This window comes from Lolium rigidum, chromosome 6 (assembly GCF_022539505.1).
Source record: "Lolium rigidum isolate FL_2022 chromosome 6, APGP_CSIRO_Lrig_0.1, whole genome shotgun sequence".
Taxonomy (NCBI): Eukaryota; Viridiplantae; Streptophyta; class Magnoliopsida; order Poales; family Poaceae; genus Lolium; species Lolium rigidum.
In genome coordinates, this window is record NC_061513.1 from 39,683,142 (window position 1) to 39,752,275 (window position 69,134).

Consider the following 69,134-nt stretch of genomic DNA (forward strand, 5'->3'; position numbering starts at 1 on the left):
TATCATATTGGTAGCAACACTGTTTCTTCTAAATCTTATAAAGTCCCAGCTTAAATCTGTCAGAAAGTTGATATGGCCGAGTTGGTCTAAGGCGCCAGATTAAGGTTCTGGTCCGAAAGGGCGTGGGTTCAAATCCCACTGTCAACATTCCATTTTTTTTATTTTTCTTTAATATTTTTTTATTTCTGTAGGTCTGTGCACAACAGGATTAACAGTTTCTACATGCACTAAATAACTTGTTTTATTTTTCATATATATTCCAAAAGTATTTTCCTATATTCCAATAGATACAGGTATATCGATCCATTGAAATTTTGATGCCTATATATGCTGCCAATTCTCAAAATCTCTTTCGAAAAACTCTGAAAATCACAACATCACACATCTGATTAGCATGCCAAATTTCAAACATATACTAGTACATGTTTTAAGATAAGGAATTTATAACTTTGTCACAGTGTCTTTTGTATATGCTCAAGTAACAAGAGTATATGCTTAAAAATTATGGTAAGTGTACGTGTTGACATCTTTGGGCCTCAGCCATCACCCATCAACATTCCATTTTTTTTATTTTTCTTTAATATTTTTTTTATTTCTGTAGGTCTGTGCACAACAGGATTAACAGTTTCTACATGCACTAAATAACTTGTTTTATTTTTCATATATATTCCAAAAGTATTTTCCTATATTCCAATAGATACAGGTATATCGATCCATTGAAATTTTGATGCCTATATATGCTGCCAATTCTCAAAATCTCTTTCGAAAAAACTCTGAAAATCACAACATCACACATCTGATTAGCATGCCAAATTTCAAACATATACTAGTACATGTTTTAAGATAAGGAATTTATAACTTTGTCACAGTGTCTTTTGTATATGCTCAAGTAACAAGAGTATATGCTTAAAAATTATGGTAAGTGTACGTGTTGACATCTTTGGGCCTCAGCCATCACCCATCAGCTCGATGATAGGTGTCAGCAAGCGTACAAACGGCTGCTAATGGTCTAGCTAAAACAATTCCCCGAAACGGGAACTGTCCGTGGCATAATAGAAGGATAAACATATGTAAAGCCGTCGATCAGCATGTGACGTAGTCTTGGCTGATGATTGAGTGGGTCATATACTCGTATGTATCTTTTGAGCTGTCACTGTTATGAGCGAACCGTGTCTTTTTTGGGTTCATGTCTTTATCAGGTCATATACTCACTGTCTCACTCCAACATATATAACAAATGTCGTGATTTTATTTAAAGATCGGAGATTGTACGTACTTAGCAGGAGTGGCATCACATTGTTTGTACAGAGACATATCTCCATAACTTTGTACGTTTTCATGCCAACTCCGGTGTATTTCGGACATAACTTGTGTTCGTTTCAGTTTATTTGTGTGGGACCACAGACATAAAAATCAGCCGATCCACGCCTATTATCCGTTTGCATTGGGCCCTGCCCCAGCGGAGGGACATATTTTTTTATTATAGAAATTACATTCATAGGAAATCGTAATTTGCATTGATTTAAAAACATGAATAACCATTGAAAAATAAATCGGGGCTGAGCCCCATGCCTATTCTACTAGTCGTCAATGTCGTCCTGCTTCAGATCGACGATCGTAGGCATTGCCCACGGCCAGTCCAGTGCTGGCGCAGGCAGATAGTGGACCACCGATGGAGGAGGAGGCACTTCCGCTAGTGTTTGGTTCTCGTAAGGCGCCTAGGAAGGCAGTAGGTACGTCGTTAGAGGAGGTGGGGATAGGTCGGGGCTTGCACAGACCACGGGTCCCACGGCAATGGTGGCGACGCCACGCTCGAGGCTGCCATGACCGCCCTCAGGGCCTCCTGCTCTGATAGGCTAGTATGCATTACTGTCGCGGCATAGTGCGGCGGTGCTTGCGGCGGGGGCGGCGGAGGCCGCTCTTGCGAAGCCTTCATGGCCAACCTCAATGCTTTCTCCCTTCTGGCATGAGGGGGGAGCTCATCCACCCGGCACTCCTCGTTGGCCTTCTCCACGAGGTAGTACTTCGTGTCGTCCCTCTCCTCCTCTCCCAAGATTTGTTCTTCTTCCCAACGTAGTTGTACTCGTTATTGTAGAGGAACCCCGCTCGACGCCTCGGATCCCATTCGAGGTGGCCGAACGAGTCCCACATCGGAGAGTCAATGCCCTAAGCGGGGTCAACGAGGAGGTCTGGCGGTAAAAGGGCTCTACGTCCGGAAATCTCCTGCCACCGCTCCCAGCCATGTGGTGGCACTGATGGCATGGAACTCTCCGATGGCTGAGGTGCTAGCCACCAGGAAGGTGGACATTGTTCCACCTAGGGGCGTACGACGTGCGCTCCCGCGCTCCGGGTATAAGGCTGATGTCTACTCACGCTTCTTTTCCCGTAGACAGTGTTGGGCCTCCAAGAGCAGAGGTTTGTAGAATAGCAGCAAGTTTTCCCTTAAGTGGATCACCCAAGGTTTATCGAACTCAGGGAGAAAGAGGTCAAAGATATCCCTCTCAAGCAACCCTGCGATCACAATGCAAGAAGTCTCTTGTGTCCCCAACACACCTAATACACTTGTCAGATGTATAGGTGCACTAGTTTGGCGAAGAGATAGTGAAATACAAGTGGTATGAATGAATATGAGCAAGAGTAACGGCGCTGTAAAAATAGCTTGTCAGGCGTGCAGCTGACGTGGGAGATATTGCATGAAGTAAAGATGCGAGAGAACAAGAAATAAGCGATGATTGCAGTATTTGGAAACAAGGCCTAGGGATCATACTTTCACTAGTGGACACTCTCAACATTGATCACATAATAAAACCACTCTACACTCTCTTGTTGGATGATGAACACCATTAATTGTGTAGGGCTTACAAGAGCACCTCAATGCCGGAGTTAATAAGCTCCACAACATTCAATGTTCATATTTAAATAACCTTAGAGTGCATGATAGACCAACGCAATTATACCAAGTACTAACATAGCATGCACACTATCACCATCATACTATGAAAGGAGGAATAGATCACATCAATACCATCATAGTAATAGTTAACTTCATAATCTACAAGAGATCACAATCATAAACTACGCCAAGTACTACATGATGCACACACTGTCACTATTACATCATGGAGGAGGAATAGAGTACTTTAATAACATCACTACAGTAGCACATAGATTAATAGTGATACAAAGCTCATCATATGAATCTCAATCATGTAATGCAGCTCATGAGATCATTGTATTGAAGTACATGGGAGAGAGATTAACCACATAGCTACCGGTACAGCCCTTAGCCTCGAGGGAGAACTACTCCCTCCTCATGGGAGACAGCAGCGGTGATGAAGATGGCGGTGGTGTCGATGGAGATGCCTTCCGGGGGCACTTCCCCGTCCCGGCGGCGTGCCGGAACAAAGACTCCTATCCCCCAGATCTTGGCTTCGGGATGGCGGCGGCTCTGGAAGGTTTCTCGTACCGTGGCTTATTCGTCTCGAAGATTTAGGTCAGGGGGCTTCTTATAGGCGAAGAGTCAGAGTCGGAAGGGCTGCGGTGGCTCCACACAATAGGGGGGGCGCCCCCCTGGGCCGCGCCGGCCACCTGTGTGGTGGGCCTGTGGCTCTCCTCTGGTCCCTCTCGGGTGTTCTGGAAGCTTCGTGGAATTATAAGATGCTGGGCGTTGATTTTGTCCAATTCCGAGAATATTTTCTTACTAGGATTTCTGAAACCAAAACAGCAGAAAACAGGAACTGGCACTTCGGCATCTCGTCAATAGGTTAGTTCCAGAAAACGCATCAAAACGATATAAGTGTAAACAAAACATGCAGGTATTGTCATAAAACAAGCATGGAACATCAGAAATAATAGATACGTTGGAGACGTATCAGCATCCCCAAGCTTAGTTCCTACTCGTCCTCGAGTAGGTAAACGATAACAAAGATAATTTCTGAAGTGACATGCTACCAACACAATCTTGATCCAATAATGATGTAAAGCATATGAACTGAGATCAAATCACTCAAAGCAAATATCTATATTGATATAAGAGATGATAATTCAAGAGTTAAACAAGCTAGAAGTTTTCATGAACTATTGCTTTAAAGACATGAAACAGTACAAAGTTCATTAAAGATGTGTTAAGTATCCAGCGTAGAAGTTCTATCCTTCATTCCAAGCATCAAGTAAATTTTCACAACATAAGAAGGATTCAGTCAAGTAGACATAAACATGAACGTCATGAAACAACTGTTTCGAAGTCTACTCAACCGGTGAGCGCAAGTATTTGGCATTGGCACCAGGATGTTATGGCATAAAGAACGTTAATGGGGGTTTGGAAGGCCAAATGGAAGAAAGTCTTACAAAGCTATAAGTGATCATTAGACAAGAGGAAGCCTTATGATCGAAGCTATGCAAGGAGTAGTGATTGCCATGCAACGGATGCACATAGAGCTACATGTATATGAAAGCTCTCCAATGGAACTAGTGGGGGTGCATCCAACTTGGTTGCTCACGAAGACCTAGAGCACTTTTGAGGAAGCTCATAATTGGAATATACAACCCAAGTTCTATAGTGTAAATTCCCCACATAGTTATACTAGTAAAACATGAAAACTCTCTCATATGAAGTGTAGGTGCTAAACATGAGCACAAATGATGACTATGAATATGCAGGTGCTAAAACATGAGCACAAGTGTGGATAAAAGATAGTAATGCTGCCCCCTTTTTCTTTATTCCTTTTTTTCTTTCTTTTTCTTTTTCTTTTCTATTTTTTCTTTCTTTTCTTTTTTCTCTTTTTGATGGCCTCCATGGCTCTTTTCACTTTTAGGGGCAACATCCTAATATGACAACACACTTTTTGGTACAAATAACTCATAATGAATAGAACATGATGTATAAAACTGTATGCCTCTGCCAGTGTAGCAGGATGTGCAATGATCTAGCGTAACATGGGTAAACCACACATCAGCTGTATAGAATCATGCAAAGCAATATATAAATAATGAATGACAACATGGCATGTAATGTAAAATGGAAGTTGCATGGCAATATATCTCGGAACAGCTATGGAAATGTCGTGGTAGGTAGGTATGGTGGCTGTTTTGAGGAGATGTATGGGCTTATGTGTAGGAGAACAAGAGAAAGTCCTCCCACGGGTTTGGATGTACCGGCGAAGTATGCACAATTCTCAATGTGAATAAAAGGTAATGCACAGTACCGAAGAGGCTAGCAAATTTGGATGCTGGAAGTGCCAAAAACCGTAGCTTAACATTAGTCAAAAAGAACTCACAAGCTTATTGCAAACATCTAGCAGGTTCAACATTAAGAGCATGATTAAAATTTACTCCAAGGAGGGCCGTTCACGGTGGCACAAGTACCCCGCTAGCTCCTCGACCTTCAAGACAACTTAGTTATTATGATGAACTCTCAGACATGGAAAGCTATCAAGTCCAACTACACCTTCAACTATTTAAGTAGAGTTTGTAGTACGGCACAAGCTTAAAGACAACAATCCACTACTAATCTTAACTTATTCATCCATCAAGCTTTACCATCTAAATACCTCAAAACATTTGCAAAGAATCAAGTTATCAAAGCTCAATGATCTACAAGATTATCCAAGTGTTTCATTATACCACTACCACATGTAGCATTTTCTGTTTCCAACCTTCGCCATGAACATTAAAAGTAAAGCTAAGAACACTAGTGTTCATATGAACAAGCGGAGCGTGTCTCTCTCCCACACAAGCATTTATTCAGAGAATGAAAATAACAAACACGAAAATAAAAGCACACAGACGCTCCAAGTAAAGTACATAAGATGTGACGGAATAAAAATATTGTTTCAATAGAAGAAACCTGATAAATTGTTGATGAAGAAGGGGATGCCTTGGGCATCCCCAAGCTTAGATGCTTGAGTCTTCTTGAAATATGCAGGGATGAACCACGGGGGCATCCCCAAGCTTAGACTTTTCACTCTTCTTAATCATATATCATCCTCCTCTCTTGACCCTTGAAAACTTCCTCCACACCAAACTCAAAACAAACTCATTAGAGGGTTAGTGCATAATCAAAAATTCACATTTTCAGAGGTGACACAATCATTCTTAAAACTTCTGGACATTGCACAAAGCTACTGGAATTCAATGGAACAAAGAAAGCCATCCAACATAGCAAAAGAAGCAATGCGAAATAAAAGGCAGAATCTGTCAAAACAGAACAGTCCGTAAAGACGAATTTTTTAGAGGCACTGGACTTGCTCAGATGAAAATTCTCAAATTGAATGAAAGTTGCGTACATATCTGAGGATCACGCACGTAAATTGGCAGATTTTTCTGAGTTACCTACAGAGAACACTGCTCAAATTCGTGACAACAAGAAATCTGTTTCTGCGCAGTAATCCAAATCTAGTATCATCTTTACTATCAAAGACTTTACTTGGCACAACAATGCAATAAAATAAAGATAAGGAGAGGTTGCTACAGTAGTAACAACTTTCAAGACACAACAAAACAGTAGCAAAATAAAACATGGGTTATCTCCCAAGAAGTGCTTTCTTTATAGCCATTAAGATGGGCTCAATAATTTTAATGATGCACTCGCAAGAAATAAGAGTTGAAGCAAAAGAGAGCATCAAGAAGCAAATTCAAAACACATTTAAGTCTAACCCACTTCCTATGAAAAGGAATCTTGTAAATAAACAAATTCATGAAGCATAATGCAACAAGCATAGAAAGATAAAACAAGTGCAGCTTCAATATTTTCAGCAAAAAGAGAGGTGTTTTAGCAACATGAAAATTTCTACCACGATATTTTCCTCTCTCATAATAATATCCAGTAGCATCATGAGCAAACTCAACAATATAACTATCACACGAAGCATTCTTATCATGAGTTACATGCATAAAATTATTACTACTCCCAACATAAGCATAGTCATTCTTATTAATTGTAGTGGGAGCAAATTCAACAAAGTAGCTATCATTATTATCAAATATAGGAGGCATAGTATAATCATAATAAAATTTGTCCTCCATAGTAGGCGGCACCAAAAGACCACTATCATTATATTCATCATAAATAGGAGGCAAAGTATCATCAAAGTAAATTTTCTCCTCAATGCTTGGGGGACTAAAAATATCATGCTCATCAAAACCAGCTTCCCCAAGCTTAGAATTTTCCGTAGTATTAGCAACAATGGTGTTCAAAGCGTTCATACTAATATCATTGCTACTAGCATGCAAATAAGGTTCCATAGGTTTTTTAATTTTCGCACCAAACAATCCATGTCTTAACTCAGGAAATAGCTTCAAAAGCTCACTGTTACTTTCCATTATGCCTAACTAGTGAAATAAAAACAAGAAACAAAAAGATGCAATTGCAGGATCTAAAGGAAATAGCTTCGAGCACTTACAACGGCAACGAGAAAATAACTTAGTTACCTGGGACCGGAGTGTGAGTGCCTTTTACCTTTCCTCCCCGACAACGGCGCTGAAAATAGCTTGATGTCTACTCACGCTTCTTTTCCTGTAGACAGTGTTGGGCCTCCAAGAGTAGAGGTTTGTAGAACAGCAGCAAGTTTTCCCTTAAGTGGATCACCCAAGGTTTATCGACTCAGGGAGGAAGAGGTCTGTTGGGGGAATAACCCCCGGTTTAATGTTCTTACCGGAAACAAAGGTGGGAGTTTGGGCTAAGTGAAGCTAAGCCGGTATCCCAAAGGGGGTATGCCGGAACCCGGTAAAGAAGATACCGGAGAGAAGGGCCTGTCGGCAGGACTGGTCAAAGATTCTCTTCAGAGCAAAAAGACAAGGATGAGCTAAGCAAAGTGGCTTTAATCGGAGCCCCGGCGCCAAAGAGAGAGATGACGCCGAAAGAAGCCGGAGGACGTCGCCGTTCCCGATTAAAGAGGACCCCGGCGTCATCTGTGGTTAAAGTAGCTTTGTAAAGTAGTTTGTCCAGTCAAAGATGCCATTAGGGTTCCTTGTTCTGTAAGCCACCCTCTCCCCTATATAAGGAGAGGGGGTACTGCCTCATACGGGCGCGTGTCCACAGAAGGGATTAGACGATAGAACTTGTATTCAAGCACCTGTAACCATGTTGAGATCAATGAAGCTTGCGAGCTAGTAAAGAGTTCTTCCTCTTGTCTCTCTTCTTGCATACCGGCCTTTGGTTGTGTTCTTGAGGAAAGCATCCGGAAGTTCATCCCATCTAGTCGCAAACCCTCCCCCGAATCCTCTAGCGTCCATTCGGCCCCAATCTAAGCCATCCTATGGCATCTGCTCGTTCGCCACGATGACAGTTGGCGCCCACCGTGGGGCATGAAGTGGCGCTTGAAGGAGTTCACATTCGGGCGGGCATCCCCGAGATCTCCGGCGAGCGTACGGTGTCCGCGCTCGTGCAGCGCATCTACGCCATGGACTTCATCAACGACAACGCGGGCTGCTTCGCCAACGGCGGCATCTTCCCCAAGAACGGCCGCATCATCGAGTTTGGCAGCCACCGCGTCTACTTCGGCACCGTCCCCGTGCGCCGGCCGCCTCTCGCCGGTGCTGGTGGCACCGGACCCGCCAAGATGGCTTCGTGCTGGCCGCGCCGCCGGCAGCATCGAGGTAATGATGACCGGCGTGGTTGGTGCAGGAAAAGAAGCTGTGGGTGAAGGTGCTGGTCGTGCGGCTTCGACCCGTGCGGCCAAGCCACCGCTGGAGCGCGACGCATGCGCAGCGGGAGCGTCATCCGCGCCACCGGAAACACCGCTCCAAGCGGCGATGAACGTCCTCGCCACCCCCATCGCGCAGAACATCGACCCGGCAGCGGCTCAGGCGGAGCTGGAGGCGCAGCGCCAGAAGGTGCTCGAGAGCGGCAAGGACATCCTCCGGGCGCAGCGCGAGCTGAACCTAACCCTACGTGAGTATAACGCTGCCCATGGCTTTGCTTCTGTTAGCGCGCATGCTGCTAGGATACCGGAAAACCGGCTAAAGGCTCGCAACCTAGATCAGGACTTGCGCAAAGAAATTCTTGCCGGCAAGAGTACCTCTGCATCTGTTAGCATCGTGGAAAAACCTAAGTACAACAGCCCGGATAAAACTATAAAAGCTGCTAAAGCTGCAGTAGAGGCGTGTGAATCGCTTTCCGGAGATGCTTTGGCAAAACAGCAAGAGCGTGTTAGAGAGCTGCTAGAAACTATTGAGCGACAGAATGTCGAGCAACCGGCTAAGCCGAACAAGGCCGCGGCCTCAAAATCCGCGCGTTCAACAAAGAATGCCGGAAGCAAGTCCCATGGGCAGGCATCGTCCCCCATCCGGACAGAAGAAGAGAAAAAGAGATGAACGCACAGCAGATGACTGTGTACGATCCGGTTCTTGCCGGAAAACAACAAGCCGGGCAACACGATGCCGGTAGAAAAAGCCAAGGGGCAGAACGAGGCTACGCCAGAGGAGGCTATGCCGGAAACAATCATGCCGGTAGACATGAGACCGGGCAAAATTATAGAGCTGCAAGGGCAGCGTATGAGGAGATGCCACCACCAAGGTACCGGCAGGCAAGAGCCGCGGAACCGGAAAGATACGGAGAGGGAGATTCCGAGGTAGAGCGAACAAGAGTCTACCGGAACCCCTTGGGAGATCGCCTGGGGGAAAGATGTTTGCCAGACCAGGATGCGAGGCACAGGCTGGACAGAGTACATCTTTCCGAAATGATCGAATCTGAGGGTCCTCCTGGCCCAAAATGTTTTGGCCCACGGATCATGGGAGAGGAGCCACCGGTACGCAATTTCCAGCTACCTCGAGACACAAAAACATATGATGGCACGACCAAGCCGGAAGATTGGCTAGCAGACTATGTCACAGCTGTTTATGTAGCTGGTGGTGGAGTAAACCGGCGTTGGGCAGTGAGAATCATACCGTCCTACCTGGTAGGCCCTGCACGGATTTGGCTTAACAACTTGCCGGCAGGAAGCATCAACGGATGGCTGGACTTTGAGGAAGCCTTCGTAAACAACTTCAGTAGCACTTACAAGAGGCCAAACCGGCCCCAGCAGCTCGCTTTATGCCAGCAACGTGCCGGAGAGACAGACAGAGATTATCTTACCCGGTGGAACTCAACAAGAAACACGTGTGAAGGAGTGATTGAAGCACAAGCGATTGCTTGGTTCAGTCAAGGATGCCGGAGAGGATCACCGCTGTGGCAAAAGCTGCAGAGAAGCATGCCAACAACCTTGGCAGAGATGATACGTGTGGCGGACAGCTATGCATTGGGAGACCCATTGCAACCAGCAGAACAAGCTGAGCCGGAGCAGCGACAGGAACAATACCGGGACAACCGGAACAACAAAAGAAGGGAAGATTTCCCGGATCGAAGGTACGCTCCGCAGCACGTTGCTGCCGTACATGAAAACTATGATGCCGGCGGCAGCCAAAGGCAAAAAACCGGATCGCAGCCATGGGCGGGTCCAAAAAAGCAGTGGGTCGAAAAGAAACCATGGGGCCAGAAAAAGAATTGACAGGAACCCGTAAAATACACCATGGAAGCCGCCATGGATCAACCTTGCCGGTGGCACACGCCGAACCCCGATCACCCGTCAAACCACCTGACGAAAGATTGTTCTTGGACCAAGTACTTGATGCAAAAGGGAGCGGTAAAGGACGCACAGGCACAAGGGTGCTCAACAGTATTGCCACCATCGCAAGATATGCTGCGTCAGCAACAACTACCACCACCGCCACCACTCACAGGAGCAAATGCTTTACCGGTACAGCAGCAGCCAAATAGGCAGCAGTACCAGCAAGTTAACCGGGTGGAGCAAAACGATGATCAACCACCTCCACCGGCACCTTTAGGCCGGAATGTTTACGAGGGCCCGCATATGTGTTGTGTTGTCTTTGTCACTGAGCCAACAGACAGGCAAAGTGTGCACCGCCGCTCCATGGAGGTCAATGCTGTGATGCCGGCAGTCCCTAAATACATGCTGTGGTCAGATCAGGAGATTACCTGGTCATTTAAGGATCACCCTAAGATCATGCCGAATCCAGGTGGATATGCTCTTGTTGTGGACCCAATCATGAAAGGGCCACAAACTCGAGTAAAATTCAGCAAGGTGCTGATAGACAACGGCAGCAGCATAAACATCATGTACAAGCACACCATGCATACGCTGGGCATAACAGAAAACATGCTTCAGCCCACGCGTACGACGTTCCACGGAATCGTTCCGGGCTTGTCCTGTGCCCCGGTAGGAAAAGTTCGGGTGGACGTAGCATTTGGAGGACGTGACAATTGCCGGGTTGAAAATGTTGAATTTGAGGTGGTAGACCTAGACAGTCCTTACCATGCGTTGCTGGGAAGACCAGCGTTGGCAGCTTTCATGGCTACCACTCATACGGCTTACCTCAAGATGAAGATGCCGGCACCTCGTGGACCATTGACCGTGGTGGGGAACTACAAAGTCTCACTGGAAACTGCATCGGCCGGGTCAAACCTAGCGGAATCGCTGGTGATCGCGGAGGAAAAAAGAAGAATGCAAACTGCGGTTGCGCTGGCTCAATCCTCACAGTTGAGTTTAGCGGCAATGAGTGGAAGCTTGGGCTCACCGGCATTCAAGCCGACCAATGAAACAAAGGACATTGTGCTTGGATCCGGCTTACCTGCGAGCGCACCGTTCGCATCGGTGCCGGACTCGATCAAGCATAGGAAAGCGCGCTCGTCAGCTTCCTCCGTGAGAATCGGAATATCTTTGCCTGGTCAACTGATGACTTGATAGGTGTTCCGAGGGAGCTGGCTGAGCACTCCTTGAATGTCCGGAAAGACGCCAAGCCGGTGCGGCAACCCTTGCGCCGGTTCGCTGAAGATAGGAGGAAGATTATTGGAGAAGAGGTAACCAAACTGCTTGTTGCCGGATTCATTGTGGAGATCACGCACACAGAGTGGCTGGCCAACCCGGTAATGGTCGAAAAGAAAAAAGATGAGAACCTGGAGGCAAAAGCTCCAAAGGTGTGGCGCATGTGCATCGACTACACCAACCTAAACAAGGCTTGCCCAAGAGACCCTTTTCCTTTACCACGGATCGATCAAGTGATTGATTCAACTGCTGGGTGTGAGTTGTTGTCCTTCCTGGATGCGTATTCCGGTTTCCACCAAATTCCCTTGAAAAAGGAAGATCAAATAAAAATTGCGTTCATTACCCCGCACAGGGCTTATTGCTATGTCACTATGCCTTTTGGTTTGCGCAACGCTGGTGCAACGTACCAGCGCTGTATGCAAAAATGTTTGTTCGATCAAATTGGAAAGAATGTGCAAGTCTATGTAGACGACATTGTGGTAAAAACTAAGGTAAAGAACACCTTAATCGATGACATCCGGCAAACATTCGATAACCTAAGACGGTTCCGGATGAAGCTTAATCCGGCAAAATGTACTTTCGGTGTCCCTGCCGGCAAGTTGCTTGGTTTCCTTGTGTCAAGCCGGGGCATTGAAGTCAATCCGGTAAAAATCCGGGCAATAGAAAGAATGACTGTCCCTCGAGAGCTAAAAGATGTGCAAAAGTTTACCGGAAGCTTGGCATCGCTAAGCCGGTTCGTGAGCAAGGTTGGGAGAAAAAGCTCCGCCACTCTATGCTCGATGAAAAAATCCGACACGTTCGTCCGGACCCTCGAGCAGACGCAGCGTTTAAAGAACTGAAAACAATGCTGGCCACAGCACCCATACTGGCTTCACCTCTAGAAAGAGAGCCTATGCTATTGTACATAGCAGCAACAAACCGGGTTGTGAGCGTAGTGGTTGTGGTTGAAAGAGAAGAGGAAGGGAAAACCGTCCAGAGGCTGGTATACTACCTGAGCGAGGTGCTCTCCCTCTCCAAACAAAACTACCCTCATTTCCAAAAGATGACTTATGGCGTGTACATGGCCGCCACAAAACTCAAGCACTACTTTGAAGAACATCCTATGAAGGTGGTGAGTGAAGCACCAATCTCCGATATCATGTGCAACAAGGACGCTAGCGGAAGGATTGCAAAATGGGCAATCCAGATATCACCATATGTACCAGCGTACGAAAGAAGGGATGCCATAAAATCACAGGCTTTGGCTGATTTCCTCGTTGATTGGGCGGAGATGCAATACAAACCGCCAGATCAGAGGATAGAATACTGGAAAATGCACTTTGATGGATCCAAACTCAAAGAGGGTCTAGGTGCCGGTGTGGTGCTCACCTCACCAAAAGGAGATCACCTCCGGTACGTTTTGCAAGTACATTTCAGGGCATCGAATAATGTCGCTGAATATGAAGCTTTGATCCACGGGCTTAAAGTTGCAAAAGAAATCGGTGCACACCGGATCATTTGCTATGGAGATTCAGATCTCGTGGTACAGCAGTGTTCCAGGGATTGGGATGCGAAAGATGCCAACATGGCCTCGTACCGGTTTCACGTGCAAAAGATTGCCGGATTCTTCGAAGGGTGTGAGTTCCACCACGTGCCGCGCGCAGAAAATGAAGCCGCGGATGCTTTGTCCAAGCTGGGCTCATCCAGGCAAGAAATTCCTCCCGGAATAGCTCTAGCTCACTTAAGAGCACCATCGATCAAACCAAGCCCGGAATCGGAATCAATTTTTGTACCGGAATCGCATGTAGTACCCATGGATATTGATGAAGGAAACCCGGGAACTGCACCGGTAAACTCGGGGACTGGCAGTGCCGGTTTCGCGCGTTTCTAAGTTAAGTTTTGCGCTAAGAACAGAGTTCTTAACCCGAAACTCGGGGACTGGCAGTGCCGGTTTCGCGCGTTTCTAAGTTAAGCTTTGCGCTAAGAACGAGTTCTTAACCCGAAATTCGGGATCGGCGAGTGCCGGTTTCGCGCATTTCTAAGTTAAGTTTTGCGCTAAGAATAGAGTTCTTAGCCCGAAACTCGGGGACTGGCAGTGCCGGTTTCGCGCGTTTCTAAGTTAAGTTTTGCGCTAAGAACAGAGTTCTTAACCCGAAACTCGGGGACTGGCAGTGCCGGTTTCGCGCGTTTCTAAGTTAAGTTTTGCTCTAAGAACAGAGTTCTTAGCCCGAAACTCGGGGACTGGCAGTGCCGGTTTCACGCTAAATTTTTAAGTTAAAGTTTTGTGCTAAAAGCTGCGCTCTCACCACAAAACTCGGGGACTGGGAAGATAGACAAGAGAGAAACCGGCATGAAACTAAAGAAGAAATCCGGAAGCAAGGAAACCGGTAAAAGTTGAAAAGAGTCGATGAAGCGTACCATCAAGTTGTTCGTGGCATCGTACCACGCACTGTCGAGCTCCTTCACGGCGCTGCGAAGTCGCATGAAGTGCTCCTCGGAAGACCGGTCCCCAACAGGGTCAGGTGCCGGCAGCCTGTCCTTGCCCAAACCGCGGGTCGCCGGAGTCATGTCCGCGGCGTTCCACTTCGGGCGTAGGGCGGAAGATGCCCCGAGTCCCGGCCCTCGCGCTGGAACTCAGTGATACGGCCAAGCAGGCCGGTGGCCTTCGTGGCGGTATCCCTGGCGGCCTTGGAAACGTGCAGCACCAGGGGCTGCTGGCCGCCGGAAGGGGCGCTGGAGGCCGTTGCCTTCCCCTTGATGAGCTTGGAGATATTGGGCGGCGGCGCAGTTGGAGCAGCCCTGGAGGGCTTGGTGCGAGGAGCATCTGGCGGTGGCATCAGGATGGTTCGTGGAGAAGGGGGAGCGCTGGGCGCGTCACCCGGGTTGGAAGTTTCCGGCGCGGAAGTTTCCGGCGTGGAAGTTGTCTTCTTTTCGAGGACGGGAGGAGCCGAAGGCTCCGCCCGCCCGGCAGCTTCTTCCTCGGTGCCGATGTTGCTGGCGCCGGTATCCTGGTTCTCTGGGAGGAAGGAAAGATCCTCCTCCGTGCGGTGATCTGATGATGAAGGGGCCGCACGCCCCGAACTTGTTGTGCCCCCCGAAAGGGAGGCAGAGGTGTTGCCGGCACCAGATGGTGCCGGGCTTGAGCGAGGAGGAGGGGTTGAGGTCCTTGCGGATCCTTCAGAGCCCGATGGCCTTGAGCCAAGCTTGAGCGCGGGGCTGAAAGAAAGAAAGAAGGATAGTTGGAAAAAAGCAACCGGAAAAAGAACTTGGCGAAAAGAGGCAAGAAAGTAAGAAACTCACCCGGAGGCAGTCGGCATCTGCTTGCGCCCGTAGCGGCGCACGCCCACTTCCTTCTCCCCCAAGGGCTCAGTCCGGAAGCGCTTGGAGGGAGGGGCCTGGCTTGGACCGGCGTCAGATGCCGGCAGCTTGTTCTTTTGGCCTTAGGCCATGAGTTTGTCCACAAACTCATGGCCGGCCTCAGCGCGCAGGGGCGGCGCGTGCTCGTGGATCTATAAGTTAAACATAGCTAAGGAAAAATTCGCAAGAAGGCGATAACGGAAAAGTATAAGAAACCGGAAAAGAAAATACCTCGAGCATGGTCAGGTCGTCGGAGGACCCGACTGGTTTCGGTGGAGACCGGCCAAGGCGCGCAGCCGGAGTCTTGCCCATCTTCAGATCTTTCCAAAAGATGTAGGGATCTGGGTCGAAGGAGTCAAGGGCGCGCTTCACGCAGATTCCGCGCCGCTCTGCTTGGATAAGGGGGAAGCGGTCCTTGGCCTGAAACACGAAAAAAGAGGGTTAACAAGAGCGAAAAATTACCGGCAAAACTAGCCCTAATTGCGTAATCTCTTACTTCTTGGGTCGGAGGGTTAGTAGTGCTGAGGGGAAGGAGGCCCCATTCCCATTCAAATGGCATAGCAGTTTGGCAGATCTGCTTAGCCTTGCGGACGACGTCCTTCTTGCTAAGGGGGCGGCCTGTGATCTTGGTGGGATCGCCAGGACCGTACATCTCGCTCATCCTATGCACCCGGCATTTAAGAGGAAGCACCCGGCGCGAAATAAAAGTACGGATGATATCATCCGAGCAGATGTTGGTCCCTTTCTTCAAAGAGGCCATGAAGTGTACCACCCGGTTGGTTTCAGCATGATCCGTCTTTGGGTTGTAACTCCAATTGACTCTACTGGGAGGCCCCACTCGGAACGGAGGAAGTACACGCGAGAAAATGGGAAGCCACACGGGGGCACACACAGGATCCCAAGTGGCCAGTGGGATCCGCAGTGGTGCATTTAATGAGCGCGCGGGAGTCGAAGCGAACTGACAACTGACACTGGCGCGACAGTTAACAGTGCGCATGTCACTGACAGGCGCGGGGCCCGAAATATTCTCGACTTCGCCGAGGAAAGAGTAAATGCGAATGATACCGGAGAAAAGAGATGCCGGAAGATGCCTTGCAAAGAGAGAAAAGACAAAAAAGGGCAAAGATGCCGGATCCAAGCTCAGGCCGGAGAGATTAAACCGGTATCCTAAAAAGATGAAAACCTGGCATGGTCTGTAGGATAGAATCCGCCAGACTATACCAGCTTCGGGGACTAATGTTGGGGGAATAACCCCCGGTATGCCAAAGGCATGCCAAACCGGATGGTTTGAGCCATCGAGATACCGGTTTAATGTTCTTGCCGGAAACAAAGGTGGGAGTTTGGGCTAAGTGAAGCTAAGCCGGTATCCCCAAGGGGGTATGCTGGAACCCGGTAAAGAAGATACCGGAGAGAAGGGCCTGTCGGCAGGACTGGTCAAAGATTCTCTTCGAGCAAAAAGACAAGGATGAGCTAAGCAAAGTGGCTTTAATCGAGCCCCAGCGCCAAAGAGAGAGATGACGCTGAAAGAAGCCGGAGGACGTCGGCGTTCTCGATTAAAGAGGACCCCGGCGTCATCCGTGGTTAAAGTAGCTTTGTAAAGTAGTTTGTCCAGTCAAAGATGCCATTAGGGTTCCTTGTTCCGTAAGCCACCCTCTCCCCTATATAAGGAGAGGGGTACCGCCTCATACGGCGCGTGTCCACGAAGGGATTAGACGATAGAACTTGTATTCAAGCACCTGTAACCATGTTGAGATCAATGAAGCTTGCGAGCTAGTAAAGAGTTCTTCCTCTTGTCTCTCTTCTTGCATACCGGCCTTTGGTTGTGTTCTTGAGGAAAGCATCCGGAAGTTCATCCCATCTAGTCGCAAACCCTCCCCCGAATCCTCTAGCGTCCATTCGGCCCCAATCTAAGCCATCCTATGGCATCTGCTCGTTCGCCACGATGACAAGGTCAAAGATATCCCTCTCAAGCAACCCTGCGATCACAATGCAAGAAGTCTCTTGTGTCCCCAACACACCTAATACACTTGTCAGATGTATAGGTGCACTAGTCCGGCGAAGAGATAGTGAAATACAAGTGGTATGAATGAATATGAGCAGTAGTAACGGCGCCAGAAAATAGCTTGCTGACGTGCAGTTGACGTGGGAGATATTGCAGGAAGTAAAGATGCAGTAGAACAGTAAATAAGCGATGATTGCAGTATTTGGAAACAAGGCCTAGGGATCATACTTTCACTAGTGGACACTCTCAACATTGATCACATAATAAAACCACTCTACACTCTCTTGTTGGATGATGAACACCATTAATTGTGTAGGGCTACAAGAGCACCTCAATGCCGGAGTTAACAAGCTCCACAACATTCAATGTTCATATTTAAATAATCTTAGAGTGCATGATAGACCAACGCAATTATACCAAGTACTAACATAGCATGCACACTGTCACCATCATACTATGAAAGGAGGAATAGATCACATCAATACCATCATAGTAATAGTTAACTTCATAATCTACAAGAGATCACAATCATAAACTACGCCAAGTACTACATGATGCACACACTTGTCACCATTACATCATGGAGGAGGAATAGAGTACTTTAATAACATCACTAGAGTAGCACATAGATTAATAGTGATACAAAGCTCATCATATGAATCTCAATCATGTAAGGCAGCTCATGAGATCATTGTCTTGAAGTACATGGGAGAGAGATTAACCACATAGCTACCGGTACAGCCCTTAGCCTCGAGGGAGAACTACTCCCTCCTCATGGGAGACAGCAGCGGTGATGAAGATGGCGGTGGTGTCGATGGAGATGCCTTCCGGGGCACTTCCCCGTCCCGGCGGCGTGCCGGAACGGAGACTCCTGTCCCCCGGATCTTGGCTTCGCGATGGCGGCGGCTCTGGAAGGTTTCTCGTACCGTGGCTTATTCGTCTCGAAGATTTAGGTCAGGGGGCTTCTTATAGGCGAAGAGTCGGAGTCGGAAGGGCTGCGGTGGCTCCACACAATAGGGGGCGCCCCCTGGGCCGCGCCGACCACCTTTGTGGTGGGTCTGTGGCTCTCCTCTGGTCCCTCTCGGGTGTTCTGGAAGCTTCGTGGAATTATAAGATGCTGGGCGTTGATTTCGTCCAATTCCGAGAATATTTCCTTACTAGGATTTCTGAAACCAAAAACAGCAGAAAACAGGAACTGGCACTTCGGCATCTCGTCAATAGGTTAGTTCCAGAAAATGCATCAAAACGATATAAAGTGTAAACAAAACATGCATGTATTGTCATAAAACAAGCATGGAACATCAGAAATTATAGATACGTTGGAGACATATCAAAGGCCCAAGCCACCTCTACGGTGATGAAGTATAACATCCCAAGATTTGAGCTTACAAAAGAGAGGACACAAACGTGTGCATTGCATTCATGCATAGAACTTTTGGGGAATTTTCGTGCTTTTAAACAAAACTTGTCACAATGACTAATGTTTTCACTTGAGTTGATGGAATTAAAGTAGCTCATCAAGTGAAGCAATATAAAATTTAATATAAGCTTTGCTAAAACCTTATTTTAGGTACAGGTGATTTGATCTATGAGTTAGATCAAAGGAGGATACAACAACACCTCAAGTGAGTATCAAATACCAGATCTTTTAAAGGATCATAATATGGTATCCCTTGCAACAACTTATGAATACTTATTCATTTACAAATCCAAGAACAAGAGAATTCAGAAACTATTTTTGGCTTATATTTTTATTGTATTCTACTAAATCAATATTCTTACCATGATCCTCATGGTATATTTTCAATTCTAATATTCAACTCATGTCAAGGACATTCACACAAGTTCGTCATCAAACCTTGAGTATTCCAATCTTATCTATCCAAGGCTATCTTTACTAAATCATAGAGGAAGGAGAGAACTATCTATATATCCAGATAATTATATCATCATTCCTTAAGTAGAACTCTAGGACATTATTCAAATCATTTCCTAGTAAGTGAAGTCATTAATAAAAACCTTATCTATGCATATCCAAGAAAGTACAAGGGAAGTGTTACACTCTAGTGTTGGAGCAAATACTTAGTCTTGGAGGTGAGAACCATATTTCACTAGTGATACCTTAGTAAGCCAATACCATGATCATCACAATCTGGTAATGATCATAAACCCTAAAGTAAGAAGCTATAATAAGTTGATCGTGTCTACTAAATGACTATCCTTGGAGATATAGAAGCATAAGTTAAATCTAATGTGATAAGCAGATACCATCCATCACATGAAATCACATGGAAACTACTAGTAAACAACCCGGACTATTCTTCACTTCTTAGGTAGAGAAACAATTGCATGACGACAACACTTTTACTAGCTAATCACCTATGTCAACCCTGGAAATATTTTGAAGCAATTATCATCTAAGTTGTTGTGAGGAAGAGCAACCCTAGTCAAGTCAACATATTTATCAAACACACTTGAAACCCTAAACCATAATTCCAACTAAAGCTTATGCTGAAGCTTATGATTATAACAAAACCTTAGTACCATGTATTACATTCAAAGTAAAGAGTTTTCATCAGTTGACTATCCTTAGAAAGTAATTCAAGACAATAAACCAAGTGATCACCTCACACATAAATATTGATGTGTACCCAGATAAATACATCTTTCATAATAAAGAGATAAGAATCATCTCTAAGTGTCCAAAGTAAATACTTTGGAATACACCACTAATGAATTGGAATAATTTCCAAGCCATTAGAAAATAAAGGTGCATATCGACAATACTCCTTTTATTTACCTATAAACATAAACATAATAATTTAAACCTAGGTCACTTCCTTTTATCTCAATAATTCCAATTAAAGTTCCTATATAATACATACAAGTCAAACAAAGCATTAGAAAATAATTTTAATTCCAAAATAACAAGAATTGGAACTATATCTATCAAGATATAATTTAAAATCTAACCATAAATAAGAAAATTACAAGAATACTGGTCTGCATAAAATAGTATTCAATAACAAACCATAGTCCATACATATCTGATAACCCCCAAGTGCAAGGGATCACCGCGGTACAATTCGATAGGTATTTGAGTGTCGAACCCACGAGGAGCTGAAGGTAAACTATGTATTCTCTAAAGCCCTATAACCCACCTAATGGCATTCTATGCAAAGCTAGGAGATATGATGTGTGTGCGTGTGAAGAGGTTTTTACTATGAAACTACAAGTGCTGAAATTAAAATGGAAGAAGTAAAACTACTTAAAGAAAAGTAAAGTGCAATAAAGTAAAGTGATATGAAGTGAAGTTGAAAGTGCATGAAGCCCCCATGTGTGGTTTTGGTAATTAATGACAATCCCTATGGACTAATGTTTGCATTGAGTTGTATTTTCAGGAGTTGTCCATAGGCAATGCTTGAAACATATGTTGGATTCAAGATTGCAATAAGAAGAAAATTAAGAAGATCAAGTGTCAAGTATGTCTTGAAGATGAATATGAAGTGATCCCTCAAGTTTAACTTCAAGACATCAACGATGAAGAATGAAGAATGAAGAAATGAAGTGAAAGTTCAAGATGAGCCATCTCGAAGAGATCATTTGCTTGAATCTTGCCATCCATATGGTGATCATCAGGGATATGTGAAGATAAGTATGTCTTGAAGATGAAGATGAAGTGAGCCCTCAAGTTTAACATCAAGACATCAACAATGAAGAATGAAGAAATAAAGTGCAAGTTCAAGATGAGCCATCTCGAAGAGATCATTTGATTGAATCTTGCCATCCATATGGTGATCATGGATTTGTGAAGATGCGCCTAAGAAGAAGCTCTCTCATAGTGGAGTATGGGGGAGCAATTTGCATGACTTCATCAAGCAAGCACAATCAAGAAAGGCGTTCCATCTTGTTGCAGTCAAGACCGTCATCATCAAGCTCAAGTGGAATGCGCAAGATTAAGGTTTTCTCTTGATAGGGTTCCTTTCTCACTGGTCTCTTGATGTAGCTAGAGACCGGTTTATAGTTCAGTTGTCGTACTATCAAGAGGGCTCTCGAGTGAGTAACTCGTTCGTACCCTTCGGAGATCTCAAACCTTTGCATCATTGCATCATATTTCTTGGTTGTTATTTGGATCTTATTCATGTGATGTTATAGAGTTTGTACTTATTTTCATGACAAGCTCTAGTTCATCGAGAATGGTTTTTGCACGGGCAACTTGTTGCATTTTCAAGGTTGGAGGTTTTACCGGCATGTCTTTTTTAGATAGGTCAAACCTTTCATCATTTATTTATATCATCTCTTTTAGGACTATGATGGTTCCCTGCATGATCTTGTAGAGCTTGTTCCTAGCTTCAAAACGAGCCCATGATCATCAAAATCGGAATCCGGATGCTAAGTTATGCCCGTTTCAGTTTTATGTTTCTGCCAATTTTTGGGGGGCGGATAATCCGGCCAAATATCCGGCCAAAATATCCGGCCGAGTCCAAGGGCATCGTTTTTCTGGTCCTTAGCCTTTTTTCGGGGGCCGGATTTTTTGCAATAATCCGGCCCGAGAAGACATAAACGGTCATATTTCATGTAGAGCCTATAAAAGGCCCCTTCTTCCTCTTGGGCAGCCACCTCTTCCCCCATTTGCTCTCCGTCATTGTTGACCTTGAGAGCTTGCCATATCCCTCTACTCCTCCTATGCTTCTTGAATCTTTTTGAGGGAAAAGGAAGAGGAGATCTAGATCTACATTTCTACCAATTAAATCCCTCTCTTTGTGAGTGGAATCCTCTAAATCTTGATCTTGGAGTTCTTAGTGAACTTCCTTTATTCTTCCTCTCTTATTCCTCCAATAGCTTTTTGTAGCTTTGGTGGAATTTGAGAGTGAGGAACTTATCATTGCATTTGGTGCATCGGTTTGAGCTATCCACGAAGATTCGTGGTGGTGAAAGCAAGAAGGTTGTTACTCTTGGGTTCTTGGAACCCTAGACGGATTCTAGGCATTTATGGTGATTTGTTGGGAGCCTCCAATTAATTTGTGGATGTGTGCCCCAACCTTTGTGTAAGGCCCGGTTTCCGCCTCGAAGGAAATTACTTAGTGGAACCGCGACCTAGGACTTTGTGGCGAGGGTCACCGGAGAATAAGGTGAGGCGCCTTCGTGGCGCTCGGTGTGTGATGTGACTCCCGCATCTTGGGGTGAGGCCTTTGTGGCGTTGGTGTGCATCGAGCAACCGCACCTCAAGGTGAGGCCATTTGTGGCGTTCGGGAGAGCTAAGCCACCGCACCTCTCCAACGGAGATTAGCACTTGCAAGAGTGTGAACTTCGGGACAAATTATCGTCTCCCGCGTGCCTCGGTTATCTCTATACCCGAGATCTTTACTTATGCACTTTACTTTGTGATGGCCATCGTGCTTGAAGTTATATATCTTGCTATCATATAGTTGTTTGTATTGCTTAGCATAAGTTATTGGTGCACATAGGTGAACCATAGTATATAGGCTTTGGGCTTGACAAAGAAAACGCTAGTTTTATTCCGCATTTGTTAAGCCCATCTCATAAAAGTTTTAAACCACCTATTCACCCCCCTCTAGGCTACATCCATGTCCTTTCATTTGGTATCATAGCAAGGTCTCTCATTCTTAGGCTTCACCGCCTTGAGAGTAAAGATGTCGGTTAGGGGATTAGCGCACATTGACTTGTTTATATTTGATGCCACAAATTATGATCTATGAAAAACTTATGTGCTTAATATTTTGCGGGGTATTTCCCCGGACATGGAGTGAATTCTTGACATGGGTTTTTCTTCTCCTAAGAATCCCCAAAATTTATCTTATGAGGAGAAGAAAAACTCTTGCCTCGATACTCTTACTTCTCATGAGTTTTCCATTGTTGTGACTAATGTAGTTACTTCATCAATCATGCCTTTTGGGAGCGCTCATGAATTATGGACAAAGCTTCAAGATAAATATGATGTGTCCAATATTATTGAGGATGATTGTATTGCTTCCACTTCCGGATGTGATGAGTTCTCATCTTCATCCACTTCACCAATGTGTGACAAGACACAAGGTAATGATATGGTGAGTGGTGATGGAAATTGCAATGTTGGTATTGAGCTTACTATTGATGATCCTTCATCTATATCTCATTGCAATGGTTCATCTTTGAACTTAAACACATCTGGCACTAGAAATGATCTACATGCTTGTGTTGATAGTCCTTGCATATCATGTGTAAGTTGGTTGAATAAATCTCATGATGATATGGTTGCTTTGTCTTGTGGCCATGATAAAAATGCTTTTATTTCTTCTAGTTGTGGTGTGACTAACAATGTAGAGGAAACCAAATATTCTATCGGTCAAGACAAGATCTTGAAAGGAGCCTCCAGTAACTCCTCATATTTATCTCACGATTCTCATATATGCCTTATGGCCAAGGGTTCGGCGATACCTCCTACCATGGAACCTAACATTTCTCATGGTGATAAGGATGAGTATGAGTATGAAGAAGAGGATTTGGTTGTCTCTCTACGCGATAAGGGTAAGAGTGTTTTCAAGGTTCTTTGCAAAGATAAAATTGCTATCTCTCACTTCTTTGAAATCTTGACTACCGCTATTGAGAGCCAAAAACTTATTTAGATGCATGAGAACACCATTGATAAAATGGGTGCTCTTAAACGATGGTATGCCAATGATGAAGCATCCCTAAAGAATGATCTTGAAGAAGAACAAGATATCGTAGCCTCTCTTGAGGAGCAACTTGAAACCCTTGAGGTGTCTCAAAATGAAATATTTTCTAAACTCACTAAGGAAAGAGACCATGATAAAGCTCAATTAAAAATTCTTAAAAATGAAAAGTCCAAAGTTTGTGTTGGTCATGATGAAGGAGATATGCCCTATAGGCAATAATAAAGTGGTTATTATTTATATCTTTATGTTTATGATAAATGTTTATATGTCATGCTATAATTGTATTAACCGAAACATTAGTACATGTGTGATATGTAAACAACAAAGAGTCCCTAGTATGCCTCTTAACTAGCTTGTTGATTAATGGATGATTAGTTTCATAATCATGAACATTGGATGTTATTAATAACAAGGTTATGTCATTGTATGAATGATATAATGGACACACCCAATTAAGTGTAGCATAAGATCACGTCATTAAGTTATTTGCTATAAGCTTTCGATACATAGTTACCTAGTCCTTATGACCATGAGATCATATAAATCACTTATACCAGAAAGGTACTTTGATTACATCAAACGCCACTGCGTAAATGGGTGGTTATAAAGGTGGGATTAAGTATCCGGAAAGTATGAGTTGAGGCATATGGATCAACAGTGGGATTTGTCCATCCCGATGACGGATAGATATACTCCGGGCCCTCTCGGTGGAATGTCGTCTAATGTCTTGCAAGCATATGAATAAGTTCATAAGAGACCACATACCACGGTACGAGTAAAGAGTACTTGTCGGAGACGAGGTTGAACAAGGTATAGAGTGATACCGAAGATCAAACCTCGGACAAGTAAAATATCGCGTGACAAAGGGAATTGGTATTGTATGTGAATGGTTCATTCGATCACTAAAGTCATCGTTGAATATGTGGGAGCCATTATGGATCTCCAGATCCCGCTATTGGTTATTGGTCGGAGTGAGTACTCAACCATGTCCGCATAGTTCACGAACCGTAGGGTGACACACGTAAAGTTGGATGTTGAAATGGTAGAACTTGAATATGGAATGGAGTTCGAATATTTGTTCGGAGTCCCGAATGAGATCCCGGACATCACGAGGAGTTCCGGAATGGTCCGGAGAATAAGATTCATATATAGGATGTCATTTTATGTGATTTAAAATGATTCGGAAGGTTCTATGGAAGGTTCTAGAAGGTTCTAGAAAAGTCCGGAAGAAACCACCAAGGAAGGCGGAGTCCCGGTGGGACTCCACCTCCTATGGCCGGCCAACCCTAAGGGGGAGGAGTCCCAAGTGGACTCCCCAAAGGGGCCGGCCACCCCCTCCCAAGGAAGGTGGAACTCCCACCTCTAGTGGGAGTCCTAGCTTGGGTAGGTTTCATGAGTTATGGAAGGTTTTGGTTTGGGGTCTTATTCGAAGACTTGTAGACCAACTCTTGGGTGTTCCACCTATATAATGAGGGCCAAGGGTAGGGGGCCGGCCACCCCAACAACCACCAAGGTGGCCGCACCCCTTGAGGTCGGCGCCCCCCTCTCCCAAACCCTAGCCGCCCCCTCTCCTCCATAGCTCCCGCACGCTTAGCGAAGCTCCGCCGGAGTTCTCCACCGCCACCGACACCACGCCGTCGTGCTGTCGGATTCAAGAGGAGCTACTACTTCCGCTGCCCGCTGGAACATGAGGTGGATGTCATCTTCATCAACAACCGAACGTGTGACCGAGTACGGAGGTGCTGCCCGTTCGTGGCGCCGTGATCAAGATATTCTACGCGCTTTTGCAAGCTGCAAGTGAACGTCTACCGCAGCAACAAGAGCCTCATCTTGTAGGCTTTGGAATCTCTTCAAGGGTGAGACTCGATAATCCCCTCGTTGCTACCGTCTTCTAGATTGCATCTTGGCTTGGATTGCGTGTTCGCGGTAGGAAATTTTTTGTTTTCTATGCAACGTTATCCTACAAGTGGTATCAGAGCCGTGTCTATGCATAGATGGTTGCACGAGTAGAACACAATGGTTTTGTGGGTGTTGATGCTCTTGTTATCTTTAGTTTGAGTACTTTGCATTTTGTGGCATAGTGGGATGAAGCGGCTCGGACTAACTTTACATGACCGCGTTCATGAGACTTGTTCCTCGTTCGACATGCAACTTGTATTGCATAAGAGGCTTTGCGGGTGTCTGTCTCTCCTACTATAGTGAAGATTCAATTTAATCTTCTATTGACAACACTAGTATCACCGTTGTGGTTCATGTTCGTAGGTAGATTAGATCTCTCTCGAAAACCCTAAACCACGTAAAATATGCGAACCAAATTATAGACGTCTAACTTGTTTTTGCAGGGTTTGGTGATGTGATATGGCCATAATGTGATGATGAATATGTATGAGATGATCATTATTGTATTGTGGCAACCGGCAGGAGCCTTATGGTTGTCTTTAAATTTCATGTTGAGTAGTATTTCAAAGTAGTTGTAATAGTTGCTACATGAGATGAACAACCATGAAGACGGCGCCATGGACCTTGACGCTACGCCGACGATGATGGAGATCATGCCCGTTGATGATGGAGATCATGTCCATGCTTTGGAGATGAAGATCAAAGGCGCAAAGACAAAAGGGCCATATCATATCACATATGAATTGCATGTGATGTTAATCCTTTATGCATCTTATTTTGCTTAGAACGCGACGGTAGCATTATAAGATGATCCCTCACATTAATATCAAGATAATAAAGTGTTCTCCCCTCGTATGCACCGTTGCATTGTTCGTCGTTTTGAAACATCTCGTGATGATCGGGTGTGATAAACTCAACATACAATGGGTGTAAGCCATGTTGCACACGCGGAATACTTGGGTTTGCTTGACGAGCCTAGCATGTACAGACATGGCCTCGGGACAACGGAAACCGAAAGGTTGAACACGAGTCATATGGATGATATGATCAACATGTTGATGTTCACCATTGAAGCTACATCATCTCACGTGATGATCGGTTTTGGTGTAGTGAATTTGGATCGTGTACCACTTAACAACTATGAGGGATGTTGTATTAAGTGGGAGTTCATTAGTAATTAGATTAAAACATGAACTAATTATCATAAACATAGTCTGAGTAGTATTTTGAATTAATTTGTAGTATTGGCATCCATTTTTCTACCAAGCGCTAGTCTTGTTATTGAGATAGAAATACTGTTAAAATCTGACAAGAAACTTTACGGACTAGTACCGTATTGTTGAAGAATCAAAATATAATTAAGTCCTATTGCAAACTTTTAGTAAACCTCACATCGTTGATTCAAAGAACTATGGTTTCAATTAGTACCTAAATTTATCTTGTCTCCGTGAAACTGGAAGTTCAAATCTGTTTGAAAAGTAAGGAGCTGAAAATTTAGTTTTCAGAAATAATCAAGGTATGAGATATATGTGATATCTAAGACCTTATTGCAAGATGATAGAATATAATTTGGTGAGACTACATAAACTCATATGTTTTATGGGAATGTACGAAGGTTGAAGACGCAAGGCGTCCCAATCCTCCAACTATTGGGGCACTAACGATATTCGCATATCCATGAAGTGATCGTCCTTAGTATGCACCGTTGCTAAGACTCGTCGTTTCGAATACTGAGGTATAGATTCTACGTGTGCATACAACGGGTGCAAGCCAGATTTGCACATACGAATACTAAGGTTAAACTTTATGAGCCTAGCATGTACAGACATGGTCTCATAAAGTCGTCATGAATTGATGGATAAAATTATGAGTGAAATTGTTCATCATATTAAAAGATTACTAATAGTGAAATCCGGAACACTTGTCATATGATGATCAACTTCAAAAGTAAGAGCCTCAAGATTACTGGTATTTGACCAACAAATCTAGAAGTTATTGATGTTGAAGTGTTTTTCTGAATAATGAGGAAAGCTAAAAGAGAAACTACAAAAGATATTTTGGCAGAAAGAAATAAAAGACTAGAAAGTCTAGCTCAGGTGTATATAAATGATATACATGTTATGGTTGTGTTCTTAGTTTGGTCACACAATGAAATTCTTGGGTATTTATACCATATTGGTTGGTATGAAGTGTCATACAAAACAACGCAATACAAGAATACAATGGCCTAAGTGACTGACAAGGAATATGATAGGAATGCACGTACTGGAACAAAAATAAAGTGTTATTATGTTCATCGTTGGCATTCTATCTAGCCCTTAGAATTTATAATAAAGAACTTAATAATTGTTATTTTGCTCTGGTCAAATGAAAACAATGAGTTGTTCAAATTATGACATTACTCCATGTACGATGGATAAGTTATTATAAATCTTAATGGTGAAACACACATACATAACACTGACGCTAAAATGCCGTAAGGCAAATGATTTGAATTCCACTTATTTGTGGAACCGCTATTTAGGTCATGTTGGAAAGGAACGCATGAAGAAACTCCATGCAAATGGATTATTGGAGTCATTTGATTTATGAATCATTTGGCGCTTGCAAATCTTTTCTAAAAAGAATGACTAAAATACCGTTCATAGGCCAAGAGTTGAACGGGCAACTAACTTAGTGAAAACATACATGATGATGTATGTGGTTCACTGGACATAGTTGTGTGCGGGAGATTCTTCTACTTCATGAAAACTTCAATCAATGAATTGAGTATATATATGTGGATATATTCGATAAGGAAGAAGTTTGAAACATTTGAATAGGTTCAAATAAATTTCAGCATGAAGTGGAAATCATCGTAATAGAAAAGTCAAATATCTATGATTGGATCATGGTGAAAATATTTGAATTACGAGTTTTAGCAAACATCTAAGAGAGTCATGAAATTGTTCTACAACTCACATTTCTTGGAGCATCATAATGATGATATAGTATCCGAGAGATGTATCCAAACCTTGTTGGATTAATGATGAGATAAAATATTATGACGCCATTATATTTTTGTGGATTATGCTTTAGTGACTATCGCTTTTACACTAAATAGAGCATCATCATGATCCGTAGAAATGACACCATACGAGTTATGGCATGGGTATAAACCCTAATAGTCCTTTCTTTAAATTTTGGTCTAAGAGTTTACAACCAAAATCGGATGAATGTCTTTGTTGGTTATCCCAGATATTTAATTGGGAATTCTTTCCACTATGAAGTAAACGACAAAAGTGTTTGTTAATGTTACTTGCTTATTTCCAAGAAATTGTTTTCTAGCGAAGTATTTGAGTGGGAGGATAATAGAACTTGATAAGGTTTATGAACCTGAGCATAATGATCAGAGTAGCGCAGCATCGGAAATTGGTTCCGGAAGCGACCATGACGATCATGGCTCCCATGACTACAAAGTGTTTTAGCCATGGAGATCAAAGTACATATTGAACCTTGTAGGTATGGTTTACTTTGTGATCAAATAAATGATTTGTGGACAAAGGATTGATTGTGAACAATGATAAACCAACTACAAACAAAGAAGTTATGATGGGCCCTGACTCCGTTAAAATGGCTATACGCCATGAAATCCAAGATAGATAAATACTTTTTGAAAGTAAATAGATCTATAAAATTGACGGACTTGGATGAAATATCCTTGAAGAAGCTCGACTTGTCGAAAAGTTGTTTACGACAAAGTTCAAAGAGTTGACTACGATAAGATTAGATCTTCCGTAGCAATGCTTATAGTCTATGTAGATTATTCTAGTAATCACTACATATTTCTTTTATGAGATATGCTAGTAGGATGGCAAAATACATTACTTATCAGACGTGTGTATTAAAGGTGTATACAAGATACAACCAATTGTTTTGCTAGTCCGTGGAATACTAGATAGGTATACAAACTTCAATTAGATGAAGTGAGTATCACGGAGTTGGAATCTTCACCAGATGAAATAGTCAAAGAGTTTTTGATTTCATCAGAAACGATGAAGAGGCTTGCATTTGCAAGAAATTAAGTGGGAGCGTTGAGACATATTTATAATACTTTATGTAGATGACATATAGTTGGTTATAAATGATGTAATTATATACTTGATTAAAAGGTTTCATTGAGAAATTAACTTCAATGAAAGGATATGGACTGAAACAAATTTAGTGTCAAGATCTATGAAGATAGATTGAAACACATAACAAGTTTAAGTCAAAGTACATAGAATGGATATTGAAGTAGTTCAATATAGAAATATTAAGAAAATGTTCTTGTCATGTGAAGGTTTAACAAAGACTTGAGTGTATCTGACACTCGATGAGTAAAAACACATGAGTGATTTTAGATCATAAATAATATGTACATAATCAGATATCTTGTGCTCTAAAAAGTTAGGAGCATATACCAGAATGATTCATGTGATGATCATTGAAAAACAGTAAGAATATTCTTGAGTACTTAAGAAGAACCAAGAATATATATATATAGTTTTTGTATGAAGAAATGACAAACAAATCGCTGTAAAGTGTTGCACCGATATTTGTTTTGTCACATATGAAAATAATTTTTCAATCTCAAATTAGACTAAGTGTTGTTTAAAAGGTAGCACAATGAGCTAGAAGTTGTCTATGCTAGATTTAGAAGAGTTCTAAATATTGTGACGGATTCTACAAAAGAAGGCAGAATATGTCATTGTTTTGACAATGACAAATAATGTTAAAGTCAAGAGGTTCTTTGAGAACTTGGTGTAGTTCCGACAGAGTCAGAACTTTGAAGCTATATTGTGTGTGACAATATTAGTGACATATTTCAGACCGCGGAATTAAGGTTCCACCAGAAGACCAAACATATTTAATGCCGACTCATTTGGAAATGAGTGATGCGTTGAGACGCAAATGAATTACAAAATACATACAGTTCTGAGCATGTCAGATTCGTTGACTAAAACCTCTCCCGTGAGAAAAATATGATAAAGCACCGGAAGGCCAAGGTGTTATATCTTTACAAATGTAAACTAGATTATTGACTCTAGTGCAAGTGGGAGACTGAAGGAGATATGCCCTAGAGGCAATAATAAAGTGGTTATTATTTATATCTTTATGTTTATGATAAATGTTTATATGTCATGCTATAATTGTATTAACCGAAACATTAGTACATGTGTGATATGTAAACAACAAAGAGTCCCTAGTATGCCTCTTAACTTGCTTGTTGATTAATGGATGATTAGTTTCATAATCATGAACATTGGATGTTATTAATAACAAGGTTATGTCATTGTATGAATGATATAATGGACACACCCAATTAAGCGTAGCATAAGATCACGTCATTAAGTTATTTGCTATAAGCTTTCGATACATAGTTACCTAGCCCTTATGACCATGAGATCATATAAATCACTTATACCAGAAAGGTACTTTGATTACATCAAAGGCCACTGCGTAAATGGGTGGTTATAAAGGTGGGATTAAGTATCCGGAAAGTATGAGTTGAGGCATATGGATCAACAGTGGGATTTGTCCATCCCGATGACGGATAGATATACTCCGGGCCCTCTCGGTGGAATGTCGTCTAATGTCTTGCAAGCATATGAATAAGTTCATAAGAGACCACATACCACCTGTACGAGTAAAGAGTACTTGTCGGAGAGACGAGGTTGAACAAGGTATAGAGTGATACCGAAGATCAAACCTCGGACAAGTAAAATATCGCGTGACAAAGGGAATTGGTATTGTATGTGAACGGTTCATTCGATCACTAAAGTCATCGTTGAATATGTGGGAGCCATTATGGATCTCCGGATCCCGCTATTGGTTATTGGTCGGAGTGAGTACTCAACCATGTCCGCATAGTTCACGAACCGTAGGGTGACACACTTAAAGTTGGATGTTGAAATGGTAGAATTTGAATATGGAATGGAGTTCGAATATTTGTTCGGAGTCCCGAATGAGATCCCGGACATCACGAGGAGTTCCGGAATGGTCCGGAGAATAAGATTCATATATAGGATGTCATTTTATGTGATTTAAAATGATTCGGAAGGTTCTATGGAAGGTTCTAGAAGATTCTAGAAAAGTCCGGAAGAAACCACCAAGGAAGGCGGAGTCCCGGTGGGACTCCACCTCCTATGGCCGGCCAACCCTAAGGGGGAGGAGTCCCAAGTGGACTCCCCAAAGGGGGCCGGCCACCCCCTCCCAAGGAAGGTGGAACTCCCACCTCTAGTGGGAGTCCTAGCTTGGGTAGGTTTCATGAGTTATGGAAGGTTTTGGTTTGGGGTCTTATTCGAAGACTTGTAGACCAACTCTTGGGTGTTCCACCTATATAATGAGGGCCAAGGGGAGGGGGCCGGCCACCCCAACAACCACCAAGGTGGCCGCACCCCTTGAGGCCGGCGCCCCCCTCTCCCAAACCCTAGCCGCCCCCTCTCCTCCATAGCTCCCGCACGCTTAGCGAAGCTCCACCGGAGTTCTCCACCGCCACCGACACCACGCCGTCGTGCTGTCGGATTCAAGAGGAGCTACTACTTCCGCTGCCCGCTGGAACGGGAGGTGGACGTCGTCTTCATCAACAACCGAACGTGTGACCGAGTACGGAGGTGCTGCCCGTTCGTGGCGCCGTGATCAAGATCTTCTACGCACTTTTGCAAGCGGCAAGTGAACGTCTACCGTAGCAACAAGAGCCTCATCTTGTAGGCTTTGGAATCTCTTCAAGGGTGAGACTCGATAATCCCCTCGTTGCTACCGTCTTCTAGATTGCATCTTGGCTTGGATTGCGTGTTCGCGGTAGGAAATTTTTTGTTTTCTATGCAACGTTATCCTACACATGGTAAACTTGTTAAGGATCTAGATGATCTAGACAACGCCCACAAGGCCTTGGAGAGCGAACACTCTATCCTCACCAAGTAACATGAGCAACTACAAGCTTCATATTTAAAAGAGCATGTTATTTTACCCTCTCTTCTTGATATGTCTTGTGATGATGCTTGTGCTACTAACTCTACTTCTTGTGAAGCATCTATCTTAAAGGAGAATATTGAGTTAAGGGCTCAACTTGAATTGCTAACTAGCAATTATGGGGAATTGGAAGAAAATCATGGAAAGCTTTCTAGCTCCCATGAGGAACTTCTAGCCTCCCATGATAGGCTAAAGTTAGCTCATGAGGCTATCATAGCAAAGGCAACACCTTGTGAGCCTCATGTGGATACTAGCACTACTACTCAAAATGCTATATTGCCATATGCTAGTCCTAGTAATTCATCCACTCATGATATTGCTAAATCTTGTGATGAATTATCTTCCTTGCCTTGTTGCTCCAACAATGAAGGTTCTACTTCCTCTATTACTTGTGTTGGTACTAATCATGTAGAGGAAATCAAAGAGATCAAGGCCCAAGTCACTTCTTTGAAGAATGACTTGGTAAAGAGTCATGAAGGGAAATGCAAACTTGACAAGATGTTGAGTGTGCAACAATCTCCAAATGATAAGAGTGGACTTGGATTCAACTCCAACAACAAGAACAAGTCCAACAACAACAAGAATAAGAAGGGCCAATTACGAGTCAAAGACCCGGCCAAGATTGTTTGCTTCAAGTGCAAAATTGAAGGGCATCATGTTAGATCATTCCTATTGAAGAAGAAGCAAAAAGGGAAGCGGCCTCAAGCTCAAACTCATATTCAACCTCAAGTTGAAGAAATGCTACTTCCCAAGAAAAATCAAACCAATGCTCCCATTGTGGAGAAATCTAGTGAGAAGAAGGAGAAGAAAAGAACTTGCTACATATGCCGTGAGAAGGGCCACATCTCCTCCCTTTGCACTATTGGTACCTCATCCAACTCTATCACCATTGATGATGTTTATTCTCTTCGTAAGGATGAGGGTGACAATGTGTTTGCCAAATTTGTAGGGAGAGACAAGGCGGCGAAGATGAGCTCTGACGCGGCCTCCGCGGATCCTACCTCTATACGAAGTAGGGCCTCACGCTGCCGCCCGTGTTTAGCCGTCAGGAGGCCTCCTCCGCCTCGCACAACTCCTCCTCCACCTTGAGCTCGCACGCGCCCCTCCGCCGGTGATAGTGGGACACATATTTAATTGAAATATATAGTTAAACACATGGATAGTGGAATAATACTATCACGGAGACACAACGAAAGCAAGATGTATGGGATTAGCGCACGACCGACAACTATACCTTGCCATGGAAACCCGGCCCGGCCCGAAATTTCCGGACTTAGGCCAGCCCGAGCATGCTTGTGGGCTGGGCCTAGGCTAAAGATTTAGGCCTGATGGTCGGGCCGAGCTAGGTCTGGGCTTGAGAAATGCGTCACTCCAACATGTATTTGCTGTGATGGGCCGGGCTTGGACCAAAATTTCAGGCTCGAGGGTGACTGGGCTGGGCTTAGGCCTGGTCTTTTTTTGCGTCGGCCTTTGTTAGGCCCAGCCCGAAGACCGGCCTCTCCTGAACAATGCCCAGGTATACCGACACGGTCACACGGAACACTCTAAAAAAAGGTATACCGACACGGATCTAGGCAGATCGGAAAATTAGCCTACGCAACGTTGCATGGAAGAGGTACACATGGCTCACGTAGTCAGCACTCCGCTCCCGTGCTCACACACACGACGTACGCAACTCTCGTCAGCCAGATAGCTGTACGCTACGTACGTCCTCTCACACTACAGACACAGCATGGCCGACATCCGTGAAGGTAAACTCACAGCTGTTTTGCACCCGACCCAGGTACCAAACACTGCGCGCGTGCACAATATCTCATGACACTAGCTAGGAACAAGGTGCCGCAGAAGATTTCTCCCCTGACCGGCCAGCCCGCGCAGCTGCAGGGAATCAGTCGTGCACCAAGCACCAACAGCCTACAGGGCATGCATGAAACCTCAGAGTAAGATTTGCACGTAGATATATAGAAAAATCATGCAGAGGCTGATTGTAATGCTTAAATAATGTAAGCAATAAAATATGTTTTATTAAGAAAAATATATAGAAATATCATGTTTTTGTAAGGTATATAACAAGGCGCACCAATTCCATGTAGTACCTAATAATTTCCTTAAAAAGACGGGATTTTTCTAGCTTATACTCCAATCAAGCCCGAGGGCAGGTTTACAAGTTATTTACAACATCAAAAAGAAAAAAAGAAAAAATAGGGAGTGAACTTTGAGGCCCACAATACAAACACAAGTCAAGATGCAAAAGAACTAAAAACAACAACAAAGCGGACTACACTCGCTGCATGATGGAACTCAAGTGCATCGCCCCGGCAAGGCTACAATTTGCGGCTTCAATTTTGATCTTGCTTGTTAAAGTGCTCTGAGTTAAACTCGGATTCCCAAACTTGGGTGTTTCGTTCATTCCGAATTTCCCAAGTTACCAGCATAATAAGCGAAGCCATGTCCCATTTCCTAGATCCATTTTCATTAACTATGGAGAACCATCAATATTTGGCCTCGACGTAATTTCACAAATGATATATGAGAGGGATCAAAACCGATCCAAGCCAAAATCCCGTTCCACATTCGCAAAGCGACAACTATATATCATGGCATTGTGACAAGTGGACGGTGGTCATATGCTTACATGATCGCAAACCCTCTCTATTTTTCCGTCCAGATATACAAGGAATAAGGAGTGATCCTAACCCACATAGTTGAAGAAGTGAGTGTAGTACAACCAAGCTATCAAGGCATAACTTCTCGCGGATGTGAATTTTGGTTCTTGTCCTTTCGGACAAGCTAAAATTTGATGTAGGACCCTCATCTACCGCATATATCCTTCATCAAAAAAAATCGTAAGGCCCACGTCTTTACAAAAAGAAAAGTAATTTTGATCATTGATTAATGATTTGGTATGCGTATATATATATTATATTTGATATGAAATCAATACCGATCGTATATATCGAAACGTAAGATGTACACATCTACTAAATATTTTCTGGCCGTTGATTAGTACTACTGTATCTATATAACTTCATATCAAATCTATACCATTAAAAGGTGACTTTAAATGAGGATCTAGTGGCATCAATTCAGTATATATCAGATAGTAATTCACATACAATTATTGAATAAAATTCTGGATCAAAAATGAATCTTGGAGATAGCGTGCAGCTAACGTTCCTGAAACGGGGAAGTATGCTTGAGCTAGTTAGGTGCCAAAATCTTTTGGCTAACATTAGTAGCTTGGTATCTTTTTGAGCCAGCTAGATAGATAGTTTGTTTCAACTTGGAATAAGTGAAGGAAAATGCTGAAATAACAAAGCTTCTAAAGTAAAGGCCGTGAAATGCGAGCGTGGAGCGTGTTACGGTAGATAGACGACAGTGCAAGGCTGTCATGTAATCTCTCCGCTCCCTCCATCTGTCGGAAGAAACCTGACCCCTCTTGGCATCTTCCATTCGTTTCAACCGTCCGTCAGAAGAATGGGCAAATAGCGCCAGCTCGATCTCAGCCATCCATTTCGTCACAGCACCAGAAAAGAACACAACTAATCAATTGTGATATGCTAAAGTTAGCAGGACTATAAATGGGACAATCTTGTGACATTTTTCGATTATTTGGTACTACTGCTACTGCAATGAGGCAATTAATAACCATAATAAACGGCAAATAAAAAATCTTGCTAACTTTGGTACCAATATTAATCATGCATTGCAAAACTGCCAAATAATCTTTGCATGTGAGCGGCGCGGTAGAGAGTGGTAACTGTCAAAAAAAATCACTGGCGGTAAGCAAAAGTTGGTAGGGATGAGGAGACGCCATGGCCATGGCGCACTGCATACAGCTCACTGCGCCGCCCCACTTCACAGTAGGAGGAGGTGCAGCAGAGCAAAACGCCAGTGCCATGGATGGAAGAGTGTGTCACCAGCGCAGCGCTGCAGCGATCCATCCATAATTTGTTCACACTCATCTCTTGGATGGACGCACTCAAAAAATAAAATTTGTTCATGCATGCACACGTATAATATAATATTTTATTTGAACATTCTGGTTCAGGACAAGCTGACAAGTGACAACTCCTCTCTGTCAGAATGGGGCTGCTGCTTTTTGATTCTTCAGCGTAGTATTTGTGAGGAGCAGCTGCTGTCTGCCTGTATTCCAGCTTGGTTGACATGGCCCCCGTCCGTCATCTTCTTCTTCTTCGCTTTTCCAGCAATCATTGGCGTCTTCTTCTTCACCAGTCTGAAGAATTCCTTTTAGCTCGACTGAAAGATCCATGGCACGGAGGAACGTATAATAATTTGACGATACGGATGGTTGTTACTAGTTAATTAAATAAGTATATGCTATACGAGGAAAAAACAATGAAAAAGAAAGAACGAAAAGAGAATCGCTGCGTCGTCGGCGCCGTGTCGCGATCCCCACGAATTGTCGCCCTTCGCTGGCAATCATTGGAAGATCCATCCGTCCGTCCGTTCAAGCTCGTCATAAAAACGCTAAACGAAGCTCAAATTGTTTGGGCCATTTCTCTTTAGCGTGCGGTAGCAACGAGCGTCAGCCACCGATCGCAATCTTTGGGGGATCATTAAGATTTCCGAGCACTACTTTTAACCTCGTTTTTGCTATGCGGCTGGCTGGATGCCTCTCCTGCAGCTCCAGCGGTTATATATACTGGACTGCTGCCTCCCTTCCGCTGGTGCTGGCTGCCTGGCTTCACTCTGTGCTCTCCTCCCCGAAACCCCTCTCCCCTCCCAAATCTTCACAAGCAACCGGAGTCAGCAGAGAAACAACAGGGAAGGCAGCAGAGGTTTCTCTTCTTGATTCTCCCACTTACCCTTCTCCATGGATTCTTGCTGCCCAGACATGCTTCTTCTAATCTTATTCCATGACATCTGAATGTTCTTGCATGATAATCTGAATCCTTCTTGGTTGATTTTGGTTTTCTTCCATGATTATTGCCCTCAACGGAGTTGGATTTTTGTTTTCCTTGTGTGTTGATAGAAACAGAGCAGGGAGGAAGGAACAAGAGGGGTGACAGTCGGGAATCGGTAGGAACAAGGTGCTGGGTCTGTACTCTGTACAATGGCTTCATCATCCGATCCTGCCGTTGTACCTGGACGCAGATGACGTCAGGAGTCCTGAGCGATCTGCAGGTATGCTATAGGTTTTGGATCATCTCCGTTTATATCTGTGTGTGCTCTCCTGGTTCTTTCTTGCACCGGATCAGATGGATCCATGGAGTTGATGTACTAGTATATTTTTGGGGTTGAGAGTGTGAATGAATGCTGTCGAATTTATTGGATCATAGGTTATATGTTTGGGATCATCCTCCATGCTTGTTATTATTCATATGTAACATGTATGGACGAACAGGTATGTTTCTGCTTTTTGTTCTTACAATTGGAACTGTTCCTATTGCATGACTTCAGAGCCCATAAGGCCACCTACAGAAGTAGTAGATTCTTGCACAAATGAACTGAACATGTGCATCTAGAGCTTGTAAATTGCAGTTGATCCAAGCAAGTACATTCATGGTTTGCAATCACAAAGAATACTTCTGCATACAACTTTACATGGTCAAACAATGTCTGCAGTATATTTCCTTTATGTGCATATAGGCATGCATTGTCTCAGCCTGTAGAATGCATAGTATGTATTGGTACATTTGGGAGGCTCTTTGTATAACATGAGAACTTTAGTAGTGATTGCTATTACTTCTCTGATTTTGATTATGGCGCGAACAGTCGGGGCCTCCCCTGCAGTCCTCCATTCAAAAATATTATGGCACGCAATATTTGAATACTGCAACGGTCGTGCACGTTGTCCAGAAAAAGAATTATTATGGCGCGAAATATTTGAATACTGTAACGGTCGTGGGCGTTATCTGGGATATAAAAGGAAAACATTAAAAAGCAAAAGGCGCAAACCGCCACCCCATGTAATATGCAGTTCCATCTGATAATTTAGTTGTCCTTTCTCTGATTTATGCGCTCATAATTGCTTGGTCTGTACTTCTGAAGTCGTCATTGTCAGAATGCGCTTTCCTATTTTACGGGTGCTACTATCCATCTCTTATTTAACCGATGCATTCATATATGCAGATACGTTCCACTGGTACTCTGCAATTATATAGTTTGGTTTGTATTGTTGTACTCTTGATTCAGCAATCGATATGTTCTATTATTGCTAGTACAAAGCTAAGTCCAGATAAATTAAAGGTACTACTTTTTAGGTTATGTGTCCATCGCCGCTGCTATGTTATCTGGGAAATAAATATATATATTATGGCGCGAAAAATTTGAATATCATAACGGTCATGCACGTCATCTGGGAAATAAAAAAGGAAACCGTTAAAAGCGAAAGACGCAAACTGCCAGGCCACATAATATTCCTTTTCGAATGTTAACATGTTTGTGTTGTTCCATCTGATCATTTTGTTGTCCTTTGTCTGATTTATGCACTAATAATTGCTCGGTCCTTACTGTTGACGTCATCGTCGGAGTGTGCTTTCCTATTTTACCGCTGCTCCTATCTATCTCCTATTTAACCGATCCATTCATATGTGGCACATATGTTCCATTGGTATTCTGCACTTCTTTAGTTCACTTTGTATTGTTGCACTCTTGATTCAGCAAGTCTATTATAGTTATTGTTAGTTCAAAGCTAAGTCCAGATAATTAAATCTACTAATATTTAGGTTACATTTTCTTCGCTGCTGCTACAAAAATTAGTACCCAATTCTAGAGGAGGAGATTTCATACTAGATGTCGTCAATTCTTGCAATATCTCTGGGAGGCGCTGCAGGAGGTGTGGCACTATTAGGCGCCGTCACAGTCCTTGTAGTGCTATGCCTGCGGCACCGCAGAAGAACTTCAGATTCTTCAGAGAGTAATTCCTCGGGTCCATCTCATCCAGGTACTGCTAAATTACTTATCAAGAGGCTGTTAATTTCAATGTTTCCAGCTTATATTTTCAGTTAACAAACTGCTTTTCAATATATCAGACATGCAGGGAGCAAGATGTATGCCACTGGAGGAACTGAAGTCTGCTACAAATAACTTCAGCAGTTCGAATCTCATTGGAAATGGAATGTTCGGAGAGGTATTCAACGGTTTACTCCAGGATGGCACAATTATAGCTGTTAAAAGGCGGCATTCTCCTCCTAGCCAGGAATTTATTCAAGAGGTACCAAAAATTTCTCCATATTCCACAGATTTTCTAGAGTAGTGTCATGTTGTAAGGATGCAAGAGGAGAGGAAGTAGTCACTGTTTTATCAAAGAAATTAAACATTTTGCTTCCTAACAGAGTTGAGAAATATAGTGGTCCTGAACTCATGTGTTTGGCCTTTTCCTCCCCAGGTTAATTACCTATCGTCTATCCGTCATCGTAACCTTGTAAAACTTTTGGGATATTGCCAGGACAATGGCATGCAGATGCTTGTCTATGAGTATGTCCCCAATGGAAGTGTTTCTACACATTTGCATGGTGATTTCAACTTGTGTGTTTCCTATTATTGTTCGCATGTGCAAGAAGAGCATCAAAAGTGCTAATTTTTCTTTCTTTCTGCCATCCTTCTACAGGAAATGGCCATGCTCCAACTGTAAGGCTAGAATTCAAGCAGAGGCTTTCTATTGCTCATGGAACTGCTAAAGGTAAGTTTACATGGCCAGCATTTCTGCACTTTCCTTTAATGGCAGAAACTTAATATCATAAATTCATACCTAGCATGAAATATATTATGAAGTGCCTCACTTTTCAGTAGCGGAGTGATGCAAGGAATTCTTAACATAATGACTTTTCCTGTTTCTCAGGCCTAAGTCACCTACATTCCTTGACCCCTCCTGCTGTTCATATGAACTTCAAAACGGTTAATGTCCTGGTGGATGAGGATTTCACACCAAAAGTTGCTGATGCTGGGATCCGAGGCCTTCTTGATCGACTAGGCAGCGCTGACCCATCTTCAAGGATTTGTAACGATCCATTCCTTGATCCACGGTAACGACTAGATTATTTTGGAGCTTTAAAACTTCTTACGTCACCTGATTTCATTAGTGAATAGTACAAACTACCTAACTTTCAGTGTGTTGCCTGTGATACTATTAATTTATCGTGATCAATTGCTCGATTTTAATGGATATTTTGTTGAGCAGAGGGAGGGAGGCCATGATTTTTTCCATACAAAGTGATGTATACAGTTTTGGTGTGTTCCTTGTGGAGTTGATCAGTGGAAGGAGAGCTGTGGCTGATAAAAGCATTATTGAATGGGTAAATTCTATCGATTTCTGGCGATTGTTCAATTCCTCATTTTCTAGAGGCATTTTTGTTCTCATCTCATAATATCTATCATCGTATCATTACAGAATTCTCAGCTTACTAACTTTTGTATCTGCTGATATGCAGGTACAAAACTTTCTAGAATCAAGTGATATCTCTGCAATAGCAGATAGCAGAATGGCCAGTGGCTTTACCTCAGAAAGCATGAAGGAATTGTTGCGCTTGGCGTCTTGGTGCCTGAACCAGATGGGTGAGCATCGTCCATCGATGAGCTTGGTGGAGGCTGAGATACACCGGATACGCGAGCAAGAGATCAGGCTGACGACGATCATGCCAGAAGCTACTACAACTGTGACTCTAGGCAGCCAGCTCTTCACAGCATCAAGATGATGTAGAATGGAATGTTATAGCTAGTTTCCTCTTTCAGGGTTATAGATTAGCTATTCTATCTCCATTTTTTCACCATTAGCTTATAGTGAGTTAGCTTGTCAGCTGTTAACTCAAGTGTACAAAAAAGGAGCAGCTGTGAGCTTCCTTTTTCGCCCTGGATTCTTTTCTTTGTTATTTTCCATAGGTTTTAAACTTGAACTAGAAAGCATGATAATTATTTTTTTTGTTAGACATTTATAACACCTAAAGGGTGCCGCCAAACTGGCGATTATATATATCTACCGCATTAGCCGGGCATATTGTTTTCTGATAATATTTGGGAGAAGATCAAATAACCATGCAGTTGCATGAAGACCAAGGAATAATGTGCTACCTGATCAAGGCTCTCTCCAGGGAACATGCAAATATGTAACGAAAGAAGCCTTGCATACATATGAGAATGAAACAAACTCTTCAGCTCTGCTGCTTTATTTAAAGATCATTTTTCTTGGAGCTATGTCATTCTTAATTTCCTTAGAGGATGTTTATATCATATACATGTCGTCTGACCTCCAACTGTACCTAGCCAATGTGACCACCATTTCTAAATGGTGCCTATGTTTTCACGATGTCCTCTCCGTTGACAGTGAAGTCCCAGAGCTCGCCGTACTTCTCGTTGAAGTCCCAGATGTCCATGGAGTTGTAGTCCGCGATGAGCTTGTCTCGCTTTGATCTCTCCATCATGTAGATCTCCGGCTCAAAGTTGTGTGGCTTGTCTGGCTTATCCATCTCAATGATGCAAAACACAATGATGAAGAGAGCTGCCCCAATGTAAAGGTACTCCCCCTAGCGGCACACATAGATCACCATGAATCCCCCTTCGTTGAGCGAACGATAGATAATGCATGTAAATAAGAGGAAGAGTTTAATGGGACTACGTGATCCATACCGGCACATCGAAAGCCATGCCAAGGATGACCGCAGGAAGAAATGACCAGGAGATGAGTGCTGCAAGAGTTTTGCCATTGATGAGCAAGTTTGTTGGAGAAATAAAGATTCAAGCCAGACAGTAAAAGGGGCCATGAGTGTACCTTGGAAGCCCTGAGGAGGCTCAGCTTCTTGGTACCACTCGGAGACATCCTCCCAGAAGCCTTTCCTTTCTTCAGTTGGATGATTGGTTTCATCACATCACATCAGAATCAACTTTAGCTAGAGAATACGTATAGCTTATTCTGTAGACATGATAATACATTTGTATTGAATGAGAGCGCAAGGAAATTAAGATAGGACCTTGGCCTTCATCATAGGTGGCGTGGCCGTCATACACTCCATACACAAAGTCATCCTGAAAAACGATTTCACTCCAGGGTTAACGATTTCTTCAGACAACACCAACAAGAAACCAAATCAAATGCTTCTGCAAAGGGAAAATCACACATATCCCAAAGCAAACGAGGCCAGCGACAGACCGGGCTGACGCCATTGGTACGCCACCTGTCGATGGGATCCTCCTGCAGGTCCGGCTCAATCTCTGTCAGAGGCCCTGGCCCGGCCCTCGCCACAACTGCCCTACCATTGCCAGTGCTTTCCCAGCAGCCAGCAGCGTGCTTCTGATGTGGCTTCGCCTTTATGCTCAGCTGTTGCTTCACTGCGCCATGGCGAGGACGAGCAGTAGTGGCTGCTGGAGAAATGGCGGACACCAAGCTGCTGCTGCTGCTCATTATCTCACCCCCAAACGTTGTTCCTCCCCTCTTCTCCACACCCTTGGCTTGCTTCTGCTGCACATGTACCTCCCTGCAAACAGACAAAAACAAGTGGATAATGGTCTGGACATGTACCGTCCAGAAAATTTTGCGACCTTTCTTTCTCCTTTTCTTGATATCTGTACAGCAGAGTATAAACTTACCAGCAAGCCAGCAATCAACTCACAGAAAACAGTTACATGACTGCAGATGGTTAAGTGATCATTTTCTGATTAGTAAACTACCAGTTAAATTACTGCTCCCAAAATTGTTAGGAAGTACATGGTTTTATGTTTATGTACAACTCGATACAAGGAGGAGAAGACCACAACATGTAGAGGAAAGATATATAGCAAAACAAAGAAAGGGAATTTCTTTTCTTCATTAACTTAATCAATGAGAAAACGATACAAAAGTTCTTGAACATCTCTCCACATTTGTTCCAGAGGGATATTTGAAGTTATTACACCACTCTTTAAATATTACATGATACAGCAGATCCTACGAAAAAATCACAGTGGCGTCTCTCCTCAACTTTCACAGGAGTACTATTCCGCTTCCAGCCAGGATGTATTACCCCCTAAAATGAAACAAATCAGTGTCAGACTGTCAGGACTTCTTAGAGTAATCCAGTAATACTATAATGCCAAGAGACAGCCAAGAGTTTGCGAAAAGATTACCTGGTTCAAATTGAGATTAGTAGTTTTGTCTGGCTTTCATAACCAGCTCCTCTGTGGTAGCACCAATGATCTCATTTGATCTCTTTAGAGGAACGCAACAAATTCTTCCAATAGAATCCTGAATACACAATCAAATTTATTATCATATGACACAAAGAGGTAAAAGGGGTAACAGCATGTCGGTAATGCCGTTGAAAACTGTTTAGATTCTGTCATTGTTAATTGCAGACTCTGTAAATTATGTTCGTAAGAACTTTTATATCATCAGGCAATGCAAGTGTGCAACAATTGAAGAAAAGACTCTAAGAACTCACTCTTGTAACAATACCAAATCTCTCTAACTTTTGAAGAGCATCCATCACCTCAAAATTGCATTGCAAACCGAACTCTTCTTGGATTAGCTCTTCACATTGCAAATCAAGATCCTAACATATTGGGAAACAAAGAATAATCTTACTCAACCCTTTGTACTTGTGTAGAATAACTTCTGAAGAAAAATAATTGTTTTAAATAAAGAAAATATTTAGTATACATCAACAGTAGCTTTTCCATTTTCCATCAGTATATAGTAGGAAATTATGACCTCCTTGACCTGAACACCAAAAATAGCAAATACGTAAATAAATTGTGAGTTGAAATTTCCCATGAGCACTAAATGTGTAGACCTACTTCCTGCTGAATCACATCATCACAGAGATGCAGAAGTGTGCCTTTCCCACTATCTAGTTGCTTGTCATACATGGATTGAGTGATTAGATTTTGATAGGTTGCCATGTTCTGCTGAAACCTGCAGCAAAGGGAAATTATTTAGCTTACCGCCATCAACCAGTAAGGCTAATACAGGAAAATCCTAATTAAGAAGAGCTAAAAAGAAGCAAGGAAACAAAGCTGAATTTGTGCATGTACTCTGGAGCAGTCCTAGCAGGTCACAAGAACAAAAGGAGTCACTGTTCAATCATCCACGTATAATAAAAATTACTGACAGAACGTAAATTATACATCAAGTGGGACTCACGAGAAATAGATCTTAGCACAATATCCAGCCAGAGCAGAAAGGATGGCAGTCACAACCCAGAAATCAGCTTTATTAGGCATTTCGAGTGAGCCAACGAGTGTAACCTGGGTAATGCAGGCAATCATCAACTGATGAAGCACAAGAAAATTAATGAATCAAGTTGAACCAAACTCCACTCGACTTACAAGCCCAATAACAACGGAAACAATGAACTGAACCCAGTCCATTGGTGTGAGGCTCGGGTTTTTCTTCTCTGGCTGCAAATAACATGAGTTATCTTCAGCATAGGGCCAGTTGAATAGATGAATATGGCTGTGTTCTGTAAACAAAAAATATTTGGATGTGATCACATCTTTTTTTAGAAAATGTAGGGCTTCCAGCACTAACCAGAACCAACTCCATATCTGCCATCGGAATATTTTTGAAATGTTTTACATGAATTGCTCTATCATCCTGGCCCTTCGGGCTTTTCTTCCTGAAGTAAAACATGCCATCGGAAGTCAGTTTGGACATGCTAGTTTACACGGATCGTGCAAACCATTTCACAACCAGGACATGAGAATTTTTGTCTGCAACCTCAAACCAAAATTTATGAGTTTTACCTGTACAAGACAATCACCTCATCGAATGTAGGCTCCTGAATTGTGACTTTGCCAACTAAGTTGCGCAGGCTACAATAAAAGTAGAACAATATGAGAAGAAAAAATAGCAGTCATCAGGTCGTAACAAGCCAAGAACAGCACAAACCTCAACTTCATTGTTTCAAGTCGTATACGCTCAACGTATAGCTCTTTGTCTTCTTCTTCACCAACTAGATCATCATTTTTCTTGGAATCTATCACCGGCTTAACCTTATTCTTTCTCAAGAAGAGCTTTTGTAGTCTGAAATTCAAGTATGAGAATAACAAACATGTTGGACAGAGCAAGATAAAGCACAGGATAATAAGTGAATAGCAAACCTCGTCTTCTCTAGCAACCATCGCCATGTACGAGTTATGACCATATCCACTTTCTCCATGAAGAAAAAATCGCTAGTGCGGTCCAGTCCTATGCCCCTTCGAAATATGACGTACTGGAATGTAAAAAGATTGTTTATAAGGTTTACACGTAAAACAATTAGTTTTTACGAACAATATGAGGAAAACTGAGTAACAGACACTACAAGAGAAAAATATGGGTAGGGTGCTACATCAATAATACATGAAAACCAACAAGGAAGTGACTAAGTTCCAATTCGCTCACTTAAAATCCTTCAGCTATCTCCTAAAAGGCTAAAACTAAAACTAAAGAACACAACAGTGAGAGCCAGAAACTAAAATCCAGCCTACTAAATATGTTTCCAAATGAGAGTGCATCAGTGTTGCATATAAGAGACAGAGCATTCTCACCTTATCCGAGAACTCAGGTAGGTTGTCATGATGATGCTCCTTGAAATACTTTGACAATAATTTGTTATCTAGCTGCACCAGCAAACAAAAAAATTGTAATGCCACTGTGAAATCTAGTGATTTCACAGAAGGAGGCAAGTTTGGAGTGAGAGGACGTTTACTTTCGCTTCATCAACTTTTATTGGAAGATTCAGCAGATATTGTCCAGACTGGGCAAGTTCAACCTCGTCATCAGACACTATGTTGAAATTGCTTTTTTCCATCACCTACACCAAATTAGAGACACTTAAATCTGCAACGCTATATGGTTCATATGGATTACTTTTTATAGTAAGAAAAAACAAGCCCTTCTATCAAAAGAGAACACCCTAGAATACTAGAAATGCTTTCTCCCAATGCAAAGCTTTTGCATTTTCTCCCAAAAAAAAAAAGTTACTTACCTGAAAGAAATAGGTCAGGAAGTTCTGCTCGAGGGTATCAATCTCCTCAGTCGAAAAGTTCTGCTGCTGTAGTTTTTTGGCTCCGTGCACAGGGTCGAAGAGAGCAAATAGTTCCTGCAAGAAATATAACATACTGGAATACATTAAATCTGCTTCAATTTCAAGCACTGCCAGAAACGAGCAACCCTTAAAAATGACCAAAAATGTGTGAAGAATGATTCTTCAGAGAGGTATGCAAGTTCTCACCATCATATCATCAAACTGGAGATGGTACCACGCTCTGATGGTGTACTCCACCCTCTTACAGAGCTTCAAGAATTCTTCTCTGTCGTTTTCGTGCTCTTCATGAAACAGGTAACAGAGTTTGCTTTCAGTTGCACAGTACCATATACCCAAAACAATACTATTTGCTTCAGCATGTAGAAACTAAGACAGGTGAACAGGGAACATGGTGTACTTGATAGCCACATCAGGAAAGAGTGCGCTATTATGTCTGTTAGTGGTACCAAAGCACAAGCATATAGCAGTGGCCTGCAACGCCTACGTACGTTTACTAAAGGTTTCTTGTACCTAAATTATTTCTAGTTTCTTTCCAGTTTACAGGTTAAAGGTTGAAACAAACAGACCAAAAAAAAATTCCTTCTTTCAAAGAAGCAATATTTAGTATCTTCCCAGTACAAGTATGAATAAATATGTCATGAAATCAGATAAATTTTGTGGTCGAAGCGAATCAAGAAACGCAAAACGCCCATGGCGAACACAACCGGATTAACGGAACAAGTCAAGGAAGAGGAGGGAGAGGCAGACCAATGAGGTAGGCGAGCTTCATGATGAGCTTGGGCTTCATGATGGGGATCGCCGACTCGCGCTCCAGCCGCACCACGTCCTTGTCCTTCCCCATCTTCGCCACCCCCTGCACCTCGGCCGCCGGCATTGCCTTCTTGTCTAGCGACCTACCACCAGCGCCAACGCCAGCACCGCCGCCGCCGCCGACACGTCGTCTATGTGGTGAAAAAATTCGGGGAGAGGGAGGGAGAAGAGACGCAGAGATTGGTGGGAAAGACGAGGACGCGAATTGGAACGGAGCAACGCCTCCCTGGATCAATTATGGCGAGTGGGGAAGAGCTGGAAACGCATTACGGTTACAGATCCATACACAGCACACTCTTGTGTTGTTTTCTTCCTCCTCCAGCCGGCGCGAGCGAAGAGAGGCTTAAAAATACGCCTTCGATATTGGAATACGTACTTATATATCACACGATTAGGCCATATTTTTTAGTTTTGGCCCAAGTTTCTTTTAGGTAAAAGTGAATTATATTAATGGGCTCCCCTCCAGGAGGGGCCCAATAAGGTGGGGTGCACCTAAAAATCAAATAAAATTATATTTTAATATTAAAAATAATTAATACAAAATATATATTATTTAATTTCCTATGATCCGAAACACTTTCGAACCACTCCAAACATCCTTTGGATCCACACAAAACTTTCCGGTTCTCTATTCTCTATTCTCTGTTGTTTTCGATGATACCAAAAGTATCCATAAGGCGTCATCGAAACCCTTAAGTGTGTTACCCACTTACCCTACGGTTTAGAAACACTGCAGACATGATTGAGACGCCTCTCCGACCAATGATCATTAGCGGGACCTGGATGCCCATAATGACCCATTCGCATTCCAGAATATATGTCATTCAACCATAAACGTCAAGTCCTATCCCATTTGTTACTTCGAGACTAGATTTTTCTGAGATCTGATCGTCGGTATCATCATACCTAGTTTAATCTCGTTACCTGCAAGCTCTATTTAACTCGTTCTCGTGATATTCCATCATCATGACCTAGTCATACGCTTAACAGCTTCATGGATGTAAGAGCATCCCCACTCGTTGGCGCTCCCCACGCCCAAATCCGGACGAAACAACCGCCGGATTGGACGAAATTAAGTCGTGGGGAGTACCGTATTTCCAGTCGTCCACCCGGAGTTCGGCGGATAGAGTTTAAATTCAAACAAATCGCCGTCCCGCGCTACAAGTACGGCCGGTTGATCGGCAAAAGGAGCAAAAGGATCGGCCACGGATCGGCGATCGGAGGGAAATTACACGGAGACGAGGCTCGTCGGCGGTCCCGGCCGGCACGGCGGTGTCCGACGGACCGGTTTCCTCACACGCCGTGGCCGAGGCGGCTGCGGCGGCCGACGAGAAGCGGCGGCGGTGGACGTCGAAGCGGCCGCGATCGACGAGGTAGATGGTGAGGTAGACGAGGTAGGAGCCGGCGGAGACGACGAAGGAGCGGCCGGAGGGGCTCGGAGGATGTCGGCTGCGGTGGCCACGGTACCAATTCCTCGTCTCCTCGTCCATCGGTTCCATGTCGCCGCCGCCCATCGGGAACGCCAAGTACGTGTTCCTCTTCTTCGCCGCCGCCGTCGTCTTCGGCGGGGCAATCCGGGCGCCTTGGTTGGCGAGCATCTCCCGCCACCTGCCATCGAACTTGTCGTTCCTCCCGTCGGCGTGCGACCTCAAGTCGGCCCGGCACTTGTCGATCGATGCCCGCATCTGTCGGCGGGATTGTCCGTCCGTTTGAGCTCTTTCGGCTTCTTCGGCCGAGTTCGGGCGCCCTTCCGCCGCGCAAGCCGCCGGAGCGTCGGGGTTGTACTTGCTCGGTCTTGCTCTTCGAGAGGGTCGTGCGAGTTTCCTTCCACTTCTCGCGGTTCTCGAGGCGGGCGTAGACGTTGAGGAACTTGAGCTGCAGGCCGGTGTCGTCCGTGTACATGTCCAAAGCTCGGCGCAGGCGGGAAAAAAGAGCACGGCGATACGGGTCGGCTAACGACGATGTACCTCGGTGATGCGGGGTCGACGGAGCATACCTTTTGCTCCAAGTCCTGGCCGCTGATCGGCCGTTTGTCGACCTCCTCCTGTATGCCGTGCCATTTGTTGCACGCCGTCTGCATGATCCCCCAATGGGTGGCCATCGCCTTGTCTCCCCGGTACACGTTCATGTTCGTCTTGTTGAAGTAGGGATCGACGAGTTTGCGCTCCTCGTACGCCTGCCTCACTCGAAGCCAGTATGTGTCGAACGACTGATTGGCCCCGATTATGCCGTTCGTGGACACGGTCATCCAAGCTTCGGCGAGGCACTCCTCTTCCTTCGGCGTCCATTTGATACGCGGTTCGGTAGGCGGTGAGTCCTTCTTCCTCTTCTTCTTCCCCTTCGACAGGTTGGCGGCGGCTTGTGTTGGCTCTTCTTCTTCCTCGTCTTCTTCTTCGACGGCTTGGCTTCCGTCGGCAACATCCTCCCGGTGCTCGTTGCGCGCCGCCACAGCTGCCGTCGCCCTCGCCTCCTCTTGCGTGAAGAACCCCGGGCACGCAGCGGCGGCGGCCATGAAGAACCCCGGGCTCGCAGCGGCGGCCATGGAGCCGGAGGTGATCATCTCGTGGATCTCCTCTTCGTTCGGCGCCGCCTGTCGCATCGAACGGGAGCGGCCCTCGTCGCGAGGGCCGGCGAGGTGCCCTCGAGCCGGCCGCCGCCGCCGACGTCAAGCTCGGGCGGCGACGGCGTGGACTCGGACGGTTGGACGTAGGCGCCCTCTTGGAACACGGCGGTCGGCGACGGCGAGTACGGCGAAGGGGAGAAGGACGACGGGGAGCTGGTTGTACCTTGCGTCGGCCATTGGTCGGGGAACATGCTTGCCGCCGCTCATGGCCATGCCGATCATCCTCGCTTGTTCGTCTCGGGCCGCCGCCGCCGCCCTCTTGGTGGCGGCTCTTTTCACCCTCTCCGCCCTGCCGCTTGTTTCCACCTCGCGCCGTTTCTCGTCCGCCGCCCACTCGGCGTTCGACATGCCCGGCGGCTTCGTCTTCTTCGCCCGCATCTTCCTCGCCGGCGCCTTCGGCGGCATTGTGGTGGACGAGAAGACGAGGAGGAGAGTGGTGGTGGACGAGAAGACGCCGCCGGGAACTGGAGCTGGAAGACGAGGAGATTGGCCAATTTCGGCGGGAGAGAATGGGGATATGCAAGCAAATTGGAGGGAATGGGGATATGCAAGCAAATTGGAGGGAAAATCGACAGGATTTGGTTTTCCGGTCGCCGACTACGCGGGTCCACACGGCGTTTCGCGCCAAAATCTTTCGTCCGAAGTCCCCGAGCGCGTCCCGGGGGGCCGGGGATGGCGTGGGCTCGCCGGATGGATGAAGGGCCAAATCCGGACGAAAACGAGGAACCGGGGGCGCGACTGGGCCGATTTACGCCGTCCGGATGTAAAAAAGGCTCGCCGGGGGCCTGTTCGGGGGGACGAGTGGAGATGCTCTAATCTCACCGAGAGTGGACCCAAAGTACTTTCCGTCTCGCGGATGAACAAATCATGATCTTGTTACATATGCCTCAACATACCCTTTTGGAATACCTGAGAGACTCCTTTATAATCACCCTATTACGGTGTGACGGTTGATGCGGTTAAGGCAGCCTCCTATGATAGTGATTAGATATGATCTCACGGTCTAAGGAGTAGGTTACTACACTTTCATAATTATCGCAACGATGAACTTTATGACTCGATTGTGTTGCAATACTTATATTGTGTATGTCCATCATATCATTCACCTAGTGATATGATCTCATTGTCAATTGACATAAATGTCCATGACCGGGAAACCTCGATCATCGGTTGACCAGTGAACTAGTAGCACATAGGCTCACCAAGGACTCTATAGTTTGCTTGCACACCAAATGTGTGACATGTGTATCCATGTTTCCGATTAATACAGTTATAGCATGACATAAAACTTATTATGAACTAATGAGATATGATAATAAACACACTTTATTATTTGCCTCTTATCTCCAACATTTTTATGTGTGTCGACTTAGTAACAAAAGCCATACTGATACAGGATAGATTCACGATCAATGTGAAATTGCCTCTACTGTCCAAACACCGCTACCATCGACGCAAAAAATTAACATTGAAAAAATTTAGAGAGATAGTCCATTGTTGATATGTGGTTTTCATCTCCTCTAGATTTTTATTTGACTACAATATAAGAGTGAAAGTGGCAGAAATATGTAAAAGAAAAGGAAGCTTTCGTCCTACAGCTAGGGTTTATCTCATGTGTGTGATGTCTACGCCCCCTCCTTTTCCTGTAGACAGTGTTGGGCCTCCAAGAGCAGAGGTTTGTAGAACAGCAGCAAGTTTTCCCTTAAGTGGATCACCCAAGGTTTATCGAACTCGGGGAGGAAGAGGTCAAAGATATCCCTCTCATGCAACCCTGCAACCACAAAGCAAGAAGTCTCTTGTGTCCCCAACACACCTAATAGGTGAACTAGTTCGGCGAAGAGATAGTGAAATACAGGTGGTATAAATAAGTAGTAGCAACGGCACCAGAAAAGTGCTTTGCCCAGGACAGTAAACAAGCAGTAGTAACGCATCAGTAGTAGCGCAGTAAAATAGTAAACAAACGGAGATTCGATGCTTGGAAGCAAGGCCCAGGGATCCTGCTTTCACTAGTGGACACTCTCAACAATGATCACATAATAGGACTACTCTACACTCTTTTGTTGGATGATGAACACCGCTAACTGTGTAGGATTACACGAACCCTCAATGCCGGAGTTAACAAGCTCCACAATATTCAATGTTCATATTTAAATAACCTTAGAGTGTAGGATAGATCAACACAATTACACCAAGAACTAACATAGCATGCACACTCGTCACCATCACACTATGTAGGAGGAATAGATCACATCAATACCATCATAGCAATAGTTAACTTCATAATCTACAAGAGATCATAATCATAGCCTACGCCAAGTACTAACACGGATGCACACACTTGTCACCATTACACCGTGCGGGAGGAATAAAACTACTTTAATAACATCACTAGAGTAGCACATAGAATAGTAGTGATACAAAACTCATATGAATCTCAATCATGTAAAGCAGCTCATGAGATTATTGTATTGAGGTACATGGGAGAGAGATGAACCACATAGCTACGGCGGAGCCCTCGGCCTCGGGGGTGGATTACTCCCTCCTCATCATGGAGGCAGCGATGGCGGTGAAGATGGCGGTGAAGACGGTGGTGGAGATGGCTCCGGGGGCAATTCCCCGTCCCGGCGAGGTGCCTGGAACAGAGAGTTTTGTCCCCCGAATTGGAGTTTCGCGACGGTGGCGGCGCCCGGAGGTCTTTCCGGAGTTTCGTCAATTGGTACTGCGTTTTTAGGTCGAAAGGGGTTTTATAGGCGAAGAGGCGGCGCAGGAGGGCTGACAGGGTGGCCTCACCCTAGGCCGGCGCGGCCAGGGTCTGGCCCGCGCGGCCCTATGGTGTGTGGCCTCCCTGGCTCTCCTCCGACTCTCCTTCGGTGTTCTGGAGCCTTCCGGGAAAAATAGGAGGTTTGGCGTTGATTTCGTCCAATTCCGAGAATATTGCCCGAACAGCCTTTCTGAAACCAAAAACAGCGAGAAAACAACAAGCGGCCTTTCGGCATCTCGTCAATAGGTTAGTTCGGAAAACGCATAATAATGACATAAAGTGTGAACAAAACATGTAGATATCATCAATAATGTGGCATGGAACATAAGAAATTATCGATACGTCGGAGACGTATCAGCATCCCCAAGCTTAGTTTCTGCTCGTCCCGAGCAGGTAAACGATAACAAAGATAATTTCGGAGTGACATGCCATCATAAACTTGATCATACTATTGTAAGCATATGTAATGAATGCAGCGATCAAAACAATGTAAATGACATGAGTAAACAAATGAATCATATAGCAAAGACTTTTCATGAATAGTACTTCAAGACAAGCATCAATAAGTCTTGCATAAGAGTTACTCATAAAGCAATAAATTCTTAGTAAAGGTATTGAAGCAACACAATGGAAGATTAAGTTTCAGCGGTTGCTTTCAACTTGTAACATGTATATCTCATGGATAGTTGTCAATGCAAAGCAATATAACAAATGCAATATGCAAATATGTAGGAATCAATGCACGAGTTCACACAAGTGTTTGCTTCTTGAGATGGAGAGAAATAGGTGAACCGACTCAACAATAAAAGTAAAAGAATGGTCCTTCAAAGAGGAAAGCATCGATTGCTATATTTGTGCTAGAGCTTCTATTTTGAAAACATAAAGAGAGCATAAAAATAAAGTTTTGAGAGGTGTATGTTGTTGTCAACGAATGGTAGCGGGTACTCTAACCCCCTTGCCAGGCGAACCTTCAAAGAGCGGCTCCCATTTTATTTTATTTTTGGGTGGCACTCCTTCCAACCTTTCTTTCACAAACCATGGCTAACCGAATCCTCGGGTGCCCGCCAACAATCTCATACCATGAAGGAGTGCCTTTTTATTTTAGTTTTATTATGATGACACTCCTCCCAACCTTTGCTTACACAAGCCATGGCTAACGAGAATCCTTCGGGTGCCGTCCAACAATCACATACCATGGAGGAGTGTCTATTTTTGTTAATTAATTTGGGACTGGGAATCCCATTGCCGGCTCTTTTTGCAAGATTATTGGATAAGCGGATGAAGCCACTAGTCCATTGGTGAAAGTTGCCCAACAAGATTGAAAGATAAACACCACATACTTCCTCATGAGCTATAAAACATTGACACAAATCAGAGGTGATAAATTTTGAATTGTTTAAAGGTAGCACTCAAGCAATTTACTTTGGAATGGCAGGAAATACCATGTAGTAGGTAGGTATGGTGGACACAAATGGCATAGTGGTTGGCTCAAGTGTTTTGGATGCATGAGAAGTATTCCCTCTCGATACAAGGTTTAGGCTAGCAAGGCTATTTGAAACAAACACAAGGATGAAGCGGTGTAGCAAAACTCACATAAAGGACACATTGTAAACATTATAAGACTCTACACCGTCTTCCTTGTTGTTCAAACTCAATACTAAAAATTATCTAGACCTTAGAGAGACCAAATATGCAAACCAAATTTTAGCATGCTCTATGTATTTCTTCATTAATGGGTGCAAAGTATATGATGCAAGAGCTTAAACATGAGCACAACAATTGCCAAGTATCACATTATCCAAGACATTTTAGCAAATTACTACATGTATCATTTTCCAATTCCAACCATATAACAATTTAACGAAGAAGAAACTTCGCCATGAATATTATGAGTAGAGCCTAAGGACATACTTGTCCATATGCTACAGCGGAGCGTGTCTCTCTCCCACAAAGTGAATGCTAGGATCCATTTTATTCAAACAAAACAAAAACAAAAAGACGCTCCAAGTAAAGTGCATAAGATGTGACCGAATAAAAATATAGTTTCAAGAGAAGGAACCTGATAATTTGTCGATGAAGAAGGGGATGCCTTGGGCATCCCCAAGCTTAGATGCTTGAGTCTTCTTGAAATATGCAGGGATGAACCATCGGGGCATCCCCAAGCTTAGACTTTTCACTCTTCTTGATCATAGTATATCATCCTCCTCTCTTGACCCTTGAAAACTTCCTCCACACCAAACTCGAAACAAACTCATTAGAGGGTTAGTGCATAATCAAAAACTCACATGTTCAGAGGTGACACAATCGTTCTTAACACTTCTGTACATTGCCTAAAGCTACTGGAAGTCAATGGAACAAAGAAATCCATCCCACATAGCAAAAGAAGCAATGCAAAATAAAAGGCAGAATCTGTCAGAACAGAACAGTCCGTAAAGACGAATTTTATGGAGGCACCAGATTGCTCAAATGAAAATGCTCAAATTGAATGAAAGTTGCGTACATATCTGAGGATCACTCACGTAAATTGGCATAATTTTCTAAGTTACCTACAGAGAATTTTGCCCAGATTCGTGATAGCAAAGAAATACTGTTTACTACGCAGTAATCCAAATCTAGTATGAACTTTACTATCAACGACTTTACTTGGCACAACAAAACACAAAACTAAGATAAGGAGAGGTTGCTACAGTAGTAAACAACTTCCAAGACACAAATATAAAACAAAATACTATAGCAAATTAAACACATGGGTTATCTCCCAAGAAGTTCTTTCTTTATAGCCATTAAGATGGGCTCAGCAGTTTTAATGTTACACTCGCAGGAAATAGTATTTGAAGCAAAAGAGAGCTTCAAGAGGCAAATTCAAAACAAATTTAAGCCTAATATGCTTCCTATGAATAGGAATCTTGTACACAAATGAATTCATGAAGAACAAAGTGACAAGCATAAGAGGATAAAACACGAGCAACTTCAAGATTCTCAACATAAAGATGGGAAACTTAATATTATTAAGATGCATATAACCATATTTCCCTCTCTCACAATAACTTTCAGTAGCATCATTGATGAAATCCACAATATACCCATCACTTAAAACATTCTTATCATGGTTCATATGCATAGAAGTATCATTAATTTCGGCATAAAAAGAGTTATTCTCATTAATAGTAATGGGAGCAAGATTATTATCAAGAATTTGAACATGGTAAACAAGTTGCATATTAAAAGAATTGTTTTTGGTAATCCAATCATGACTATGACAAGTTTCATAAGGATAGTTATAACCTATATCATAGCATTCTTTATAATAATCATCAAAGATCGGAGGCACAAGTGTCATCATAAGAAATAGAATAGTTATCTTTCACGATCGGTTTATCTCGTGTCCACACCATCATTGTTATTAGAAGGAGATGTATCAAGAACATAATGACCAGTAGCTAAAGGATTTTCAAACACCTCTTCCCCAAGCTTAGAGCTTTCTATATCATTATGGGAGGAAGCATGGATAGCACTGACACTATGGCAATTATTATCATCATCATTTTCAGAATTAGTTTCCCAGAGATTTGCAATATCAAAAGTAGTGTGCTCATTCAAATCATGATTGCTAATGTATGTAAAGGGCATAGGAAGATCATCGTATTCAGATTCATTATCACAATAATCATTAGGAGCAACATACTTACGGTTACCTAGCGTTATCTCATTCACGCGGGGATACGCCGTTACCTCTTTCTTTTTATTCTCCTTCTTCTTCTTCTTCGTTCCCTTTTTCTTCTTCTTCTTCTCTTCCTTCTCCTCGTTCCCTTTTTTAGGAGGAAGAGGCTTGAAGGGTGGCTTGTCCGCATAACCTGATTTACTTTCAGAAACAATAGAAGAAACTTGGCAGGATCCCTCCTTTTCATTAATTAGTTGAAAACACACAGCGGTCCTATCATATTTTGGCAAGGTGTCATCTTCTAAAATATTTTGTATGTAAGTATTTGTATGGCTATTATCAATGCAATAAGAAAAACACCCATGCGGGACATCATCAATATCAAGATCACTCATATGTAACAAAGAGATTTTTCTCGACAGTTCTTCACACCCCAAAAATAAAGTAAGTTCATCATGCTGATTAGGAGTAATTTCATCATCACAATACAAATTTGCAGCACTCATTGGGTTCAAATTATCATTGGAGGAGCATTGAAAATTAAAATGACCCACTTCATGGCAAACTTCACAAATAAAAGGATAGAGGGCACAAACTTTTTACCAAGATCATCTAGAGCCCTAAGCCACTTTCTAGTTTTTTCATTAATATGATGGATGCAATATTCATCTTTGGCTTGATTAATTCCACAAGGTCTATGCATTCCACAAAAATTAACATGCTTATAGGAAATAGCATTCTTAGGAGTTTGAGCATGCTTATTGCAATAATTAACAACAATTTCATTCTTCATGCAAGCCTCGTTAAAAGGTTCATGATACTTATCAAAATTCTTCTTAGGCAATTCAAAATGAGAAGCAAAGGCTTTATAAAGATTTGCAGCAACTTGAGAGTCAAGACCATAGGTAGCACTCATATTTCGAAATTTATCGGTATCCATAAAAGCTTCAATGCATTCATAATCATAATTTATACCTGACTCTTTACCTTCATTGTTCTCCCATCCTTCGGCGTTCTCCTTAATCCGATCAAGAAGATCCCACCTAGCTTCAACCTCCTTGCTTGTGAAAGATCCCTCCGAACAGGCATCCAGATAGTCCTTGTGTTGTCCTGAAAGCCTCGCATAAAAATTATTAACAATAACATTACGGGGAGCTCATGAATGGGACATTTGAGCATTAGTGACTTCAATCTCCCCCACGCTTGAGAAATACTCTCTCCATCACGAGGATAAAAGTTATAAATATAATTCCTATCAATATGCACTTCATGAGGAGGATAAAATTTAGAATAAAAGAGAGGTACAATTTCCTCCCAACCAAGAGAATGACTATTCTCCAACAATTTATACCAATGCGCCGCTTTACCGGACAATGAAATAGAGAATAGCTTCTTCTTCACTTCATCCATAGAGATACCTGCACACTTGAATAACCCGCATAATTCATGCAAAAACAATAAATGATCTCCGGGATGGATAGTTCCATCCCCTTTATAGCGGTTATCCATAACGCGTTCAATAATTTTCATAGGTATTTTATACGGAATACTTTCAGCAGGTGGATTTAAAATATCACAAGCATTATTAGAGTTATCGCATATGGGAGATAAAGCATTATCAGAACAAATTTTCTCCCCTAAAGATGGGAAGCCAAAAACATCATGGAAACTAGCTTCCCCAAGCTTAGACTTATTCATAGCATTAGCAGTGATTGCGTTCATACCAATAATATTGCTACTAGCATGCAAATAAGGTTCCATAGGTTCTTTAATTTTCGCATCACACAATTCATGTCTTAGCTTAGGAAATAAATTAAGAAGCTCATAGTTATATTCCATTATGCCTAACTAGTGTAAAACAAGAAACAAAAAGATGCAATTGCAGGATCTAAAGGAAATAGCTTCGAGTACTTACAACGGCACCGGAAAATAGCTTAGTAGCCGAGATCCGGAGTGTGAGTACCTTTTACCTTTCCTCCCGGCAACGGCGCCGTGAAAATAGCTTGATGTCTACGCCCCTCCTTTTCTCGTAGACAGCGTTGGGCCTCCAAGAGCAGAGGTTTGTAGAACAGCAGCAAGTTTTCCCTTAAGTGGATCACCCAAGGTTTATCGAACTCAGGGAGGAAGAGGTCAAAGATATCCCTCTCATGCAACCCTGCAACCACAAAGCAAGAAGTCTCTTGTGTCCCCAACACACCTAATAGGTGAACTAGTTCGGCGAAGAGATAGTGAAATACAGGTGGTATAAATAAGTAGTAGCAACGGCACCAGAAAAGTGCTTTGCCCGGGACGGTAAACAAGCAGTAGTAACGCAGCAGTAGTAACGCGAGAAAAACAGTAAACAAACGGAGATTTGATGCTTGGAAGCAAGGCCTGGGGATCCTGCTTTCACTAGTGGACACTCTCAACAATGATCACATAATAGGACTACTCTACACTCTTTTGTTGGATGATGAACACCGCTAACTGTGTAGGATTACACGAACCCTCAATGCCGGAGTTAACAAGCTCCACAATATTCAATGTTCATATTTGAATAACCTTAGAGTGTAAGATAGATCAACACAATTACACCAAGAACTAACATAGCATGCACACTCGTCACCATCACACTATGTAGGAGGAATAGATCACATCAATACCATCATAGCAATAGTTAACTTCATAATCTACAAGAGATCATAATCATAGCCTACGCCAAGTACTAACACGGATGCACACATTGTCACCATTACACCGTGCAGGAGGAATAAAACTACTTTAATAACATCACTAGAGTAGCACATAGAATAGTAGTGATACAAAACTCATATGAATCTCAATCATGTAAAGCAGCTCATGAGATTATTGTATTGAGGTACATGGGAGAGAGATGAACCACATAGCTACAAGTGGAGCCCTCAGCCTCGGGGGTGGATTACTCCCTCCTCATCATGGAGGCAGCGATGGCGGTGAAGATGGCGGTGAAGACGGCGGTGGAGATGGCTCCGGGGGCAATTCCCCGTCCCGGCAGGGTGCCGGAACAGAGAGTTTTGTCCCCCGAATTGGAGTTTCGCGACGGTGGCGGCGCCCCTGGAGTCTTTCTGAAGTTTCGTCAATTGGTACTGCATTTTTAGGTCGAAAGGGGTTTTATAGGCGAAGAGGTGGCGCAGGAGGGCTGACAGGGTGGCCTCACCCTAGGCCGGCGCGGCCAGGGTCTGGCCCGCGCGGCCCTATGGTGTGGGGCCCCCTGGCTCTCCTCCGACTCTCCTTCGGTGTTCTGGAGCCTTCCGGGAAAAATAGGAGGTTTGGCGTTGATTTCGTCCAATTCCGAGAATATTGCCCGAACAGCCTTTCTGGAACCAAAAACAGCAGAAAACAACAACTGGCCTTTCGGCATCTCGTCAATAGGTTAGTTCCGGAAAACGCATAATAATGACATAAAGTGTGAACAAAACATGTAGATATCATCAATAATGTGGCATGGAACATAAGAAATTATCGATACGTCGGAGACGTAAAGGTCAACATTGGTTAGGAATGCAAGTATAATCCCACTCACGTCCCACTTCAAGGTTGGCTTTAAACCACATGTTATATTTTAAACAAAAATCTTGAACAAGGTGACTTAAACGAGGGACATTAATAGAATACTGAAGCTGGTTGGTGATTAACGGGTATCCTTTGAGTGTTATCATGCTACTAAAAATTTAAAAAAAACAAGGCCAAAGGGGAATTTGTGCGGTTAAATTAGACATGCACAAACTCTATGACATGGTGGAGTAGTGCTTTCTTGAAGGGATCATGCTTCGATTGGAGTTTGATGATATGTGGGTGAACTTAATCATGCAGTGTGTCTCTACAGTGAAGTATTAGGATATGTGTAATGGCTCACTTTCTGATTTTATTACGCCAACTAGGAGCCTCCGCCAAGGAGATCCTCTCACTACATTTGTTTTTACTATGTGCCGAGGGCCTGACTAGCTTGATCACCCATGAGGAAGAACAAGGACACCTAATGGTGTGATAGTTTATAGAGGTGTGATGACTGCAAGTGCACATATTAATTGTAGCTAGTTTCGAAATAAGAGTATGGAACCAGAGAGAGCTATTGGTTGAGGTCTTTATGCCCCTCGTTACAATCTACCAAGGATACTTGTAAGTTTCCTTTGATCTCGAGTAAGAGTGTTTAAAAGAGAGTCGTTTTTTTTTGCAATTAAGTAAATGAAAACAAGTAAAGTAACGAATACGTTGGGATTTGTGTTGGAACTCAAAAAGGCTAAAATGTTCTCGGGGATGTAGGATACACCACTAGCTTGTGAGAATTAATTATGATTAGGATAACCTATATCTTTTCTCATTATATGTGTGGGGAGAGCTCCATAATAAAATGTTCACCAACAAGTCTTGTCGGTTGCTTCTAGAGTCATGTGATGAGGTCATCTCTAAATAACCACTACAATGCTGCAAGCAAATCACTTCTACAGACCATCATAATTAAGGGTTCCCTCCTGGATATCGTTATGAGCTTAGTGAATCTCTCATTACCCCCCTTTAACCATGTAGGTTGTAAGCCAATTCCTATAATCAGAAGTAGCACCGGCCATACTCCCATACACGTCCAAAGAGTAGATTCCTCCCTCTAGTCCTGAAGGCAAATATTATGTGATCGACTTCATATAACATTTAAAGAGATAAATCTATGTCAGCGGGGGAGGGTTTCTGCTCGGCCCGATCGGTTGCTGGTTGGACTACAGTTTGACTGCCTTGGGCTGCCCGCAAAGAGGACAGGGAGGAAGAGAAATAGTCTTCCAGCCCAAGCAGGGGAGGGTTTCTCTCCTTTTCTTTTTGTAACTTTCAAATTTGAAATTCTATTTTGAGAATAGCTTCATGATGAGTGCATTTTTAGCATGATTTTACATCATTATATTACTACGAAATCATTGAGTAAAATTTCACCGTGCTATCGCGTCCTTTTATGCTTGTCTACGCGGTATCTCAAAATAATATGGCAATGATGAAATATCAATATAAAACTATTATTTTATGGTATTTTGACGTGATAAAAATTACTTAAGTACTTAATTATGCACCTGGGTGAAAGGAGGATGCGATGAAAACTTCCAAAAGGTTTAGCGGACATCGATACAGGGGGAGCCCACCCGTACCGTCCGCTCATACGCCATGTCAGGAGGACCGCCTCGTCAAATACTCTCGCCTCCCGCAGACGGATCTGAGATCCAAGAACACACACAACCACAAACACCAGAACACCGTCCCATAAGAGATCTCAAGGAAGAACAAGAAGGGGCATCATCCAAGTTGCTACCCATATCATTGGAGGACAAGGCATCATCACCTTCATCGTCAACCCTAACACCATCACCATCTCCATTCCGTTCATATCATTAGATTGTAATCTCCTTTTTCAATGTGGGTTTGTACTCAATTCACACCATTACCCTTATTCCACTCGCAAGATTATGATGATGTTCTTGATTGTTTCCATGTGTGAGTAGTTCACTTCATTCTTGGGGGAGATGGAGAAACCCTAGTAATATTATAATATGAATGAATATGATTTATAGCTTTGCACTATGATTGTATATTAGTTTTCTCTTGTGATGTTACATGAAGTCGACCATGTAACATTTTCCTAAGGGTCACGGGAGGGAGCTACCTTCGGAAGTATGATAGTGTATACGACGGGAAGTGGCATCCCGTGTGTGGTGCATTATATATTGTATGGAAGGAGGGGACAATAGAGGACTCACCATGCTTAACAAATAACCATGGGGTAATCCCTTAATTGTGATGGATCAATAGGTGGCTTGCCAAAGGTCATCGCGGTGCTTATTGATGACCCACAAGTATAGGGGGTGTATCGTAGTATTTTCGATAAGTAAGAATGTTGATCCCAACGAGGAGCAGAAGGTGTTGACAAGCAGTTTCGATGAAGGATTCACTGTAAATGCTCACGGACAAGTATTCGAGGGGTTTTGATGTAGCAGTTGAATAAAGTACGAGTAAGTAAAGTGCGAGAGTAACAATTGCAGCGAGTGGCCCAATCCTTTTTAGCACAAAGGACAAGCCGGTTTGTTTACTTATAATGACCAAACGTTCTTGAGGACACACGGGATTTTAGTCTAGTGCTTTCGCTACATACGGCTAATTAATCTTCATTGTTTTGATAAGTGTTGTGTGGGTGAACCTATGCTAATGTACCGCCCTTCCTAGGACTAATACATACTTGTGATTATACCCCTTCCAAGTATCCGCAACTACAAGAAAGTAATTAAGATAAATCTAACCACAGCCTTAAACTGCGAGATCCTCGCATCGATATACCAACGGGGTTCAGGTTTCGTCACTCCGGCAACCCCGCAATTGGCAAACGAGTACAAGATGCATTCCCCTAGGCCCATAAAGGTGAAGTGTCATGTAGTCGACGTTCACATGACACCACTAGAAGAATAACACCACAACTTAAATATCATAACATTGAATATTACTCAACCATACTTCACTACTAACATTTAGACTTCACCCATGTCCTCAAGAACTAAACGAACTACTCACGAGACATCATATGGAACATGATCAGAGGTGATATGATGGTGAATAACAATCTGAACATAAACCTTGGTTCAACGGTTTCACTCAATAGCATCAATAACAAGTAGAAATCAACACCGGGAGAGTTTCCCCTGTCAAACAATCAAGATCAAACCCAAATTGTTACAGCGGTGACGATGTGCAGCGGTGGAGACGGCGGTGATGATGATGGAGATGATGATGATGGTGATGGAGATGATGTCCAGCGCGATGACGGTGACGATGGCGTCGATTTCCCCCTCCGGGAGGGAATTTCCCCGGCGGATCTCAGCCTGCCGGAGAGCTCTTTTCTCTCTGGTGTTCTCAGCCCCGTAGAGGCGGCTGTAACTCTTCGCGTCTGTCCCCCTAGAGCTTAGGTTTTCGGGACGAAGAAATACGCGCAGGAGAGGAGGCCAGAGGGGGCTGTGGGCCCCCTCCTCACAGGGCGGCGCGGCCAGGGCAGGGCCCGCGCCGGCCTATGAGGGGGGCCCATGGTGGCCCTCCTCGGCTCCTCCTTCTGCCTCTCATCGTCTTATGGAAAAATAGGATTTTTCATATAAATTCCGTCAATTGTTGATCTTCCGAAATATTGCATTCTGACGGCGCTTTTTCCAGCAGAATCCTGACTCCGGTGCGCGATCCTCCAATAATCATGAAACATGCAAAATAGATGAAATAACATAAGTATCATCTCCAAATATGAAATATATCAATGAATAACAGCAAATTATGATATAAAATAGTGATGCAAATTGGGCGTATCAACTCCCCCCAAGCTTAGACTTCGCTTGTCCCCAAGAGAAACTGAACTCGGTAAACAGGACCACATGTTTATGGAGTGAAGAGTCGATAAATAAAATACGGATAAGAAGCATCATATTCTTTCACACAAGACATTCTAGTAAACATCTTCCTCATATAATTCAACTTGAAACAAGTATAAGGTAATCACAAATAAAGGTGCATGAGAAATCATAGTTGGTGATGGCAAACTTCGTTCTTGGTCAGAGAACAATTAACAGGTTATACTTATCTATTGAGCAGCGCTTTCATGTTAAAGTTTATATAGCACAACTTGCATACTCAATCAAAATAGTATCCTCATAATCATTGATAACTTTCAAAGCTATATTCATTCGGATAAAACTTGTACTAAACAAGGAAGAGTAAAAGACATGATGAAGTAAATCACAATATAGATGGTTTGATCACAACAACTCAAATGCTTGCTTAAGATGGAGGGAAATAGGTTTACTGACTCAACATAAAGTAAAAGACAGGCCCTTCGCAGAGGAAAGCAGGGATTAAATCATGTGCTAGAGCTTTTTCAGTTTTGAAATCATATAAAGAGAGTAAAAGTAACATTTTGAGAGGTGTTTGTTGTTGTCAACGACTGGTAGCGGGTACTCTAACCCCCTTGCCAGACAAACTCTCGAAGAGCGGCTCCCATTAAGTTTTATTTTTGGTTGGCACTCCTTCCAACCTTTGCTTTCACAAACCATGGCTAACCGAATCCTCGGGTGCCTGCCAACAATCTCATACCATGAAGGAGTGCCTTTTTATTTTAGTTTTATTTAGATGACACTCCTCCCCACCTTTCCTTTCTCAAGCCATGGCTAACCGAATCCTCGGGTGCCGTCCAACAATCACATACCATGGAGGAGTGTCTATTTTTGTAACATTATGATGGTTAATTAACTTGGGACTGGGAATCCCATTGCCAGCTCTTTTTGCAAAATTATTGGATAAGCGGATGAAGCCACTAGTCCATTGGTGAAAGTTGCCCAACAAGATTGAAAGATAAAACACCACATACTTCCTCATGAGCTATAAAACATTGACACAAATAAGAGATAATAAATTTTGAATTGTTTAAAGGTAGCACACGAAGTATTTACTTGGAATGGCAGGAAATACCATATAGTAGGTAGTTATGGTGGACACAAATGAGGTTTGGGTTAAGGTGTGGATGCACGAGAAGCATTCCCTCTCAGTACAGGTTTTTGGCTAGCAAGGTTAATTAGCAATCACAAGAGTTGAGGGAAACAAGCAAATATACATGTGATAGAAACAATCATGCATCTTCCTTGTAAGCACAAACAATTTTAACTTCAGAATAATAAGCTATGAGCTAACAAGAAAGGAAGACAATGAAACAACTACATGTATTTCTCTTTTCTACTTAAACCTCAAAGTGTTATTGCTATTGACCAATGCTAAGTTTGCCAAAACCAAATAGATTTATTCAATGCTCCCAAAGTGATACCAACACTAATAACAAGATCAATCATATAATAGGAATTGCAAACTCAAATAAGATGTGCAATATGTAAATGATAAGACTTCTCATTAATATTCCATAACGATAACTCACACCAAGGGATACATAGACAACCAACTAAAGGAGAGATACTTCCACACTGTAGCCCATTTTATATGATAACTTCCCTACTCATGATATGACACTACTTGACAGTAAAAAGTAAAAGGTAGTGATGATGTGATACCGCGGCACTCCCCCAAGCTTGGAACAAACCAAGGGGATGCCAATACCGATGATGAGTTACTCCTTCGGCGATGGTGGTGATGAATTCTTCCCGCGATCCTTACAGATCTCCTTCAGCTTTAGCTTCTCAGTTTGGCAGTTCTGCACTAAGACTCGAAGAGATTCATTGTTATCTGAAGCTGGCGGTGGTGGCCTTGTGATGGAAATCGAGTAATATTCCAGCATTCTACGGAGTCGGTAATTCTCCTCCTGAAGTATCTCCACTTCTCTTCTTAGAGCACGGTATTGATCACAAAACTCATCGGTAGCCCGTAGAGCTTCTTCCAACACAGGGAAAGAGTCGAGGCTAAGAGCAGGTGGTAAGGGTCCCTGCAAGTTATGAGAGAAAGAACATCGAGTGTCAACAGATCCCACCAAGATTTGCTTACTCCCAACGGCTTGTTGCTCTTGTTTTGACGACACCCTCTTCACTTCTTCCTCCGAAAACCCCTTGCCCTTGTTGTTGGAGGCCATGGTGCTCCTAGATTGAAAATAGATCCTGGCAGAAACAGCTGAAAACAAAACTGGTCGAGAAAACGATATTCGGACCTCCAGGGGTCCGGGGGGTTATATAGCAGGAATTTTCACGACAAAAGGAAAGTACCAGGTCGAACCAGAGTCAGAGAGGGGCAACGAGGCGGCCAGCTCATAGGGCGGCGCGGCCAGGCTAGGGCCCGCGCCGGCCTATGGGGGCACGCCCTCGTGCGTCTCCTCCACTCCGTTTCGATCTCGTAATTTTTCATATTTTCCAAAAACAGCAAAAATATTGTTCGGAAAGTAAATCGCGAACTTTTTATTACCAGTACTGTTACCTATTCAAAGTCGAGTTCTGGCGGACAGTCAATTTGACCTTTGATGAAAGCCTCCGGTGTTTCCACTCGAATAACATGAACATCTACATTATAAGAATCACCTGAGATATAATGCTCGAGTCTTTGTCCATTCACCACTTGTGTGGCATTGCCTTGGAGAGAGCTAATTTTAATTGCTCCTGAACGATACACCTCCTCAACGACATATGGTCCTTCCCATTTCGAGAGTAATTTCCCTGCAAAGAATCTGAGACGAGACCGATACAATAGGACTTTATCCCCAATATTAAATTCTCTTTTGATAATCCTTCTATCATGCCATTTCTTAACTTTCTATTTAAAGAGTTTAGCATTTTCATAGGCTTCACTTCTCCATTCATCTAGAGAACTCAATTGTAGCAATCTTTTCTTACCGGCTAGTTTAGGATCTTTATTTAATTCTCTTACAGCCCAATAAGCTTTGTGCTCTAGTTCTAAAGGTAAATGACAAGCTTTTCCATAAACCATTTTATACGGTGACATACCCATGTGATTTTTATAAGCAGTTCTATAAGCCCATAGTGCTTCCTTCAATTTACTAGCCCAATTCTTTCTAGTTTTATTAACAGTCTTTTGCAAGATAGATTTAATCTCTCTATTTGATAATTCTACTTGCCCACTAGTTTGAGGATGATAAGCGGAAGCAATTCTATGATTAATACCATATTTAGCAAGAGTTTTTCTAAAACCACCATGAATAAAATGAGAACCTCCATCAGTCATAATATATCTAGGAACTCCAAATCTAGGAAAAATAATATCTAAAAGCATTCTTAAAGAGGTCTCACCATCAACACTTTTTGTAGGTATGGCTTCCACCCATTTAGTAACATAATCAACAGAAACAAGTATATGAGTGTTACCTTCTGAAGAGGGAAAAGGTCCCTTGAAGTCAAATCCCCAACAATCAAACGGTTCAATAACAAGAGTATAATTCATAGGCATTTCATTGCGTCTGGAGATATTACCAACCCTTTGACATTCATCGCAAGATAAAATAAACTTCCTTGCATCTTTGAAGAGAGTTGGCCAATAAAAACCTAATTGTAGAACCTTTTGTGTGGTTCTATCTCCGGCGTGATGTCCTCCATAAGCACTACCATGACATTTACTCAATATATCTTGTTGTTCATATTCGGGAACACATCTTCGCAGAATACCATCCACTCCTTCTTTATATAAGTGTGGGTCAACCCAGAAATAATGCCTCAAGTCATAAAAGAATTTTCTCCTTTGCTGGGCTGAAAAGGTTGGAGGCAAATACTTGGAAACAATAAAGTTAGCATAATCAGCATACCAAGGACTGTCTCGCGAGCTCACCTTTATTACATCCAATTGTTCATTTGGAAAAGTATCATTAACAAGAACAGGAGCATAAGCAATATTTTCCAATCTAGACAAATTATAAGCAACAGGATTATCAGCACCTTTCCTATCTACAATATGTAAATCAAATTCTTGCAACAGAAGTACCCATCTAATAAGTCTTGGCTTAGCATCTTTCTTTTGCATAAGGTATCTGATTGCAGCATGATCAATATGAATAGTAACTTTTGAATCAACAATATAAGATCTAAACTTATCACAAGCAAAGACTACAACTAACAATTCTTTTTCAGTAGTAGCATAATTTCTTTGAGCAGCATCAAGGGTTTTACTAGCATAATGAATAACATTCAATTTTTTATTTACTCGCTGTCCAAGAACAGCGCCTACAGCAAAATCACTAGCATCACACATAATTTCAAATGGTAAGTTCCAATCAGGAGGTTCAACTATAGGAGTAGTTGTTAAGGCTTTCTTTAGAGTTTCAAAAGCTTCCTTACAATCATCATCAAAAACAAAAGGTACTTCTTTTTGAAGAAGATTAGTAAGAGGCTTTGAAATCTTGGAAAAGTCTTTAATAAACCTCCTATAAAACCCAGCGTGACCAAGAACACTACGAATACCTTTAACATCCCTAGGATAGGGCATCTTCTCAATCGCTTCAACTTTAGCTATATCAACTTCAATACCTCTCTCGGAAATTTTATGTCCCAATACAATTCCTTCATTAACCATAAAGTGGCATTTCTCCCAATTAAGAACAAGGTTAGTTTCTTCACATCTCTGCAAAACTTTATCAAGGTTTTGCAAGCAATTATCAAAAGAGTTCCCATAGACGGAAAAATCGTCCATGAATACCTCTACAATACTCTCGCAAAAGCCATGAAAAATAGCAGACATGCATCTTTGAAAGGTAGCAGGGGCATGATACGTCTTCGACGTATCGATAATTTCTTATGTTCCATGCCACATTATTGATGATATCTACATGTTTTATGCATACTTTATGTCATATTTATGCATTTTCTGGAACTAACCTATTAACGAGATGCCGAAGAGCCGCTTGCTATTTTACTGCTGTTTTTGGTTTCGTAAATCCTAGTAAGGAAATATTCTCGGAATTGGACGAAATCAACTGGAACTAACCTATTGTTCAGATGCCGAAGAGCCAGCTTGCTATTTTCCGGCTGTTTTTGTTTCCAGAAATCCTAGTAAGGAAATATTCTCGGAATTGACGAAATCAACGCCCAGGGGCCTATTTTCACACGAAGCCTTAAGACCGAAGAGCTAACGA

The 69,134-nt window shown here is 43.2% G+C and overlaps 3 protein-coding genes and 1 non-coding gene across 4 annotated transcripts; 2 read left to right on the forward strand and 2 right to left on the reverse strand.

Annotated features, from left to right (window-relative positions):
* The first annotated feature begins 66 nt into the window (after positions 1-66).
* On the forward strand, positions 67-147 carry TRNAL-AAG. Its single transcript has one exon. It is a non-coding gene; the product is annotated as a tRNA-Leu (tRNA).
* Positions 148-39,485: 39,338 nt separating this feature from the next.
* On the forward strand, positions 39,486-41,468 carry LOC124659337 (serine/threonine-protein kinase-like protein ACR4). Its single transcript, XM_047197243.1, has 7 exons — positions 39,486-39,636; positions 39,725-39,906; positions 40,081-40,207; positions 40,303-40,374; positions 40,534-40,717; positions 40,873-40,987; positions 41,123-41,468. Exons 1-7 carry the CDS (start codon positions 39,486-39,488, stop codon positions 41,384-41,386), a joined length of 1,095 nt encoding a protein of 364 aa, XP_047053199.1. The 3' UTR covers positions 41,387-41,468.
* A 358-nt stretch (positions 41,469-41,826) lies between these two features.
* On the reverse strand, positions 41,827-43,130 carry LOC124659336 (photosynthetic NDH subunit of subcomplex B 5, chloroplastic). Its single transcript, XM_047197241.1, has 5 exons — positions 42,835-43,130; positions 42,656-42,710; positions 42,457-42,525; positions 42,315-42,373; positions 41,827-42,211 (listed from the first exon to the last, which is right to left on the reverse strand). Exons 1-5 carry the CDS (start codon positions 43,084-43,086, stop codon positions 41,981-41,983), a joined length of 666 nt encoding a protein of 221 aa, XP_047053197.1. The 5' UTR covers positions 43,087-43,130; the 3' UTR covers positions 41,827-41,980.
* A 414-nt stretch (positions 43,131-43,544) lies between these two features.
* On the reverse strand, positions 43,545-47,541 carry LOC124666665. Its single transcript, XM_047204001.1, has 16 exons — positions 47,438-47,541; positions 46,877-46,971; positions 46,631-46,744; positions 46,352-46,456; positions 46,191-46,262; positions 45,762-45,874; positions 45,550-45,684; positions 45,405-45,473; positions 45,190-45,277; positions 44,988-45,059; positions 44,803-44,906; positions 44,457-44,574; positions 44,320-44,379; positions 44,102-44,212; positions 43,788-43,905; positions 43,545-43,687 (listed from the first exon to the last, which is right to left on the reverse strand). The coding sequence occupies exons 1-15, from the start codon at positions 47,529-47,531 to the stop codon at positions 43,804-43,806; spliced, it is 1,452 nt and encodes a 483-aa protein (XP_047059957.1). The 5' UTR covers positions 47,532-47,541; the 3' UTR covers positions 43,545-43,687; positions 43,788-43,803.
* Positions 47,542-69,134: the final 21,593 nt, after the last annotated feature.

Coding starts and splice junctions, on each gene's coding strand:
- LOC124659337 (XM_047197243.1), top strand. CDS start 39,486: ATGTCGTCAATTCTTGCAATATCTCTGGGAGGCGCTGCAGGAGGTGTG. Junction 39,637..39,724: donor CTCGGGTCCATCTCATCCAG/GTACTGCTAAAT, acceptor TCAATATATCAG/ACATGCAGGGAGCAAGATGT. Junction 40,208..40,302: donor TGTTTCTACACATTTGCATG/GTGATTTCAACT, acceptor ATCCTTCTACAG/GAAATGGCCATGCTCCAACT.
- LOC124659336 (XM_047197241.1), bottom strand. CDS start 43,086: ATGAGCAGCAGCAGCAGCTTGGTGTCCGCCATTTCTCCAGCAGCCACT. Junction 42,711..42,834: donor GTACCAATGGCGTCAGCCCG/GTCTGTCGCTGG, acceptor ATCGTTTTTCAG/GATGACTTTGTGTATGGAGT. Junction 42,374..42,456: donor GCCTCCTCAGGGCTTCCAAG/GTACACTCATGG, acceptor AAACTCTTGCAG/CACTCATCTCCTGGTCATTT.
- LOC124666665 (XM_047204001.1), bottom strand. CDS start 47,531: ATGGGGAAGGACAAGGACGTGGTGCGGCTGGAGCGCGAGTCGGCGATC. Junction 46,457..46,630: donor TCCTGACCTATTTCTTTCAG/GTAAGTAACTTT, acceptor AATTTGGTGTAG/GTGATGGAAAAAAGCAATTT. Junction 44,213..44,319: donor ATGGAAAAGCTACTGTTGAT/GTATACTAAATA, acceptor CCAATATGTTAG/GATCTTGATTTGCAATGTGA.